General features: G+C 26.9%; 2 protein-coding genes across 3 annotated transcripts in view; both read right to left on the reverse strand.

Moving 5' to 3' along the window:
• LOC100203938 (uncharacterized) overlaps positions 1–13,975 on the reverse strand; it is a 17,100-nt gene extending 3,125 nt beyond the window's left edge. The window contains exons 1-14 of the mRNA XM_065805515.1: positions 13,381–13,975; positions 6,275–6,361; positions 5,911–6,138; positions 5,584–5,811; positions 5,206–5,307; positions 4,915–5,112; positions 4,220–4,321; positions 3,929–4,033; positions 1,610–1,723; positions 1,424–1,519; positions 1,185–1,349; positions 615–698; positions 411–524; positions 1–322 (exon numbers count right to left, since the gene is read on the reverse strand). The exon at positions 1–322 is cut by the window's left edge and continues 644 nt beyond it. Of these exons, the coding sequence (XP_065661587.1) occupies positions 1–322; positions 411–524; positions 615–698; positions 1,185–1,349; positions 1,424–1,519; positions 1,610–1,723; positions 3,929–4,033; positions 4,220–4,321; positions 4,915–5,112; positions 5,206–5,307; positions 5,584–5,811; positions 5,911–6,138; positions 6,275–6,361; positions 13,381–13,815 (2,380 nt within the window). The 5' untranslated portion in view covers positions 13,816–13,975. The remainder of the gene's footprint in view (positions 323–410; positions 525–614; positions 699–1,184; positions 1,350–1,423; positions 1,520–1,609; positions 1,724–3,928; positions 4,034–4,219; positions 4,322–4,914; positions 5,113–5,205; positions 5,308–5,583; positions 5,812–5,910; positions 6,139–6,274; positions 6,362–13,380) is intronic.
• An 18,991-nt stretch (positions 13,976–32,966) lies between these two features.
• LOC100214607 (paired amphipathic helix protein Sin3a) lies at positions 32,967–60,409 on the reverse strand. 2 transcript variants are annotated; one of them, XM_065805517.1, is made up of 22 exons: positions 60,323–60,409; positions 57,941–58,307; positions 57,742–57,814; positions 57,481–57,552; positions 57,313–57,372; positions 57,172–57,218; positions 56,841–57,060; positions 56,546–56,719; positions 55,629–56,457; positions 54,940–55,312; positions 54,674–54,842; positions 53,517–53,612; positions 44,777–44,842; positions 39,433–39,693; positions 38,954–39,137; positions 38,751–38,857; positions 37,915–38,097; positions 37,750–37,833; positions 37,434–37,528; positions 37,231–37,326; positions 36,380–36,518; positions 32,967–33,602 (listed from the first exon to the last, which is right to left on the reverse strand). In XM_065805517.1, the coding sequence occupies exons 2-22, from the start codon at positions 58,276–58,278 to the stop codon at positions 33,357–33,359; spliced, it is 3,912 nt and encodes a 1,303-aa protein (XP_065661589.1). In that variant the 5' UTR covers positions 58,279–58,307; positions 60,323–60,409; the 3' UTR covers positions 32,967–33,356. The 2 variants fall into 2 exon arrangements, with proteins under 2 accessions (XP_065661589.1, XP_065661588.1); XM_065805516.1 differs by lacking the exon at positions 60,323–60,409 and having other exon boundaries at positions 57,941–58,385.
• Between the last annotated feature and the right edge of the window lie 664 nt (positions 60,410–61,073).

Genomic DNA, 61,073 nt, shown 5'->3' on the forward strand with positions numbered 1-61,073 from the left:
TACTGTTACTTTGAAAACTGTTCTGATCAATCTTTTTAAAATTTGTGGTATGTTGTGTTGGAGAAACTCTTTGATTGTATGTTTCTGGAAGATCATCAGCTTCTGAGGATATATCTGATTCTTCAGAACCATCAGGGATTGGTGATGCTGGAGCTGTATTATGCATAGAAGTAGGTGCATTTACAACGGTAGAAATATCAGTATGGTTAGAACTAACAGATTCTTCAGAAGACCAAGAATCGTGTCGTAATGGGTAGTTATTAACCTGAGGGGGTTGTTTGAACGAAACAGAATGATAATTTGTCAACTTGACATTGTTAGGCTGGAAAACAAACAAACCAAATTTAGTACAGAAAAAAAATCTTTAAACTAAAATTTCATAGCCATTTATATTAAAGTATTTTGCTTACTAAATTATCAACCTTGCTCTTGTCAACCTCAGATTCAACTCTTTCCTGAATGGGAGGGGGATGAATCAAAGGTTTCAACCTGCTATTAAAACCAAAACAAGGAGATACCATACCCTAAAAAAACCAACTGAACAGTAAATAACCCATTTATTTTGTTAAAAAGAACCACAAAAAATCTATGACACTAGGTTAAGTATTACATACTGAAGTACTTGAAGACCAAGGAGGTGTAAAATATAAATTTTCACGAGATTGCATTCTGGATGAATGCTCTGAACTCCCAAAGTTCTAAAATAGCATATAATTATATAAGTTGCATAATTAAGTTATACAATTATTATTGTAAATAGAATTTTTTTTAATGTTAATTCACCTCCCTAAAGATTTTTTAAACTAGTCTTTTGTTTTTGTTTCAATTATTATTAACTTAATATTATTAATTATAGATTTGTATATAATGTAATAATAATAACCCTAAATTTTTTTAAACCTTTTTTCCTTTTTTTAACCCTAGATTATTAACATATTTTCAAACTGTGTTAGATTACTTATTTTGTTTAGCATGAAAATAGTTAGTAAAAAAAGATATTAGGTGTTAGACGCCCATATGTAGAGGGTGTGTGGAGTGGTTAAAAAACTTTAAAAAGGTTTTTAAAACAATTAAAGAATTATATGACAGTTTTAGAGCAGTTGAAAAATTAATTCTGAATTGTAAACCAGCCCTAAGGTTTATTTGTTCACTTAAAGAAATAATTTTTTTATTTTAATTTTAACCTTGACAGAATCTTCCTCATAAGTATCCAAACGTGGAGGTGTTGAACTTGAAGCTAAGTTCATTTTGTTTATCACTTCCTCTAACTTTGACATTGGCTTCTTTGATCGATATTTAACTTCAGTACTAGGTTCTTTTGGTTCCATATTTGCAGGGGTCTGACATCCCTGTTGAAATATAAACATAACAATAGTTTGAAGAATGAAACACATTTAGAAAAAATCATTAAAAAGATGCTTACTGAAGGGGCAGCAGACTGACATAAAGGAGAAAGTGGTATTCTTTCGCATGAAGGAATACGTGATCCAAGCTCTGATTGAGGAATATACGAAAAATCCTTTGAAAGTATTAAATTAATAATAATTTTTCTGTTATTTTTGATTTTCAATAAGACTTTTAACTATTTTATTTTAAAAACTTTTTCAACCTTGGTGGTGTCACTAGCAGGCTGTTCAACAGATAACGAAGGCAATGACGGAGAGATACTTTTAGCCTGTGCAATAATCTTTTCTGTTGTACTACTCCCACTTGACTCATAACTCTAAATTCAGCCAAATAAAAAATTTAATAATAAAAGTAATGTAAATAAAGTTTCATAGCTTAATAAATTTATTTATATATTAATATTAATTTTAAAATTTTAGAGTAAAAAACAGAAACAAAAAATTAAAGAAATAAAATTATATATATACATATATATATATACATATATATATATACATATATATATATATATATATATATATATATATATATATATATATATATATATATATATATATATATATATATATATATATATATATATATATATATATATGATAGATAGATAGATAGATAGATAGATACAGACACACACACACTCACACACACACACACACACAAACACACACACACACACACACACACACACACACACACACATACACACCAACACAAACACACACAAATTTTATTTTGCATGACAGGATAACTAAAACATGTTTACTTAATGTTTTTTTATTAAGTTAGTTTTATTAAAGAAATACAAAACAGACAGAAAAAAGTTGCAGAAAAAAAACTTTTTAATTGATTTCTGTTCTTCTCAACCCAACTGTTATTCCTATTTAAAATCGTTTAAAAATACTTAAAACTTTTTTAAATATTTCTATACGATCTCAAAGAAATAGCTCAAAAACCAGTGAGTGAAGCAACAAAGTGGCAATTAATAGGTATGAAGGATGGCTTCATGATCAATTTCAGAAAAATAGCAAGAAGAATAAAAATTGTGTTAGAAACAATCTGAAAACATCCAATGCAGGACCTAGAAGGTTTAAAAAACTATTGAGGCTAAAAACGGCCTTATATTTTGTCAAGTAAGTGCCAATCCAAAGTTAAGTTATCTTGAACTTATCAACACATTTAACAAAAACCATGAAAAATGTTTTTTGTTAAATACAGTTAGAAATGTTACTTAAAATAAACATTGGTATTTATACAGCTGTTACAAAATCCATGCTGACCGATGGAGACTGACTCATAAGATTTAGGTAGTGCAAGGTAAGAATTGGGTAGTGTTTGGAAGAAACTGGAAGCAAATTAATTTCCAGTGATAAAAAAATTTATACAGCACATACTGTATTTATACAGGTCAAACCAAGTAACACATATATTGAGAGGCTGCATGATTCCATTAAGATATGACATTAGTCCACACAGCTTGAAGAATGGATTAAAGGAAAAACGTAAATTTATTACCCTGATCAGGTTGATTGCCAGATTTGAATCCAATCAAATCTATCTATGATTGAATGGACACAGAATTAGTCAGTCTGAATAAGATCCTTAAATAGCCTAAAGAAAGAACTAGATACCATTTGGAAAAGAGTTCAAACTAAATTTTACAACATTCTTTTTAAATCAATGCAAACAAATTTTGTAGCAAAAAGTACATGAGGATATTCTAAATGCTTTTCTTGTGCCAATTTATATACATTGCAGTTTACTGATATTTTTTATCATGTTCATTAACATTTTTATATACAACAATATGTTTTAAGATGCTATCCAAAATACATGATTTGTTCAATAAAAATTTTTCACTCAAGTAAATGAAATAGTTCAGTATTTTCTTCAGTTTCTATTTTATGATAAAATATCTTTTTTTTAAAGTAAAGTCATTGCCATTGAAATACATGATGCTTAGATTAAATAGAAAGCCTAATGGATTCAATTTAGTTTAATAGAAAACCTACTGAATTTAAACTAGTTTAAACTCAAGATCAAGAGTGTACGAAAATATATTTGTTGTAAAAAATTTTAAATTTAAAAAAAAATTTTTCAACTTTCATTATTCCAACATTATACACCTCTTTTACATCTCTAATTTTCGATATCCAATACACACACACCCCCCTGTCACATCTCAAATCAAGTGAGTCATTAGCAAAGATTTAGTTGGTTAAAGAGTGACTGGATATTAATCTAAAGTTACGATGCTGTTATTTTATTTGTCAAAAAATAGAGAAGTTATTCACAAAAAAATGTTTTAAATGACATTTTATCAAAAAGAAGTTAACTTTAGCAAGTTTGCAAAAATTGTGAAAAGAATTTCCCTCCGTTATTTCAAAAATAAAAAGTATGCAAAGAATTTCCTTCATTCATTTCAAAAATAAAAAGTGTTAAGCATATTTCTAAAATCAAGCTTTGGAAAAAATAATTAAATTATATAAATGACTTAAGTGAACTGAGTATAAAAACGACTTACCTTTTCACTACAAGAAGAACCTGGATATGAAAAACTAACTCTTTTAGATGATGAATCTGTTATTGGCACAACACCAGTATTTGGCTCAATTGGGGTTTGAGTACCCTGTATAAACAAAAAATTGTATACTGGGGTTTGAATACCTTGTGTAAACAAACAAATGTAAACAAAAAATGTTTTTTATAATCTTCAAAAACTGAAGTTAAATATGGCAGCATATTAACATATTTAAAATAATATTAACGCAATATCAACATAATACACACAGCAATAATTAAGAATTTAACTTACGGACTGAGCTTTAGATGTCATTCCTGACATGGTTAATGGTGACAAACTGATTAGTTCGCATGATGGGATTCGTGAACCCATTTCTGCGCCATCAGTAAATACCTAATAAAATTTTAGCAGAAGATTAAAAAAAATTTAAATTTTATTGTAAGAGTAAAAAAGATTAAAAAGCTAAGGAAATGGGGATTACTGGGGGATAAATGGGGATTACAGAAATTAGGAAAATAAAAAACTAAATTAAAAAAGATTAGAAAGAAGAAAAAATTTAAGTTAAGAAACAAAATATGAGAAATTTTTTTCCTAATAAAGATAGTATGTATAAAACTATTTGGGCTACAAAGATTGAATAAAGATGACTTTGGACAGGTACAATATAAACATGAAAACATTACTGAAAAACTAGAAAAGTCTAACTGTGCATTAGATATAATTAGGGTGACCATTACCCTGGTTTTTATGTAGGAGAGCAAAGTGCTTTATGTAGGAGAGCACAGGACCAAACTAATTTTAAATTATTGAATCATGCCTTTTCAACTGCAGTATTAAAAATGTCCTTGATGGACAACATTTTCCTTCATTTCCAGTAACCTCTGGGTTACCAAATAAAGTTTTATTATGAAACTCATAAATAACCTTGAAGTATTTTATTTTAAAAAAATTTTATAAACAAATTTGAATAAAAATGACAAATTTACTTTAACAAGTTCTGGTTGCACAGGAACAGCATGATGAGCATATTTTAAAGCATCACTATCTTTGTAATTGTCAAGAGGTCTCTTCTCAGCCTGCTGTGAAACAGGTTTTATGTTAGATTTTACAGAGAGTTTATCTTTATCAGGAGTGCTCTTTTTCGGAAAAACATTTTCTTCATACTCTACTGGTGTCTGTGTACCCTTAAATACAAATTGAACAAAAATATTTTTGTAATAATTCTTTTTTAATAACTGTTTAAATAAATTATAAGTTTTACCAAAAATATCACTTACTGATGCTAATGCAGACATACACAGTGGTGAAAGATTTATTCTTTCTGAGGACGGTATTCGTGAACTCATTTCAGATTTTGGCCATGATGATAATGAAAAATCCTGCAGTGATGTACAAGTTTAATGAAAGTAATATAAAGCGACAATAAATATTAAAAACCTTAAGTTATGATATATTAAAAAATTGTGTATAATTATATGTATATATATATATATATATATATATATATATATATATATATATATATATATATATATATATATATATATATATATATATATATATATATATATAACTTTACACATACACACACATATATATATAACTTTATATATATTTACATTACATAATATACATATATAAAAAAATCTTTGAACCTTAGGTGACTCTTGTCCTTCCGTATAAGAAATATGTCGGACAACATTGTCAATATTTACTTTCTTTTGGCTACGAGGCTGAGGAGAAACAGCTTGAACTTTGGACTTTGTAAATAAACCAGATGAGACAGGTATGTTTGGAGCCTTTAAACTGTATTGATTAACTGCTGAAAAATTTCCATTCTGTAATTGATTTTTTGATTCACAAATCCCACCATATTTAGTTGACTTAAATAAAGTTTTGAAAAAGCTTATAAAAAGCAAACATTAAATTTGTAATTAAAAAACAAAAAGACTATAGTCACTTCAATAAAAAATAGGCATTACAGCATATTGCTGATTTTCATTGGGTTTGGGTTGATCTTGTCTTTGCTGCAGTAGTTGTTTCTGTTGGATAGGTTCATGATGTGTTTGATGGTAAGATTGATTTGACATATTAAATAAATGCCTTTGATGAACTTTCATAGTTTCTTCTTCGTCTACCCATGGGGGAGATAAGCAAATATCTTCAGTTGAAACACTTTTTCCTAAATAGTCTTCTAGAGGTTCGAATACCTACAAGCAACAATTGTGTTCATTGTAAGTTTAAAATTTATTTAACAATTAATTTACAATTATTTTGTTGACAAAAAGTTAAAATAATTAATTTACAGCATATTTAACTAAATAATATTTTATAAAAACTAACTACCTGGTCATGTGGTGGAGAAGAACATGAATAGACATTTGATTGTTCTGCATAGAATTCTTCTCTTCGGCGATCTATTGCAGTGAAATCCTGTGACAAGTAAAAAATAAAAATCACAACATTCTTATTATTAAATACCTAAACAACAAGCTTTTTAAAACCTTTCTTTTACTTATTTTTATAAGAATAAAACGAGTCTGTTTAACAAAGAATGGTATCTCATTTGGTTCTGGTATGCAACTAATTCTACATCAAATCAAAAGTAACTCATGATAAGCTGAGAAACTAATTTTAAACTAATTGTAACTTGCAACTAATTAGAAAAATTTTACCCTTGTCAACATACCTAGAAAAATTTTAACAACGAATCACCCTGATTGATTAAATGAACTTTTAAAATAATGCTCATTTTTGATTGGTTGGAATTCCATGAAACATTTAAAAAAAAATTATAAACAATAAAAAATAACCATAATTCAAAAAGTTCATATAAACAGAAACATTTGATGTATAATCAAAAAAATTAAATTTATCAATTGTTTAAATCAATGAAGTTTGTAATAACTAGTATATAATTAAATAGAAAACATAATATAATGGTTTTTTGAAAATGTTATACAAAATGATTCAAAACCTCATTGGAAATAATCTATTTGAAAAAAAAAATCTACCAGAATTACTTTGCATTTTTCAAACCAAAATACTTGGTAAAAATATAATTTTGAAAATGTTCTGTTGACCTCTTAAAATAAAAGGAGTTAAACAGGCGGTCATGGATTTTTGGCGTTTAAGATAGGTAACTTCTAGAGATTGTGTTAGATAGATCTAGAGATTGTGTTAGATAGATCTAGAGATTGTGTTAGATTGTGTTCTAGAGATAAACTTTGTAATATTTATACAAGTGTCAAATAAGTATTTTTTACAATAAATTATTGTGATCAAAGCCAGAGAACACTATTACTCTAAAACATTGAGTCCAATTATCCCAAATGTGCAAGAAAAAAAAGACCTTTTTATTGTCTTAAACAGATCAGAATTCATCAGAAAAATTTATTTATTTTAAATTTCTTATCTATTAAAAATGGCGATCAAGAAAACCCCTCTATTGTCAAGGGTGTGTCATAAAATAACATTTTTTGAAAATGTTTAATGATACCCCTAAATGTGTTCTATGTAATAAATTAATACTAAATATAAAAAGTTTTTAAATAAAAAAATTTTTAGGGGTTGCTCAAGACCTTTAAACATCGATGGGTCCCTATTATGTTAAAAAAAAAGTTCTTTAAAAGCATATTATGTTGGGTCTCAAAAGAAGTGAAATTTTATAAAAATTTCAATAAAAATAAAAAAATTTAAAGAAACACAAATTCAAAAAGTTTATTTAAAAAAACTATGAAAATATGTACTTTTTTATTTTTTGTTAAAAAATGATAGTTTTTAAGCCATAAAAATTAGTAATCTTTATATAAAATAAAAACTAGTAATCTTTATATAAAATGATTATTATTTTTGAAATTTTTATAAAATTGCACTTCTTTTGAGACCCAACATGATATGCTTTTAAAGAACTTTCAAAATATTAGGGACCCTTCTGATGTTTAAAGGTCTTGAGCAACCTCTGAAAATTTTTTGTTTATTTAAAAAAAATTTTAATTTAGTATTAATTTATTACATAGAACACCTTTAGACATTTTCAAAAAATGTTGTTTTAAGACACACCCTAGTATATATATATATGTGTGTGTGTGAGTGTGTATATATGTATATATATATATATATATATATATATATATATATATATATATATATATATATATATATATATATATATATATAAATAAGCAATGAGCAATATTTAGATAGTAGTTTAACTTTAGCAAAAACGTATATGTACAAGAACATATTATATGTACAAGTTTACAAATGAAAATCCTGTAAAATAAAATATTGACAGAAAAACCTTTAATGTGGACTTTAATTTGTCATTTTTTTAAACTTAAGAAAGATAGATGTGATGAATGTGAAGAGTATAAAATCCTCGAACAAAAATCAAAAAAAAAGAAAGTATTAACACAAGTTGCAAATCGAGCCTTTTTATCTTGCAACATGAGTTGCAAAATAAAAAGGCTTGTTGAAGAACAAAGCACCAACAGATGATTAATAAAACAATAGTTGTTGTTTTTGATCTTGAAAAATTTTGAATCTGTTAAAAGCTAATGTATCAAAAATTTATTGTTATAGTAAATCTTATGTTTACAATTTAACCAATCATTGTAATAATAACAAAAAGATATACAACAGCATATGGTCTAAATAGTATGTGATCTGGCAATGATATCGCTAGTGTAGTTGTGAAATTTTTTTTAAATGTAGTAAAAGACAGTCCTTATCATATTATATATTAGTCACTCAAAGAAAGGAAACGAATACTACACAAAATAAAATATTTAAACAAAATAAACAAACAAAAAAATAAATACTTTACTGTTTTTGTTTTCTTTTTTTTTCTAAGGGTGTTTGTTATTTTGCATTACCAAAATTAAAGTCAAGAAAGAAAGCAGTTAAGAATATAATGAAAACAAAAGCATTTTCGATATACAATTTTTTCAGACTTTTTCAGTCAGTATATTAAGGAAATACTTTATAATTTGCGCTAGAAACATGGACTATTTTAAAATTTGTTTTTCAAATGTTTTGTGGTCATCTAGTAAAAAAATATGTAAAAAATCAAATTTTTGCTATGGTTTAAGATAGAAATTTTTGTACTTTCAGAAAATATATACTTTTATACATATTTTTTAATTAGATTTTTCCAAAATTTACTTCCTTTAAAAACATGTATTAGTTTGTTCCCTTAGCAACATCCTTAGCAACAGGTTTTTTGGTTGTTTTGGGCCAAAATTATTAACCAAACTTGATAATATAAATTTTCTTAAGAATGGAGAAACTTAAAGCTTTTGTATAATTTAAACTGAAAATAGAAAATAAACTTTGAAAACTTCAATATTAACAGCTGACAGAACTATTTGAACTATTAATGTTTTTTATTTTGTTAGTTTTCTCTGTTTGTGATATTTCAGACAAGTATATCTCAGCTTCTATGAATTATTTTTGAATGACATTTTCAGGGTTTGTTCATTTGTATATAAGTTAGTATGTGAACCAGAATCTAATTAATTCTTTGAGTATTTTAGGAATTATATGATGGTTTTTGTTGAATTTCACCCCTTTTTTAATTTCCCCAAATACGTAGAGCTGCCATTTTGGATCTTAACATAATTATAAGTTTTTACTGGTTTACATACTAATTTTATGTATATCCTGCATGCAAACCAAACTTCATGCAAAACGAATATACATATAACTAGAACTCTTTGTTTAAAAAAAAAAAAAAACTCTTTCTTTTAAAAAGTCCAAAAAACTATATCCTAAAATACCTTTACTCCATCTTAAACAATATCAATTTAAAAAAATTCTGAAAAACTTTCTATTTTATTTCTATTCTAACTTTTAGACATATTCTTACGACTAAAATATTCTTTTAATTTTCTTTTCATCATTAATACAATTATCATCAGTACTTTTTGCTCATTATTTTCTTTTTTTTATTATTAAAACCTGCAAATTATGATTTCTACATATTTGTTTTAATGTATGTTCTGTGTGCTTTAATCTATGTGTTTACAGTCCAAATGTTTCAATGTATGTCTTTGCTTATTATTACTTATATTATGTTTAAAAATTGGTGTCACTCCTTTGATCAGATTTCTGTATAAGTGACACCATCCTAATAAATCATTAACTTATTATTATAAATAATTTTATGCTCATAACTACCATTATAATATTAGTTATTATTATTTTTTTTTTTATTCTAATTATTGTAAATATACTTACTATATACATTAACTTCTTTATGTTGGAAAATAAAATAAACTTTCCAACAAATTATGTATTATTTTTTTTTTTTACTAGACAACCACCTTAACTTTACCGTTTTTATCAATGCATAGGAAAGCAAGAAAACTAATTGCTATTTATTTGTAAGATTTTTATTTTTTATTTTTTAACAAGTTTCTCATGTAAAATAATAAATAATACATTTGGTTGTTTTCACTACCGCGATTGAAATAGTCTGCACTTTTGTTGGATTCTTCTTTTTGTGCATATAAACCTGATAGTTTATTTCCTGATGAACTTTTCTTATCGACGCTCCAAAACTTGTGGGCTTGTGTATTGTTAATTTACCATTTTTTTAAATTTATTATTTTTTTACTACTATTGTTAATTTATTATATTTTAACGAAAGTTTTAGGAGCTTATTTAAACCATTTTTTTTAAGTTTTTAAATGCATTTTTTCAAACAGAGCAACCGTGTTCAGAAAAAACCTCCGTTTTTTTCTGAAAAAGGTTGAACACTGCTGGGAAAAACTGGTAACTAAGCAAAACTAGCAGGAAAAAAAGACAACTGGGAAAAAGCCGGAAGTTTTTTCCCAGTTGCCTTGTGGACAACTGAAACAGTTTTTGTTTCTCATTTGAAGCATCTGCTATGATAACCAGTAGCCTGCTGTAAAGGTTTTTTTTGTATTTTTTCTCGGGTGAAAATAATAAAAAATTTAAACATCCGACTACTAAAATATGTCTAAATAAGAAATGATTTATTTAAAAGTAAATTAATTTGTTATTTAAATTAATTAAAGATGTGTTGCCATTTTTGTTGTAGTCGATATCTGTATCATATCGTTTATTTTTTTATCAATCTTAACAAAGGTTTTATTATGTGCGGCAAAAATGCTGAATACCAAAACTGCAAAGAAACGTTTTATATATAGAAAAATATTCTATTATTCTCTCTCAATCTTAAATCAAATTTAATTTAGTTGAATGTTTAAAACATTATGTTTTTAATGTTTTGAACATTTTTTATTATACGAAGACTTTTTTTTATTTAAAAAAAAAAGAATTTTCACTTGCATCATTAATTGCGTTCTAATAATGATTTTTTACGTGCATCTTAATAATGTTTTTTATTTTGTTCATTTTGTTTAAAAATGTTAAAAAAAAATTTTTACTTATGAAAAACAAACGAAATTCAGTGCTAATAATGATTCAACTGCCCATTCACGTGATTCAAAATGTAACTATAAGATTTCAAAAATGATGAAGAAGCGTGATTCAAAATGCAACAGCAATGTTTAAAAAACAGTAAAGTCATACTTCAAAATATTAAATCATGTTGGCTTCTTTTTATCAAGTTTGGTAAAATTATACGCACTGTAGTGTACTCATTGTTAAACAAAGTGTATACTACTTTAAAAGCTTTTTAAAGTTTTCTTTTAGATAATTGCAAGGAATAAAGTTTTATAGATCAAAATATAGTTTTATTAATAAACACTTTTGTAAGCAACAAACTGTCCGTCCTGCCGAGCTAATGACAGGCATTTTTTTAAATTTCAAATGCCCTTCAAGAAAATGAATCAACCAGACAACAATGAGAGTACACCCCTAATGTTCATTATCTCTGGGTAATATAAAGAAAAAAAATTCAGACAAAAACAAATATTGTAAACAATTCATAAAAGAAACCATAGTACCCTTTTATTTAATTTCTATTGTCATTAAAAGATTTATTAACCAAATAATATATTTTACAAATAAATAGCAATTTATTTTTTGATTTTCCTATAATATAAGTATTGAGAAAAAACATCAAATAAAGCATTTTAAAAACATTTATAAAACTAAAAGACATGAAAACAAGTAAATTAGTTTCTTAAAAATCGTGAATAATTGCATACTAAAACATACAATTGTTGATATAAAGTTATAAATTGTTGTTATAAATTAGTTTGAGTTTTTTTCCTCAACTTGTATCAAATTCTGTAGCGAAAAATAACAACCACCCTTAAAAAAGAATAGAAAAGTCGTATAAAAATTTTATAAAAAAAAAAATTTTTCTATAACTTTCTTTGTTTAATTAGTCGTCCATAAATTACAACACACTTTAGAGGGGGGGGAGGGTTAGTAGTTTTGCGATGACTCATACGGAACTTGTTACTAAAGTGTTACAATGTTGTGACAAGGAAGGGGAGAGGGTCTAAAATGGTCAAAAATTGAGTGACGTAATTTTTGGACAACCCCTTATTAAATTTTTATAGTTTATTTAATTAAAATTTGACATTTTGTTACAATTTTGTTTCCTTTTTTTAGTATTTTTACATTTGTTACATTTTTTTGAGTTAAAAATGCGTGTCCAAATAAATTACTTTGTAATTGGACAAACAAGTTATGTGACCGCATGCACTTACCAGGAAGGCTTGATAATGAGTTTTAGGTCAATAGACTTTAAATATCATTTTATTAATAATTTTAAGTAAAGATAATAGATTAAAACATTTAAATTAGATATAAATCTGAGAGCAGTAATAACCTCTTAAACTTTAACAGCATTTTACCAACAACATGTAAATTGGCCTGTTGAACAAACTAATTTTCAGGTGACCATTTGTATAAATTTTAATTGTTTTAAGAATAAAAAATTTTAAGAATAAAAAACTCTTTATTATATTTCTTCATCTGAATCAGAAATTTTTTGATCTGACTCTAGTTTTAATACTTTGAATTCACTGTAAATAATTTTGTTAAATATTTAGCCAGTCCATGAAATATATTGTATGTTAAGTTTAATAAAATTGCCAAATATTTTTCAATGAGTAAAAAATACTATAAATGTATTGATGAGCAATTTAATCATTTGCTCTGAAACTCATCAAGTTTATTAACTTTTGCTGAGATCCTTCTCAAGTCAAAAAAATTGTTTTCTCAAAACTAAATTTCACAATCTGAAGATAGACCTTAATATAAAATCAGGTAACATTTATTAAACCAAACAACCTGATAAAGATAACTATTCTGAAAACTTTAATTTACACACAACTTTATAAACTTAAGTACATTTAATTTATAGATCACCGCTAAGAAAGATTTAATTTTTAATGAAAATTCTAATATGTAAAAACAAGATATTTGAAAAATAATTTTAGGAAAAAAAAAGTCTTTTTTTAAGTAAAAAAAAAAAAAAGCATATATATAACAAACTCAAAACTCACTCTTGGACAGTCAAATACATCTTCTTGCCAACATGAATCTAATTCTCGTTGACATAATAATATTTCATCTTCAATTTTTTGACGCTCTGAATTAATACCATGAGTTGTATTTGGTGTAGAATTAATGTAAAATGCTTTTTGCGTTTGGTGTGGAGACGGATAGGCAGATGTATTGTTTCTATTTTTTTGCACCAGTCCTATTTCAGGTTCATAAGCAGTTTGAGATCTATCACTCCTAATAGTTTTTGGAGAAAGGACAATAGGAGGATTATGAACTAAAGATTTATGTTGAATAGATGGTGAAATGCCATATGGTTGTATTGATGCAACAGTACAAGGTGGGTGAGTTGAGGTTTTCAATGGGATATGTCCTGAAGAATTCATATAATGTCCAGTTGAGTTATTAGAAGTTTTCTTTTTAATTTCTGGATTCATTTGATTAGCTCTTTGTGATTTTTAAGATGTGATATTTACCAAGTAATTTAATGTGAAATGATTTTCCTGATAGCTTTTAATTACTGAGAAATCTAATTTTTGACTCAATTGACTTGTTGAAACTGACCTATTTTATTACCTAAATAAGAAAAAACATCTTTAATGATTTTAGTTAAACATTAAAACAATCAAAAGTTGTTTAGAATAGAGAGTATAAGACTTAAAGTCTAGAGCTTAGGGAATAACAAAATATATAATTAAAAAAAAAGTTGTAAGCATAAAACATTTTTTTAAAGCATTTTCCATGTAACAAATAAAATAAAATCCTTTAGCTTTCTTATATATTAACACACACACACACACACACACACACACACACACACACACACACACACACACACACACACATACACACACACACACACACACACACACACACACACATACACATACACACACACACACACACACACACACACACACACACACACACATACACACACACACACACATACACACACACACATACACACACATACACACACACACATACACACACACACACACACACACACACACACACACACACACACTCAAATACACACACACACTCAAACACACAAATACACACACACGCGCGCTATCAACATATTTATAAAAGATTTGAAATTTATTTTAACTATACTTATAATAACAAAGAAAAAAGTTTTAACAAAATATTAAATCTCAAAAAAAGTCAAAACCAAAGTTTGTTTGAATTCATCGAAACACAATGAGGAAAAATAAAAAACGGAATTAAACTCTTATTTAAACATTTAACATATACGTTAAAATATTCCGTAAAGTAAAGAGAAGAAAAATAACTGTAATTTGTAAATTTCAAGTTAAGTTGCAAGAAAAATTGCTCATTACTACATTTAAAAAAAGCTTTTTGTTCTATTGTTTCCCAACACCCCATAACGTATTTCCGAGCGTTATCGTTTGAGATTTTAATATTCCAAACCAGGGATTGCCCGAAAATCAGTTTTTTCGATTCTGGCTGAAATATGGAATTTCGGAATTCCGACTTTTTCAATCTTATAATAATCAGTCCATAATAATGCATACATCATACAAAAATCATACATCAGTCCATAATAATCATACATAAATCAATTTCTCAAAACTAATTTATATATGATTATTATAGATATATGATTGAACACTCAACTCTAAATAATTTAAAAGAATATGTTGTTTATTATTATATCTTTTGCCGTTAAGAAAAGAGTACAAAATATACAAAACAAATTCAGTCTTTTTGTCAAGCCTCTTAAAAATAAATTAAAAATGCAAAAATGAAAACAGTTAAAATTAAAATAAAATACAAATTAAAGCTAGTAAGTAAACCAAGTAAAATTACACAATTTCACTATAAAATCATAAAAATTCAAAAAAATTACAATCGAAAACGTTTTTTTCTATACGCAAAAGAAAACGCGTTTTTCTATATGTAGAAAAAAAGTTAAATATATAAACATATAGCTTCAATAGTTTATAGAAATTTTATAAACCTTTTTTTCCTTGGTAACTTTTATGTAAGTTGGCTTGGTTGTAACACGAAACATCGAGATAACCTACACAAAACATCGAGAGAAGCTACACGAAACATCAAGATATTTATCGTCTATAGCTTATTTTAATAGCCGTGCTAAGCTTGTTTTAAAATTGTAGTTTTTTTGAAAATTTTTTGAGTTATACATTTTTTTAAACTTGCGATTCCATAAATAATTTTCATAATTCGTTTATTTTAACAAATAAAAAAGGCTACAAATGTATACTTAATAAGAAAAACCACTTTTCTAAGTTAATTTTGAAACTAAATTTACTTATACAAATTACAACATTTTTTGTAAATTGCTTTACAATGTAAAAGGGAATTATTTTTACCTATAAAAGTTATAAATTAACTTTATATTAGTTAATTTTACTAAAAATAAATGTTAATGAAAGTAGGGCCAGACCAGAGCTGGAAAACCCACTTTTTATTTTGAAAGTGAGTTTTTAAGTTTTTAAGGGTTTTGAGGTTTTTTTGGGTTTTATTTTTAAATGCCATATTTTTAAATGCTAAATATTGATATCATTATCAAAATGAAAAAATCTAATATTCATGACGGCATGACAATCATATATGGAGATTTCCAGAAAATTCAATGAATATCATAACGAAATTGTTTAAGATATTAAAATTTCAGCTAAAAATGTCATAATAATAGTTTTCAAAACTTAAATTATAAAAACAAAAAAACCCAAAAAAACCCAAAAAGCCAGAAATTCTATTCCATTGGGTTTTTTAAAAAAACCCAAAAAAACCCAAAACCCAAAAAACCCACATTGTCCAGCCATGGACTCTGATCCAGGGCTGGACAAGACACTTTGGTTTTGGATTCAAAATCTAAATATCTGGGGAAAAATTAAATTGTAAAGCTCCACGGAGCTTAGAATGGATGGCGCAAAAAAGGGGTTTGCCAACTATGGCCAAAAAAAATATTTTTGTCGACTAAGGCAAAATTTTATTAAAAATTGATCATTCTCAGCAAATTTTGTTGTTGTTGTTTGTTTGTAATTTATTTCGTCACTATATAAATATTTTAGATACGTTTTACTATAATACATTTATAAATATAAATATATCCATACGTATACATTTATGAATAAAATAAAATTGAAGATAATTACTGGAGCAAGTAGAAGACTGCAGTCTTATCATCATATAAGACTTTCATTCGCAACTTAGCAATAAGTTTTCACGTGAGATTAAAAAAAAAATTTACGTTAAAATTCATAATAGAACAAAAATAAAAAATTTAAAACAAAGCCACATACGTAATGATCACGTAAATGAGTATAGAACTCTTCCCTTTCAAGAGTTCAAGAGTTCAAGAAATCAGTTTCTGTCCTATTTACAAAATCTACTGATTGTTATACTACACTGCCTCACTCTCATGAATTGCCAATTATCAATATTTATTAACTTCTATTAACAAAACATAGCTTCCTTTACATATATACAAAATATTTAAAAAAACGTCTAAAAGTTTTACCCATTCATAGTGAAATTGTATTAGTCCAAAAAAATGTTACAATTTACAAATCCAATAAATTTTACAAACCATTCTGACAACATTTATAGCAGTTTAAAATTTTACGGAGATGAATTAGTGCAAAGAAATATGGAAAATATCATTTTATTACAAAACTTATACGCACAATGTCTTATCATCAGTCTATCATTTTTTGTCTACTGTTTGATTTTAATATGACGTTTCTTCAATTGAACCCATCGTTTAACAAGATGTTTGGGGTTAACTCCTTTACAAAGTTCTTTTTCGCACTTCAGTTGCATGAGACTATCCAATCTCTCGTCACTTATTTTGGTTCTCAGATGTGATTTTACAATCTTGAGTTGACTGAAAGAACGCTTATTTGATACTACACCATAAGCAGCTGTGATTACAAAATTGCATAGTTTATGGGCTTGTTTCAGTATGTCCTTTAACTTCACAACATGGTACAAAATGTCTTGCAGCGTCTTAGCTAGTGTTCTTGATTACTTAAAATCTTCATCACCTTCTTCAAAAAATATCTACCAAATATCTACCAAAACTTCCATCTGGTTTTTCAGTACATGAACGTCTAGAATATGATCCTTGTATCCAGGATGAAAAAGTTTGTTTGCTTTTGTTAAGTTTTCAATATTCAAATTATCCTTATTTAAAGGAAAACTAAAAATTTTGGTGATAGGGGCAAATATTCCCTTTAATGCTGCTGAGTTTTCGGTTAAACCCATGGCTAGAGAGTCTATGACCTCTTTGAATTCTTTCCGGTAAAAAGCCTTCATCTCCATTGCTATTAATCTATGGTGTCGTTTATAATGCCTTATCGTTTTCTGCATCAATGTGTAATTTCCTAGAAAATATTACTACACTTTCAATCAAATTATTCATAGCATCTGTATCGTTACTAATATTTTGTATATTCTTGGGAGTGCTTTCAATTACATTAATACTGTCAATAACATTAAAGTTTTGACTTTTTAAGATTTCTGTTAATATTTCTATCTTCTCAATGATATTCTTCATGAAGAAAAGAGTACTAATGAAATCAAAAGTTACTTTTTTCAGAAGTCCCATTGCCTTAGTTCTCGTGTTAGTATCAAAAATCTTATTATTTGAGATGCTCTGAAGAAGGTCAATAACCTTCTATAAACACTGATTTAAAGCCTTAACAGATTTTGCTCGTGCGGTCCATCTTGTTCAAGACAGGTTTACAAGCTGTATTGCACTGTCAATGTCTTCAAGTTTTTCTTTTAAATGACTAAATCTTTTTGTGCTTGATGTGAAGAAAACATGCAACTATTCGAGAACATTAAACAATTCTCGTATTAAAGTATTAACATTGCAGGCATGTTCAAGAGCAGTGTTTGTTCTGTGGTCTTGACAAGGTATGTAGGGTACATTCTGGCTAACTTCTTCTGTTATATACTTTTGTACTCCTTTAAATTGTCCAGACATTGAACTCGCGTAGTCATACGACTGAAAAGCCATCTTTGATGTGTCAATGCCTTCTTTATGTAAAGAAGATAAAATTAGCTCAGCCATCCTTTTTCCAATCTTATCAGTGCATTCGACGGATTTCAAAAGCCTTTTCCGAATTTCACCGTTTTCATTGGCTATTCTCATAACTATACTCATCATGTCCTTATGTGACATATCGGGAGTAGTGTCGGTCATCACGGAAAAAAAATTGTAGCTGTTAATTTCATTAATTATCTTTAATTTAGTTGCAGTAAAACTAATTATAAACTACTGCAACAAAATTACCTTGATTAGCACAGTCCGATTCCCTAAACGCTAGCCCTTGGCTTCCTAAAGTCTTGCATGTATTGATAAGAATTTCGACAGTTTTTCTATTCTGCACCTCTATTTTTTGCTCTTCTATTAGAGCAAGTTTATGGGATTTATCAATAAGGTGATCTATATGTCCTTTTTTCTTAAGAAAGTGACAATATTCACTTAATGCAACTTTATGCGCTTGAGAGGCAAAGTTTGCTTGAAGCTTTCTAAGTTTATCTTTCCCATAGCTTTTCAACTTGGACCAAGATCTCACTCCAACATTTATCTAAGCATCTTCAGTTTTTCCCTTCTTTCCAACACTCTTGGGGAAAAGGTGGCAGACAAAACAAAATGTGGCATCCTTCTGGGTGCTGTATTCTAAATATTCAAACTCTTTGTTCCACTGGGGATTAAATCTATTTTTACCGTCACTTGGGAAACTAGCAAGTTTTGGTTGGCGTGGCCCTAACTGGATTAAATACGATTTTTGATTATCCGTAATTTTATGTGGACGTAAACCTGGGTCATGGCTTATTAGTGCTGATGAATCTGATTTGTCAATTATAATATTTTGAGCTTTGATATCGAGTTTTCTTATAAAAGCGTTTCCCATTTTCAAAACATTTTTTGACATTTTCACCACAGAACTTATTGCACTCAAAATTTTAATTGCAGCGAATTTTTCATTTACTAATTCTTCTTTACAATATTTTTTATAAATGTCATTACAATCTTTAAGATTATTTATTAAGGTGGTTCCTATGTAATCAAAAAAAGTTACTTTTTATTCATTAAGCATTAATTTTTTCAAAAGTAGGTACAGAATGTGTATAAAAAAATATATTGATGATCACATAGAGGCCTATAAGAGTTAAAATAACCCCAAAAAATAAAGTTTACTAGAAACACAATTACTCATGAGTAAAAGCTTATTTTACTTTCAAACTTGGTATACTTGTGCGTGCTACCTGTATCTAGTGCGTGAGTTTTTTTTATTAAAAGATCTTATTTCTACTAAAAGTTATGCTTCAAAACAACTGTATTTTTGAAAAATCTGCTACTTGGCCTCTAATCTTAGTTCCTAACTACAACTTAGGAAAAATAAATTTATTTAAAAAAAAGTCAGGCACTAGCACTACACTGGATGAATAAGCTCTGAAAATTTCAAGTAGTTATCACTATTAATTTAAAAGTTATGATGTTTTTCGTGAGACAATTTTCTTGAAAAACGATATGGTAGAAAATCAAAAAACAAGAAAAAAAGCTTGTTTTTAAAACTAAAATCCTCCTTTTAAATAAGTTTCTCCTCCCTCTTTAAGTAAGTCTTTATCTGATAAACCCTTCTTGATGGCTTTTAGTTTTTTTCTTTTTGCTTTAGTCATATCTGATGTTTTAATAAGTAAATTTTGGATGCTGCGTCGGTTCATTTTTTCAGATATAATATCAAAACAGACACCGGTCTGTATTCCAAGTTTTTCATACACTTTAACAAGTCCAAATTGACTTTCGTTAAAATGAAGAATAGCACTGTATACACCTAACTGTAGAATTGATCTTTCTGCAAAGACTTGCTTAGGACATTTCATCCAGATAATATTATTCAGGGACTCGTTAGCATTTTGAGTTTCCCCGTAGATGCACTTGCGAAGAAGGTCATCATTCTAAACATCTTGGAAAATCTTTGACAAGATAGGAAACATACACTCTGGTAAATTAATCCTCTCTTTGTGCTTTTCTAGTTTTTTATTCTTGTAACTACACCATGATTCTTCTCCTGGTGGACAAAACATGTGACGCTTATCTAAGTTAGAAAAGTTGTTACAATGATGAAGGATAGCACCTATCCACTTTTTCATTGGGTAATTTTTTCATCGTCAGTGCAATTTAATTTTAGACTTCTTCGAATCGCAATACGATAATAATTTGTTATTGAATTGATGGAATTGTTTGTCAATTTTCCTTTTCCACCAAATGGTGTAGAGGTATTTTTATATTCTTGTACTAGTGTCCTAAGTCGAGAACCTATTCGTTTGTTTACGTGTCCAATACATTCAAGTTTAACAGGTGTAATACCAAACTGTGCTTCGTAGGGTTTGGAGTTAACAACTTCTTTGTAAGAAGCTGTGTCTCCATCTCCAAGATACTCATTATAAACTAGTTTATTTCGACTTACAGATTGCTAAAATATATCAATAGCACCTGAGGATTCCATTGCTCCTGATGACTTTCGATGGTTAATTTTACAATTATGTGCAACTTTCCAATTTGTGTATTCTGTTGTCCCTTTTTTTCCACCCCATTTTATACACGTCTACAATGTTTTGATAAAACAATAACATCCAAACACTTTCCTTTGCTTACTGCTGTCAATACACCGTTCAACGAGGAGTGTCCTCTTTTTTGCCAAGTTCCATCAATCGATTCACCCAAATTCCCCATGAGCGAAGTCCAATTTGTTGTTTCACTGCTTACTTCAGTAGTATCCAAGTTAATAATATTCGTGTCATCCTTTTCATCTTGGTTATAAAACTGGGTTAAATGACCTGATTTAGAATTTAATTCTGTATCTTTCTCTGCTTGTTCCTGGACTACAACATAACCCAGATATTCCCCTTTTACATCATTATCTTGAATTTTTGAACTTGCGCCCTCTTCAAATTTTTTATCAGAAGATGTTGTTTCTTCTTCTATGGATATAACACATGTTGAAGATGATGTTTCAATTATTATCAAGCTAACTTTGTATGTTCACTACTTTATATTTCATCATCCACTTCAACATTGTTACCAGAGTTCTGAGGTTCCATTCTTCGTTTTTTTGAAGCTAAAAAGGCTACAAAAGGATTCTCTGGGGCTCCCACTGTTTGTATATGAACCTTTTTACCACCATAAACGGATCTTTCATGACTGGTTTTATAGTCGTTATTAAATACTGCTTTGCATACGCAACATTGAAATTTATATTTTTTGCTTTTCATAGTTAGTGCTGGAAAACAGACGCAGATTCTATAACTTACCGTAATTTTTAAATGATTTAATGTTTATAAAAGTTATTACTCTTAAAAAGTGTAATAAGATATAAGAGTCTGATAATAACAGAATAAGATTAATAATCCTATTATATATTCTTATTAGACCTATTACTTCTACAAACCTAATTCTAATCCTACTTTAGTATACTGATAATTGGAAGTAATAACAAGCGCAAAACGTTCATATCAGAGTTAAGCATTTATTTTCTTATACTTTCTAATAAAAAGCTTTATATAAAATTATTATATTAAAAAATGAATCATATGATTTTAAATGCTATCAATTCTTTTATAAAAAAACTGAAATGTTAAAATCAATTCATGGAAATAAATATTCACGTTTCAAAGTAAACTTGCAGCTGCCATTTTTATTGCTAATAACAAAAAAAAGTAGCGCGAAAAAAATAACAACGTGGAAATCAAAAGGGCGCTTCGTTATGACTTCGCAATTTATTTCGTCTTGTGCAAAACAGACTTAAGTCGTTTAATAAACGTAAAGTTTATTCGTCCAAGTCAAAAAAGAACTAGATCTTTGATGGATTTTCCCAGACATTTTAATTTTATTTAACTAGAAAATGTTTTTTGATTTTATCACCGACTTCCCAACTGTCCCAACTCGTGGCAAGAAAATTCCCAACTTTTCTCTTTTCTAGATTCTGGAAAGGGGAGACTCCCCCCTACCCCCTCTAAGGCGACGTCTCTGGGAGAATATGTTGGCGTTACTTAAGTCAAATTAATACTATTTGACTGCTGCCTTAAAGGAGTTTAATAACTTCATGGTTTTCATTTTTTCTTTAAGGATCGATTTCCATAGGCGTGGTCCTCGGGGCAAGATGGAAAAGTCAGCAATCTAAACAAAAACTTATCATTCGGATCATTTTTAGATCAAATTAGAGCTTCCAAGCTAGCACACATGTGTTGATAAAACGTTAGAAGAATGTTGTGTTGGCGCAACATCGACCGCCAATGTTGTTTTTATATCATTTTGGTTACAAATGCGAAGTTGCCAACAACCAAAAAACAAAGATGAGCCCAACGTTGTATTTTAAGTCGGCATTGCGTAATATCTTACGTTGATTCAAATTTGTTTTTTCCGTTGGCAAAATGTTGTATTTTAAGCTGATTCAAAGTTATATTTTACGTTTGCACAGCGTCATATTTAACTTTTATCGGATATAAGTTTATTGGTTTTATATTTTGACATATATATATATATATATATATATATATATATATATATATATATATATATATATATATATATATATATATATATGCATATATATATATATATATATATATGTATATACATTTATATATATATATATACATATACATATATATATATATATATATATATATATATATATATATATATATATATATATATATATATATATATATATATATATATATATATATATATATATATATATATATGTATGTATATATATATATATATATATATATATATATATATATATATATATATATATATATATATATATATATAGATAGATAGATAGATAGATAGATACATTCATACATACACAATAAATATTATATATAAGCGCATATATATACGTATAATATATACATACACATTCCAACCATTGTGATGAATCAAAAATACTGGTATTGTGGTTTTGGTAATGTGGTTTTGGTAATCTTCCTCCGGCTAATAGCCATATAGAGGCCACATTACCAAAGCCCGCAAAGACAAGTTCAGCTCCTAGAGGTGTGTCATAACCCGCTCTACGGACCGAGAGTAAGGTGAGTTTGGGAAGAACAAAGATGTATTATAGTGAAAGACAGAGTAGTTGACTTAGAAAGATAGCATGGAGAAAGCGGACAGGAGTTGCACACGATGTTAGAAGGTGCAATACGTGCCATTAATTAGGTCACTTAATTAATGTACGCCTACAAAGTCACTTGATAAGAACTTTTCACCAAGTATTTTTTTTTTTTCTCTCTTTTATTACAAAATAATAAATATTTACAATATTTTTAATAATATTAACTAAGGTTTGTAAGTTTTTACAATATATGGTTTTACAAGCTTTCGTAAATATATACATAATCTGTTTTGTATATTTTTATATATAATTTTTGTATTTTTAATTTTTAATTTTTTTGTGTTTTTTGATTTTATATTTTTTTGTGTTTTTTGATTTTATACTTTTTTGTGTTTTTTGATTTTATATTTTTTTGTGTTTTTTGATTTTATATTTTTTTGTGTTTTTTGATTTTATATTTTTTTGTATTTCTTTGTTTTTTATTTTTTTGCTGTTGTGCGGAAAGAAATCGAGAGTTTAGATTAAGTTAAAAAAAGGAGAAAATTTAAAATAGATTAAGGAAAGGTTCATAAGGTAAAAAGAATAACATATATGCAATAAAACTTAAAAAAGAATTACAGGACTTTTACATAAACATTACGTTACGAACACTATAGATAAAAAACTTATGTGTTAAAATAATATTTCATAAAATAAGGGCTGGCAGTCATTTGCTAATCATATATAATAATAATTTTGTTGTATAACATAAAAAATTGCAAGAGGAAAGGAAATCTTTACTAAACATACCACGAGCCGTTGTTTTATTTTAGCTCATATGTTTAGTTTCAGACTTCCATTCTCCACTTGACAGAAAACATTTTTAATACAAAAATACTCACAAAAAATGTCCGCGGTGTTTCTACGGACATGATAATTATATTTTAAGGTAATAATATTCCTGATGTTCCTGATTATTACCCTGATCACTGCCATTGGGTCAATTTTTTTGTTACTATACATGTGGTGGCATCTACTGTTCCATATTGCACTCATGATGGTTTGAGTGAGTGTCAACAGCAGCTGCGAAGTGGGGTTTTTCTCCGATAAATTCGCTGTTTCAATCGAGAAAATCGAATTTATCGGAGAAAAGTTGTTTCGGGATGTCAAGGAGTTATATACGTGTTTAAAATACTCCCAAATTTCTACAAATCTCTATACATTGGATCAACTTTGGGCTTAGATTGGAAAAACAACCAATTTCTACGATGTTTTTACATGCATTGGACTAATATAATTTTGCTAACTATTTTTAATCACGTTTTTATTAAGGTTTTAATTAATATAAATACGATAAAACTAACATTGGATCAATGTTGTATTTGCATCGGAGTAAACAACCGACGTTCGCGATGTAATTACTTACGTTGGCCCAACATAAGTGTGCTAGCTGGGTTAGAGTCTCATCCTTTTACTGTGAATGTCCCTAAGTTCTCTAAAAAATTCTTATTTGTCTTGTTTTTTTCCTTAAACATCTGTTCTTTGGGACACGCTCCCTTCATCGTGTTTTCTTCATTCACTTAGTTTGCAATCTTTTAAGTTATCTGTTTACCGTAATCTTATTTATAAACTTCAACTTTTATCTTCTGGTAACTTCCAAGGCCAGCGCAAAAAGGAGGGTGTGAGACACCCTCGCCCCCATCTATCAGTTTTTAGTTAACTTAGTCGTCAAATTTGACTCTATTAGTCACTCGGCAAATTTCAAAAAACAATATTTTTTTTTTTAGTCAGCAAAAGTTTTAATGGTTATATTTTGCATAATATTTTATTATTAACTTTTTGTTCAATTTAGAAATTAACAATATGGCAACCACTAGATCTTCTGCTGAGGTGCAGCTTGTTGGTAAACCTACACAAATTCTGTCGACTGCCAGACTTCCTTCAAGAGGTCCTTAAATAGGCTTGAAAACAATTAATATACTCATGGAGTGTTTATTGACCTCTCAAAAGTCTTTGATACAGTGGACTATAATATTCTCTAGTACCAACTTACTTGTTGCTTAATTATCAGATACCAAAAACTTTGTTAAAGCAATCTGAATTCTCAATAATATACTGAGGGCTGCATTTGTGGAACTCATTTCTCCCAAATAATAGTAAAACTACAATTTCAATTCAAACTTTGAAAAGTATCTTAAAAAAACAGTTACTTGATTATGACTTATCTCAAATTCTATTTTATTTTTAATTTTTATCTTATTCTTTTTTGTTTTTCAATTTTTCCTTTTGTTAAAAGGCAATATCACTCTTGCCATCATTACTTATCTTTAAATTTTATTTATTTATTTTTTATTTCAACTTGTATTGTATTCAGAAAAAAAAAGTAAAACTTTTTATTTAAAAATAGGGCTGTTATGAAATAAATAATTATTTAATTTTTTTTTTATTTGAAATTGTTTGAATAAATTTTTGGTTTTTTAAATAATTCAAATAATAATAAATTTTGCTCACTAAACAGTTTTTTTTAAAAAAAAAAAAGAGAACGTAAATTTTTTCGTCTTTTCATTTAAGTTCAAACATTTTGTTTACATTTTTTTCTCGCTTGTTCAGCCAACAAGCCAATTCAACGCTTCTTTGACTGAGTGGTGGTGATATATTTTCTCATTATGAATTTAAACAACATAATAAATTTACTTTTAATTTTGTTTAGAAAATATAAACTTAAATAAGATTCTGAAAATGGAAAATCAGTGGATCGCACCAACTGAAAAACGTTCTGAAGTTAAGAAACATGTTTTGATTCATTCAAATGGTTCAATTGTCAAATATTTCTAACATTTCAACCAGCAGGCACAAGCTTGATGATTTATCATTTTGAAAAAGTTTAAAATAATAAAATTATAAAACTTTAGGAGTTAAAGAAACAAAAATCAGTTAAGAAAAAGAGTAGTCAAATTTCAAATTACTGCTTGTCTTGTTTTTGTCCAAGATTGATTCACCTGAGGTTGTACTTACCAGACTTGTTGCAGTAGATCTTGCTCCAATTTTTAATTAGGAGAAAAGTATTGATATTAAAAGTTGTTGGGCAACACAAAACTTAAAAATTCCAACTAATAGACATGGAATAAAAAGTATGCTTTTGAAATATTACAAAAAAGGTAAAGTCCGATTTAGCTGATGATTTTGAAAAGTTAAAAAAAAGTAGACACTAGTTTTTCGTTATCTTTAGATTAATGGACATCGAAGAAAAATCATTGGTATATGTGTTTAAATTTGCATTTTTTGATAGGACAGGTTCAATCACTTGGGATGCTAATGACAGCAGAAAAAGCATTTGAAATGATTAAGAAAAAGCTTAAAGATTTTTATTTAAATTTTGATCAAGATATTCTTGATATAGTGACTGATGGTGTCAGTTTGATGAAAAAACTACGAAACTTTTAAATATTGTTTATCAACTATGTCACTCCCATGGTATTCATTTTGCTGTTGTTGATGTCCTTTACAAAAAGAAACTTTTCAAATACTTTGACACTGATGATGAACATGACAAAGTTTATGAAATTGATGAAGATTCCGATGATGAACTAAGTGGGGAATAGCAGGAAGAGTTGGGCAACAATATATTTTAATTGGCAGGTAATCTTTGTGAAACTATAATAAAAATTAAAAATGTTACCTAGTTATTCACGAGGTCTACAACCAAAAATGATATTCTTCAATAGCATTGTTTTGAAAGAGCTTAGAAAACAAAAATCAATGATTTTTGACAAAAAGACAAGATGGAATTCTTTGATCAAAATGCTTTCAAGATATCTAAAAATAAAAAATGTTTTAGATCCCATACTTAATGATCTGTTTGCCTGTGAATTAATACTCACTAAATTAGAAGTCGATCTTATAAGGGATTCAGCTGATTGTTTAGAAATAAACAATCAGCTAAATCCCTTTTTTTTTCATTTTTTATTTTTAAGGTGCTCCAGAAGCCATTACGGTCTCATCACGGAGCACCGCGGGAGAGCATTTAATTAGAGGTTTACGCCTCCTTTCTTACCAATGTCGCTTGTTGGGCTAGAGCCGGGATCGAACCCGGGACTTCTGGGTTCTGAGCCAGAACTCTAACCACTACGCCACGGCTGCTCAAATGCTTAATTGAGTTTGGAGCTACTGGTCTTTGTAAAAGAGATGTCGACGTCTTGTTCGAACTTTTTTTCTTTAAAAGTTCGAACATATATGAAAATTAGGTATTATAATTTTTTACCAGTTAAACCAAAATCTTTTTTAACTGTGACTTTTTTAGACAGTTTTCGTTACTTTCGTTACTTTCGTTACGTTTTTGTTGAGTAATACTTTTTTTTTAAAAAGTAATACTTTCAAAGTCACAAATATAATATGTAAACAAATGATTTAGAACGTTACTTTTATATTTAAAAATTAAAATAGTTACGTGCGTTACGTATTTTTAATTGTTAAAAAAATACCATGGTGATACCCATAAAATAGATAGTTAAAATTTCTAAATTAAAAAAAAAAAAAGACGAGTTGATACAGCTTCAATGAGCTAAAAAAAAAGTTTTAGTTGTACGAAATAAAAAATATGGATACGTTTTAAGATGTAAGCACAACTAGAAGATGGGCTATTTCAAATTTTCCAAAGAATTATAGAGTTCAAAGTGTAAAATCTGTAAAATTATTGTCAAAACACTTGGCTCAATAACAACAGCTATTACATGGCATTTAAAAAGAAAAAAACAAAATTGAAATTATTAAATGCAATAACTATGCGCCCGAGGCAGCAGCAAATATTCCTGCTGCTGAAATTCCGCGAATTGAAAGTTTTTTCAAGGATGGCTCTTTAACTCTTCCTGAAACTTTGAGTCGACTATCAGCTATTAATGGAATCACCTTTCACACCATCGCTTAAAGTGAAAGCAATCAGCATTTCGTGCCCAGGGACACCAAATCCCTTAAACCACTCGCAATTTTGACATTAAATACTTCAGGTTAGTCAATAAACAAGTTATAAGTTTTTTGAAAATAAAACTTGAAGATAAACGTAAATTTAGTCTTACATTTGATAAGTATACTTCAGTAAAAAAAAAGAAGATATATAAACTTAAATATACATCATAATAAAGAATTTTGATCGCTTGAAATAAGAATTCAAGATATAATGCCAGCAACTAAAGCCATTAAATTGATCAGTGATAAGCTTAATTCATTTGATTTGAATTTGGACAAAGACATTGTAGCTTCTGTTACTAATGGAGCTAGTTTAATAAAAAAAATTGGTTGTGACACTTAACCTAAATATCAAATATGTTACAACCACGCTATTTATCTATGTGTAATTGATGTGCTCTTTACAAAAAACAAAGTTAATTTACATGGTTCTGATAATAATCCTGATCACCAGTGAGCAATGATGATGAACTTCAACCAAATGTAATTGAAAAGTTTGGAAAAGAAAAGCTTTGATATGTGATTTAAGGACAAGATGGAGCAGTACTATTAATATGCTTAAACAATTGTTGGAGATGCAAACAGAAGTAAAATAGCTCTGACTGGTATGAATATTGATTCCTCAAACTAAAAATGAACTTGATCTCATAAATGAACTTTGTGTTGCTTAAAACCATTAAACTTGGCCATTAATACTCTTTCAAAAGGAGATGCTGATCATTTGTATTCTAAAATTGTGATTGAATTTACAAAAAAAACTTCATGAAGCATATACACCTACAAGTCAACTTGTTAAACAGTTATTTGAATACAGGATAATTGAAACATTCATTTAATTCATTTAATTGATCTAATGAAGTACTTGTCAAATCCGAATGTCTTTAATAAAGATCACCAATTTAACAACAAGATTAAAAAAAGAAGATTACTAATCTTGCTACTAATCTCACTCAGCAATTATTTAAGCCATCTGACGATAGCTCTGATGATGACTAGGAAGTAAATATTGATAGTATGATTGATAATGTAAAAAATTAGAAATGAAGTGAATTTAGCTCAACAACTCAAACTTTTTATTGAACAATCAGACACTGAAATGAAACATAACCATCAGGAAATTGGAACAAACTTTGTTCAAAAGGAAATGGCTGTTTTTGAAGCTAGTAAAGCTAGGTCCTAGTATTTAGATTTACTTTTTAAAACTCTTCAAACAACTCCTCATATGTCCGTAGTAGATGAAAGACCTTTAGACACACTAACCTTTTTAAAGCAAACTATGAAGAGTGCTCATTGATATAATTTACTTTTGTTCTAATTAATGATGACAAACAAATAAATACTTTTACGCATACTTTGTATTATTTTTGTGTGCTTTTACATAACTAAAATAAAGTTCAAAATAATTCAAACATTTTTCCGCAGTAGTTCGAACATGTTCAGGTTCGAACTTTTTAAAAAAAGTTCTAACAGGAAGCCCTACGCCAGAATCTAAGGAATTGCTGCCAAAGAACAGAAAAATTGATGAACTTTATGAATATTTATCTGACATTGTCGTGGCTTCACCAACTAAAAATATTTTATTATTTATTAAAAAAGAATTTTCATTGTTTGAAGCGTCCAATGATCGATCAAAAGGTTTGGAAAGATGCTTCAGCGCGGCTGGCGCTGAAGCATCTTTCAGCTTCCACAGATGATGGTGGCAATTAAAAAAGGGTTGAATTTAACTTTTATTACTAAACTTAGAACATCATTAAGTGATGAAATGATTGATACATTATGTTTTTTAAAGTCATGTTTAACCAGAAATAAATAGTTTTCATGTGTTTAGCAAAAGCAAATATCCAATTTTCGTATTCTTTATAAAATAAAATATGCTACCCTATATAACATTTTTTTACATTGTTATATTGGTTAACAAGATATTAGTCCATAAAGAGATGTCTTAAGTTTTTGCCATGCGCCAATTTACTTTGTACTAAAAACAAATGTTATTATTGATCCCATAGTATTTGAACTTTATATATATTATTTGAATTGTTTAAATGGTTTTCCAAAAATTATTTGTTATTTAAATAATTTAATTTGTCCATTATTTGATTAGCCCTATTTAAAAGTATTTAATATTATTTTACTGAGATTGTTATTTTTTATTGATGATAGCTTATTATTTGTTAAATATGTAAATGATACAACGGGGCTAGATGATAAGACTTTTGTCGTCTGCCTACTCCCATCAAACCTTTATTAAAAAATATTGTAAATATATATATATATATATATATATATATATATATATATATATATATATATATATATATATATATATTGACGTTTCGTTCAACTTGTCTGACAATTCTTATCTGCCATATGGGAAAGCAGGTGACATCCCATTATATATCAATGTTAATTCGAACCATCCTCTAAACATTCTTAAATCTATTCCCTCAACGATATCTAATCGTATGAGAAGTATATCTTCAACTAATGAAGTTTAAATCGAGCCGCTACTTTTTACAACAGTGCCCTCAAGTCTAGTGGATTTAAAGAAAGCATTACTGCCGTCGCCAATGACTCTATAAAAGTTGTAAAATTACGTGCACGAAATATTATTTGGTTTAACCCTCCGTTTTCAATTAATGTCAAGACAAACGTAGCCAAACTTTTCCTAAATTTAATCGATAAAAACTTCCCAAAATCTCATAAATTCCATAAGCTGTTTAATCTAAAAAACCTGCATGTTAGCTATAGCTGTCTTCCAAATATTCGCAACATCATCACTTCACATAACAATAAAATTTTATCAAATTCTTCAAACCTTAATGCTCCAACGTGCAATTGCCGACAGATTAATTTATGTTCACTTAATGGAAAATGTTTAATTAAAAATGTCATCTATTTATGTAATGTTAAGACAAATCCGTAAGATGAAGGTAGATATTATATTGGGCTTACAGAAAAAACTTTTAAAGATCGCCTTTACAAGCATAATAATTTCTTTCGTTATGAAAGTGGGTCAAACTCTACCGAACTTTCTAAATTTGTGTGGAGTGTTAAAAAGAAAGATTTAAATCCAGTTCTTTCGGTGGAAAATTTTAGACGAGGCCGAACCGTTTAAACCTGGTGGTAAGTCATGCAATTTATGCTTGATGGAAAAATATCATATAATTTCATCCCCATTACCTTTACTAAATAAGCGAAACGAACTTACGTCTAAGTGTCGCCATGAAAACAAATTAATATAGACAATTCAGATATTAATTCAGTCATAAAATAATAAATAGTAAAAATAATTTTTTTTTTTTTAAATTTGCTTTTTGTAATCTTACACCAAAAATATGATAAAACATGGCAACCCCATCAATGACATCATTTTTTGGTGTTTGAGCTAACTTTCAACATTTATATGTTTATACTAATGTCAAATAAGATGCTTTGCAAAAGATTGTGATGATTGGAGTCTGAGAACAAAGAGATCAAACAATGTTGTTTTCCTACCCCACACGGGAAACAACGAGTTAACAAATACTTTATTTACCACTCTTAAATAAATTTCTAGTAATCGATCGGTTTTAATATTTGAAAATTATTACTGTGTAAAAATTTTATTTACCGTGTAAATATTTTATTTACCACTCTTAGATAAATTTCTAGTTATCGGTAGGTTTTAATATATTTTTTTCAATGTTCGAAAGTTATGACCGTGTAAAAATTGAAATTATGACTATATAAAATTTGCAACTCCCTCAAATTGAGAGGGATTCAAGTTTTATATGGTCTTTCTTTTTCATATCATTATAAAATTATTGTATTGAATGCAATCGATGAATTTAAATTTAATTGAGAAGAGTAAGAAAATGCTCTCATGTTCTGTTTCAAATCAAGTCTTATGATAATATAGACTTTACTATTATATTTGCACTACTTATGAATTTAGCACTATTTATTAATAAATATTTACATAATTACTACAATATATAAATATATTTTAATGAGACAATTATTTAAAAAACTTTCAACTTAATGATGATTACAATTTCAAGTAATTATATAAAAAACGATTTGTTGATTTTTTACTGAATGTCAACTAAGAAAATCTTCATATCAATCAAGAAATCTCAAAAAGTAAACGTTTTAAAAAGTCGGGAACTGAAACCTTTATTTTTCAATCAAAACTAAAAAAAATCCATAAAAATTTTAATAATCAAAAATAAGGGTTTATCGATAGGAGCATCTTAAACGTAACTGTCAACGTAAAACTGCCGATCGTTTAAGTACAATTTCGAAGAAAATTTTCTGTTTGCTATCAGACCAAACAAAGATATTTAAACAACTAATAAAGGAAGCTCTTTTTTTGTGTTCGAACTACTTTCTACTTTTGTGTTCGAATATAGATTTCTGAAGAAAAACCTAAAATCTATTCTTATATTACTAATGTACTATAATTATAGATTTAATACTTTTGGATTGAAATACATCTCTTATTAAAATATTAAAAAACAATACTAAAATTTTTAAGACAAATTTTTGAAGCTGTATATAATACTCATAAATATAATTTAACTTACTGCTTCTTCCATAAAAGTTTTGGTCATAAATGTACATTTAAACTTTGTCCGAGTAAAGCTTTACATTAAGCGTAAAAAAGAAAGTAACTTTAAATACTTAACCGTTTATCTAAAAACATTTGTATTTAAAAATGTTTTGCTTTAGACACTTATCGAACTCCAACTACCTAACTACGTCTATTGAGTATTGCACTAAAGCATGTAAGTTCTTGTTTCACGTTTTAAACAAGCAAGTCCTTATTTCACGTTTTTACTTTAAAATAAAACTGTTCATTCAATTCTAAAAAACGATCGAAAAATTTGTGATATTTTAAAATAGTTTCTATTACAGTTTTAGGCACTTTTAAATCCATTTTTAGAATCTTTTGTGTAAATTACTGAATATTTATTTATATTGATCCCACCGTGTTTAAAGACATCTTTTGTCGTTATGCACGACATCATATCTTCGGAGCCGTCTTTTCCGGTGAACCAAAGTTCTGTCTGATGACACTGATCCCTGGTTGTGTTTTCGTGCAGCCATGCTTCATGGGAAGTTTTATATATAGAATGCAAACGCATATTGATCGAAGGATGCGACTGTATGAAAAAAAGAATACATTATACACTTTAAACCTTTATTTTTTAAAGATAGTTAAATTAGGAGAAACTTCTTATACTCTACAACAAGTTTATTAATATTATACTAGTATTAATTAACTATGCTAAATCGTTTTATTCAAACAACCTCGCGACAACACAGTGGGGCAGAATCGTTTCAAAACTGGACTTGAACGAAAATGAAATAAGGCGTTACGAAACATTATTTGGTGGTAATTTATAAAAAAGAGTCTTTGGTCTATCATGTCCGCGTTTTGTATTTTTTTTAGGATTAACTTCAAACCTTGTAGAACTTATAAATCAACTTAACTCTTATTTAAAAAAAAAAAGTTAAAAGTACTGCTTTGTTTTTAGTGTTAAAGCTGCAGTTTGTTAAAAATTTTTGAGTTTGATACGTTCATTGCAAGAAGCCAATGTAAAAAGGTGCTGTTTCATGCTAAGCTCCATTATTTCCAGTTTCCTAAATATTGTATCTCATTTCAGAAATTAGGCTCTAGAGACTTCTGGAAAATCTTCAACAGCGTAGTCTGGTAACAGGTAAGTCTAAGATTCCATCTCTAATTCATGGGGCTAATCTTATTAACTCTCCCAAGAATATAACTACTTGCAATGAACTTCTCTTCTAATTTGACTCTTAAATAGCCATACTCTTCCTGTCATTCCAGTTAAATAGATTAACTCATTGTTATACATTGTCATATCAGTCCGGCTTCCATTGCTAAAGTCATCTCTTAATTAAACTCTTCTACGGTTTGTGGTCTAGACAAAATTCCTGTCATTGTCTTACAAAAGTGTTCCACAGAACTCTCTTCAATTCTCTCTGGTTTTCTGGCTGGTTTTTGATTTGATCTGGTCAAGATGATTTTTGATCTTCTCGTTCTACAGCTGACTTGCTAACTGTTGTGACTGAAAGTTTCTATTGTGCATTAGATGGAGGTGGCGATGCTAGGGCTATTGTTTTTGACATATCTAAAGCTTTCGATAAAGTTTGGCATGCTGGTTTTCTCCATAAACTTGCTTCAAGTGGTGTATCTGGGAAAGTTTTTAAGAACAGCCGATCTTAAACCTTATCTCACTTCTGTAACAGCTAGGGGCTTGCAGTGGCTTGTGAATATTCACTTTACCAAAAATCAATTATTTACTGCAAACACCTATTGCAATACTGCCAACATTCCTATATTAAAGAATGGTAATCCTCTAACTGAGCCCTCTTTGTTATGTCTTCTTGGATTATCATTCACTACTGACCTCTCATAAAAATTATTTATACAATCAATTGCAAAGTTAGCATATGCTAAGGTTGCTTCTCTTTATTGTGCTCGCAATCATCTTACTCTTAATTCCATTCTCTACTTCTACAAATCTTTTTTTCGTTTCTATATGGAATACTGTTGTCATATTTAGGCGGGTTCTTCTAATGATGCTCTTTCTCTTCTAGACAAGGTCCGAAAAACGCATTGTAAACATAGTTGGAGCTGCTTTATCTGCCGAGCTTGAGCTTTTCCCATAAAGTTGTAAAGCTGCATCTCTTTCTTTTTTCTTCACAACCATGATCGCTTCTCAAAAGAGCTATAACCTCTAGTTCCATTAACCAAAACTCATTCTTGTTTGACTCGTCATTCAGCATAGTCACATGCCTTTACTGTACCTGTCCTTGCATGCTCTAAAAACTTTTATTTGTTTAGTTTGTTCCCGCACTTCAACCCTTTGGAACTCTCTCCCATCTTCATGTTTTCCAGACTCATACAACCTATAACTTTTCAAGTAGTAGCTTAATTTTCTGTCAACTGTTTCCTTGCTCTTTAACTCTAATCTTTGTTTTCTAGTAAGATTTTTAGATTAAAAAAAAAAATTTTCGGTAATTATATTGAAACTTCATACTTTTGTTTGTTTTGTTTGTTTTTTTATAATTTTTTTCTAATTCTTTTTTATGACTATTTTTCCGGTAATTTTTTTAAAATTTTCAAGGAATTAAAATTATTGTAATTTATTTTAGTGAACCAAGTAAAATGCTTTTGAATATTATTTATTCATGCATGCTTTTGATTTTTTTCTTTTACTATTTTTGCTTACCAGTTTTTGAAATTATTTTACTTTAAACTATTTGAAAATACGCTGTCCCATGTCTAATATTATTAAAAATTAAAATAATTATTTAACTTGAAAATTCGAAAGTAAAAAAAAAAAAAAATTCTCTCAGTTTTAAAGTTATTATGCCCCATTGTGCAATGTTGTTTTATTTAAACAGATTTTTATATTGTGCAGTTTTAAATTTCATGGGACTGATAAGATATAATATAGACATGTTTAAAATATTACAGTTAAAACTTTTATTGCTCAAAAAGCTCAAAAAGTTTTTTTTTTTGTAAAACAAAATTGTTTTATTAATTTAATACATTGCTTAAACAACTTTTTTAATTTAATACCTCGTTTGAACAACTTTTTTAATTTAATACCTCACTTGAACATTTTTTTAAATTTAATACCTTATTTGAAAAACTATTTTTTTTTGTGTTTCCCCTTTGTTATCTTTCTCCAAAAAATAATTTTTTTGAATATTTCAATACAAAAAAAACTTTAGGTTTTAAAACATTTACGTTTAATATTAATACTATCAATTAATAATAACTGATAAAAAACGTAGTTTTATTTGATAAAAAGTTTATACTTAAGATATTCACATCTTTTTAAAAAAAATAGCAAATAGTTTATTGTATGCTAATATTTTGTTGTTAAAATAATATATAAATATTTACCTTAAGAGATTTTCCAACTGTACTTCTACGAAACATTAGATCTCTCGTACCCGAAACGTAGCGCATCTTATAAGTATTTTGACTGATTTTGCACTCCAGTCTGTTGTCCATAATGACATCGGATGTTGAAGATGAAACACTGAAAGATAAAACAAAACTTTTAAAATATAACACTAATGACACATTTAATAATGACCAAATACAACTTCATGTTTTGACCCTGTTAGCTGCATGCATTATTTTATGTACGGACAAGGAAAAACTCACAAAAATATATTTGAAAATATCTGCTTCAGGAGAATATAAAACTTTTATGAAGCTGATGATAATTTGCCTTACTTTATAGATAATTCATACTTGAAAGTAAATGCACTGGTACAAACATAAAATAGTCTCTAAGACTTCAAAAATTGTCTAAGATTAAATTATATCAATATCAGATGACTATAACAAGTTCTATAATAGAAAAAAATTTAAATTCAAATAGTTTAAAGCAAACAGAGAAAAAAACAAAATGAAAAAGTACCTAATTTTCAATTATTTTGATTTATTTAATTCAAAAATTTATTATGTGAAACCTTATGCATTCTTCAACCATATTTAAAAAGGCCACGATTTTGTAACGAGCAAGGGAATTTTCTTATTGAAGTAACTTTTAACAATTCAGATTTTCTGACAAAAATTTGTTGTTGTTAAAATATAAATCTCTGTTCTCCTTTTATATGAAACTCTCATTGAAAAAACAGTTTAGATAATGTAAAACACTTTTTGACAACAAAAACTTTTTCAAGCAATTAATCACGAATAATTCAAGCATTAAGTCAACTATCCTTAAAAACAATTATTAAAACCTTTCACTTGGCTCATCATTATCTTCACATTCATCTCGCTTTTTCCTTTTGTGTTTGTTCTGTCGCTTTGAAAAACGCTGCAAAACCCGCGAATTCCTAAATTTAAAAAATGTTATCAAGCAAATTTTTGAGTTTGAGAAAAAGTTGAAAGAAGCAAAATAGTGGCAAAGCAAAGCTGTGCATAAATAATTGTTCAATGATACCTTAACAAAAATATAGGCTTTTTACATAGATGTTCTTTGAGTTCAGACATGACTTCAGAGTTACCTACAAACCTCTCAACATATTCTGACCATTTCTATTGAATAAATACCCAACAAAAAGAAGTTATACAATTATATGTATGTATGTATGCATATATAAATATATATATATATATATATATATATATATATATATATATATATATATATATATATATATATATATATATATATATATATATATATTTGGTGTGCCTTACTTTAAAAAGTTAAAAAGAAAATCATAAAAAAAAAGATATTTAAAAAAAAAAAGGACCTCAACTTCAGCTTGATCTTCAGATAAATCACCTTCATTAGGAAGAAGTTCTATACTGGCTTTGCATGTGCCATTATCCTTGTGCTATTCCATGTAAAAAAAAAAAAAAAAAGTATTGCAACTAAATAATTAACAACTAATAATCTTAGCATGAAAGAAACTTACAAAATATATTTTATACGAGTTTTCGTCTGAAAGTAGAGTTTCTACTTTCTTTTGGTAAGCTAATTCCAAACCAGATCTAGCAGTGGCAGTAATTGACGAGCCACCAGCTGCACCATTCCTACGTTCATCTTCATATAATGCATAAAGTTTCATACTAATATCATCTGTTACAAGACTGTGAAGCTAGAGAAAAAAGTTAAACTATATTTTATATTTTTATAAATATATATTTCTATTTACAAAAGAAAAACAAAATATTTTGTTATTTATTGTGGCAAAACACGATTGTTTAAATTCTTCTTCTATCTTTTTCTAAAAATTAATGCTCTCAAAAATTATAAGAGTGTGTTGCTATACTGTAGGTGTAGTAAATATCTATTTTTTAATGAAAGCCTTAGTATATATTTTTACCAGTGATTTGAAACAAATGAGACAAAAGGTATCATTGATTTAATATTAATGTCATTAACAACAATGGCAATTGAAATGATAAGTAAAAATAAGCACTAATATCCAACTTAAATCCAAAATATGTGGCCAAATTAAATCCAAAAAGTAGATATATATTATATTCACTCCCTAAAGTAAAAAAACCATTAACACGGAAAAGCCTAATACTTTCCCCCAAAACCTTTTTAACTTCCAACATAGTTCTTGACAAGTATAGTTCACTAAGAAATAATAGTAACATACACTATTAGTGTATATAATAAGAATTATATTAATAGTGTATTAGAAATAATACACTATTAGTGTATATAATAAAAATTATATTAAAAGTTACATATTTCAAAATAAAAATTAAAACTGTTTCGTATTGGACTTAATAACAATACCTGACGAACAATATTTTGAATTAGTTTATCTATTGTAAATGCGATATATGAATTTACTCCAAAAGCTTCACGTAAAGAATCTTCAAATGAATTAGAATCTGTATGACCTTAAAGAAAAAATTGGATTTGTTATTTAACTGAAGTAACTCTTTTAACTTAACATTATCTTAAAAAACAGTAAAAAAAACTTATTTTGAACATACCATCCAATAAATTTTTCACCATAACTAAAAATCCAGGATAATACTCCTCAATATCAGCTGTTGGCATCTTTTTTAAGTGCAAAGCAACTGCTGTCCCCTCTCTTCTATGTTTTTTATCATTTAATTCAAATGCTGCAGCTTCTGCAGCAAGTTGATTCATCTTCAATAATCTTTCACAAAGCATCTAAAAAAATTTCAAATAAGTTCTTTATTGTAATATATCTTAAAAACAAACAAAAAACTCAGTATATCAAATAAACTTTCTTAAGCTAAACATAAGTTACTGCTAAAAATATTAATAAGTTTAATTTTTATATTTTTAAGTTCAAAGAGAGAGGAGGAGGAGGGAGGAGGGAGGAGGGACCAAACTAATTGGTTTTTTTAAACTTGAATACCTATTTTAAGTGGACATTTACAAAAGATAAGCAAACAATTCCAGAAAGATACTCTAAGATTTAATAGAAAAAAATAAAACATACTTGATGCATTCTTAACATAATGAACCATGCGCTGTTAGTGAAGAATAAATTGTATTCATCATTTTGATATGATATATGCTTACTTTCTGAAATTTCTTCTTGTTCATCATCACTTAATTCACCGCGCGGTGCAAAAAACAAATTTTGACAAAAATGAAGCAGGACAGCTTTAATCTTTGTTTTGTCTTCTTTGTGAATGCTAGTTTGACGCTTCATGTGATGAATTATTAATGAGGATGCATCCTCAAGTGTCGATTGATCCTAAATTATTCCTTATAAATTTATCATATAATATGTAAAATAGAGATACAATATAAATAGAGATAAAACATTTAACTAGTTTATTTATTTATGTTGTCTATTAGGATTTCATTCTTAATAGACAATACTAGAAGGCTTCATCTTTAATAGGCTAGACTAGATTTTACTATTATAATATTATAAAACTTATAATAATATAAGATTTACTTATAAAACCTAATAATAAATCAAATTGAAAAAGCTTCTCTATATCTATCCGCAAATATTGTTGTTATTGGTGACTTTAATGCTCATCACACTGAATGGCTTGGTTCTAACATCACTGACCCTGCTGGCAGTAAAGCTCATAACTTCTGTATTTCTAAATCACTTACTCAAATATTTAACTTGGTGACTCATTTTCCAGACAACCTTAATCATTTACCTTTATTTCTTGATTTGTGTTTTGTCTCTTACCCTAGCTCGTGTTCAGTTTCTTCTTTTTCTTCTTTAGGTGGTTCAGACCATGCAACAATCTCTCTAAATCTTTGTCTCATACTTTTTCTTCAAACTCATTTTAAAGCTGATTGGAATTCTTGTAATGTTTTTCTTTGTGATAGTTCTTGGGCTGATGTATTTCAATTCCCCACTGATAAATGCACCTCCTACGTAATCTCTTGAATCCAGACAGGTATGGAAGCTTTTAATCATTATTGTTGCTTTCACGTTAAGCCTTATTCTATAATTTTTAACTTCTTGTGCTGCAGCTAATTCTAATCTTAGTCATTTCATCGTAATCATTTTTTAAAAGATTTTTATAATTTTAACATTTTTTAAAAGACTTTTTAATAAGAACAACTCTCTTAGAAAGAAATGACTTTTTATTAGTACAAGAAATCAATGACCCCTCCAATTATTGTTTAATCAGTCTTCTCTCTATTATTAGTGAGGTCTTTGAGTCTTTAATCAGCAAATCATTAACATTTTATCTCAAGTCTAATAACTTGCTTTCTAACAATCAGTACAAATTTCAATCTTCTCATTCTACGGCTGACTTGCTAACTGTTGTATTGGAAAGCTTGTATTGCACATTAAATAGAGAAGTCAAGCAAATTACCTGTAATTTCTGGGATACCTCAAGGTTCTATTTTTGGTCCTGTATTGCTTTTTATCTACATTAAGGATCTTTCTAACAATTTTACCTAAAGTAGTTCTATTTGTTGACAACTCAAGTTTGCACTCCTGTCTTAGAACAGGCAGCCAATAGTAAATCTGATCTCTCTTCTGTAACAGCTTGGGGCTTGCAGTGGCTTGTAAATTTAAACTTTAACGAAACTCAGTTATTTACTATAATCAACTATTGTAATAATGTTGATATTCATATATTAATGAATGGCAACACTCTCACTGACTCCTCTACTTTCTTCTCAAATTATGATTCACTACTGACCTCTCATGGAAACTATATATACAATCCATTGCATAATTAACATCTGGTAGGGTTGCCTCGCTTTATTGTGCTTGTCATTTCCTTTCTCATGATTCCATCCTGAGAATGGAAATTCTTCGTTTTTTATTATTACTTATTATTTATTGTTTATGCGACACAATGATCGCAAAATATATTATATATATATTTTTAAACTACAACATATTTATTTATTTATTTTTTTTAATATCTATACATTTTTATACTACAGTTTTATATAAAGAAATATTTATTTTCTTGTATTTATTTTAATTTTTTTTATATATTTATTATATTATTATTATATATTTTATATATTTTTATATTAGAAAATATTTTTTTTTTTTTTTTTATTATATTAAATAATTAAATTTAATATCAAATTTTAAAAAATTTTCATATAAACAAATTGTTTTTCTCAACATTTGTATAATAAATGAATTAAAATATGTTAATTTTTTTTTAATGATTATTTCTTAAATAATCATTTAAAAATTTTGCAACTAAAAAAGATTTTTTATTTTAAAAAAATTAGCAAGTCACAAATAACAAAATTACGTTAATTTATCTACTTTATTTATTAAAAGTTTATTATTTTTATTAGCCTTTTCGTTGTGAAAGCAAAGATTATTTTTCCAAATAACATTTGATAAAATTACATTGTTGTATATATCATTTATTAAAAATAATTGCTGCACTCTACTTGCGTTATAAAGAAAAGTTTAACTTACATTTTGTGAAAATATTTGATACAGCCTCGGAACACGTTTATTTAAAATTTAATTTTGAGTAAAAAAAAAAGTGTTTAAGAAGGAAAACTGAAAAAACAATTGCAATAAAAATGAGCTAATTATTTTTTAGGAATAAATAAAATTTAAATTTAAAAAAAAAAAAAAAATTAAAATAAAATTAAGATAAAATTTAAATATTGAACAATATTTAGTAATATTTTTAAATAAATTTGATAGTTTAAGTTAAACCCAAGCATGAACTTTAATTTTAATAAGCTTAATTTTTTTTTCAACATCAGCTTCCAACAAAGCTGCAAACAACCACTATTAGATTTGGAAGTTACTGGAAGAGAAAAGATGAAGTTTATAGAGCAAGATAACGATTGACAGATGACTTAAAAGTTTGCAAATTATATGAAACAGGAAAGCAAGAAGAGGGAAGTGAATTCCTAAGAGCTGATGTTTGAGGAAAAAAACTAGACGAATAGGAGTTTTTGGAACACTTAGGAACAGTTGCAGTAAAAGGATGAGACTAATTTGAATGACGAGTAACACAAGAGTGAATTTTAGTAGATGGCACAAGAGATAGCTATTTAGAACAGTGCCCATTATAGTATTTGTAAAAAAAAGAAAGAGAAGCAACATTACGACGATGTGATAATGGTTGGATGTTGGCTGTAAGAGCATGTCAAACTATGTTTAAAAAAAATTAATATATTTTTTTTAGTCAGAATTAATATATATATATATACATATATATATATATATATATATATATATATATATATATATATATATATATATATATATATATATATATATATATATATATATATATATATATATATGTATATATATATATATATATATATATATATATATATATATATATAGTTCTATAGTTTGTTGCGTTTGGGAAGCACGGAAGGAAAAATGTGATTCTTACGCCAACATATACGTCACTTTTAATTACTTTTGACTTTCGTCCAACATTTCCGTGTTTGACGAAAGTCAAAACCATTAATTTAATTACAAATTAATCGTTTTATAAAAAAACCACAAAAACGCAAATTTAATTGACCAGAATGTTTTTAAAAATATTCTGAATGTTTTTAAAACATTCTGAATGTTTTTAACGATATAAACAATGTTTTTATTGTTATTTTTTTTAATAAAATGTTTTTATTTTTATTTTTTTTAATAAAATGTTTTTATTTTTATTTTTTTTACTGTAAATCATGCGCGGAGTGTTGCTACATCGGCTATCTTATAGCCTGACTCGCAAGGGAGTGCTGCTACATCGACTGACAAATAGCCTGACTCGCAAGGGAGTGCTGCTACATCGACTAACAAATAGCCTGACCCGCAAGGGAGTGCTGCTACATCGACTGAGGGTTTGGTTGGGGCAGGCAGTCTATCATTAATAAAAAAAAAATTCTGGTCTTGCATTTTAATGTTTACTTTTTGTCAACAAAATATGGAAAAAGCCTTTGGACAACATATAAGGGTTCTATATATATATATATATATATATATATATATATATATATATATATATATATATATATATATATATATATATATATATATATATATATATATATATATATATATATATATATATATATATATATATATATATATATATATACATATAATATATATATATATATATATATATATATATATATATATATATATATATATATATATATATATATATATATATTAAATCAAAACTAAATTATAAATTATTTTATCAAAATAAAATTATATATCCTTATTATATTAGTTTTAAATTAAATCATATATTTTTTATCAGAACTAAATTATATTATAATGATCTTTGCTTCAAGCGTAAAGTATAAGCATTTTTCAAGCGAAAAAATTGATCATTACAATAAAATAAAAAAATTAATTATAAGTTATTTATTATTATATAGAAATTTTAGTAAATTTTTTTTATTGCAATCAAAAGTTGCATAAATATTCTTGTACTCACAAGATGATAAATAAAAGTTTTTAATATATTTCTTTATGGTTTTTTTTTTAATGCTCCGTTTAATAACTTTGCATAAATAAAAAAAATTGTCGTTAACTATAATCAATTTTGTTTTCTGTTACTAAATATTTCAATAAAATACTTCACTTTTTCATTAGTATATAGCGCTTATATCTAACATAAGTGTCATTAAAACTTTTGTAACAAATTTTTTTACATAATCGTCATTCAAAAGTTAACATGGTTTTTTATAAAGTTAATTACTTCTTTTATCTTACTGCTTATAGAAAAATTTAAAATATTCAGTTAAAAAATGATAAAAGATTGCTTAATGGAAATCGCTCTAGGCGTATGTAACACGAGCATAAATTGCTGGCAGCTTAACGTTTTATAACAAGGCCTGCATTGTAAATGTAGTTAGACCTGCCAAGCTTAAGCTGCTAACCATCAGGGTTCGTAAGCATCATAAAGTTGCATTTCTTTCTTTTCTACCAATACTATCATCTCTAGTTCTATTAACCAAAACTCATTCTTGCTTGACTCACCATTCATCAAAGTCACATCTTTTTACTGTATCTATTGCTTTTGCTCTAAAAACTATTATTTATTTAATACTTTTCCTTACACATTAATGCTTTGGAATTCTCTCCCATTTTCACATTTTCCTGATGCATACAACCTACAAACAAGTTCTTTACCAACTGTTTCCTTGCTCTTTAACAACATCCTTTATTTTTTAGTAACTCCAAACTTAATAGTGGTTGTTTGCAGTCTTGTTGGGAGTGAAATGGTTTATTAAAAAAATAATATAATTAAATAGGGTTATGTAAAACTGCAACGATATATAAAATAACAACTTGATGTAGAATAGAAAAATTTTAAAATTTTAAAAAATTAGATTACCTGATAAACAAAAGTGATATGTGGACCAGATAATTCAGTACTTCCTTCATCTATTTGATCACTTCGCTATGTATGAAAAAAATTATATAAAACATAAAACCATTATACTTTATACATAATCATTATATAGACATTAATTCTATTTTGCTGTCATAAATCAAAAAAACATAAATTTCATTAATATCAACAAAAAATTTGCATAGGATGCAAGTATGCATTGCTGACAAGAGAAGCTTGTGACTTTATATCAATTTCTCAGAAAGATCAATGGTGTTTTGGTGACCTCTAAGGATTGTGCTTCACCTAGAACTGTCCACTACTTTATTTTAGTTACAGCATTAATAAATTTTTTTTTCCTCTTTCCTTCTTTAGAATACTTTCTAATATTTTATTTCTTTATTATCTACTTGTTTGTTGCTTTATACTTTTTGATTATTCACTTATACACATTTTTACCTGTTCAACTATCCACATTTTGCACTTAAAAATAACTTACTCACTATAAAATAACTTACTCACTATGTCTCTGAAAGTACCACCTTAAACCTGTTTCTTTACACAGCTCGTTTAACAAAGGTTGCGTTTCAGAGTATATGGTTGAGTAAGTGTTAAATAAAATTTTTAAAGAAGTAGCCTCCTCAACTGAAGTTAGCCATGGGGAGGCGAATACAGAAAGAAAAAAACAAAACACTCCACATTTTTCTGTGAGACCTTAATTATCCCACTGAATTTATATATTAATATCTCGATACTAACAAAAACAAATTTGTTTTGGTAAGTTTAAAAAATTGTTAAAGTGAAATTTTAATTTCAAAAATTTAATATAAAACATGCCCTTTAACAAGTCAATATACTTTTTTTATGTTCTTAATCAAATCTGTATGATATAACTACTTTTATTCGTGTTTAAAGATAATGAATGCTTTAAAGTAGTTTTATCTAATTAATAAAACAATCACACCTGGACCTGTCTGAACATGAAATCTGTAAAGTTATGTTACCAAAGTTATTAGTAAGAATCTTTCAGTCAGCTATTACCAACAGACCAATGTTATTAAAGAGATATCTCTTACACAACTATGTGCTAAATAAATTATAGTGAAGTGATGTTTTTAGATAAACTTTTATTTTTTATTTTTATAATGGCAAATTGGTTACAGTTAACAATTAATAAACAAATTTCATCAATTTGTACACTTAAGGGTGAAGAGTAGAGTGAGAGAGAAATTGCTAAAAAACTGTGTATTTCTGCAGAACGGGTTCAATATACATCAAAAAGGCAACAAGAAACCAATAGTAATCAAGAAAGAAAACATAGTGGGTGACCCAAAACTACAGCAGTATCTGAAGATCAATTTATGAAACTTTAAAGCCTAATCATTATTTAACCAATTGTTGTTTAACAGCCCCTCAAATTGTTGTTTAACAGCCCCTCAAATTGTAGTAAAATTATATGAGATTAAAGAAAAGTGTTAAAAAGTAAAATGTAAAAAATCAAAGTAAAGAAAGTGAAAAATACCAAAGTAAAGAAATTGTAAAAAACCAAAATTAAATGGATAAATTCAAATTTCAAATTTATGGTTCTAACAGAAGAGTGTTTGTCTGACAACCTAAGATCAAAAGGGCTTTGCCACAGTGTACAGTGCCAATAATTAGATATGGTGGAGGTAATGTAATGGTTTGGGGATATTTCGGAAATAATAAGCCCAGAAAATTAGACAAACTTAACAAAGAAAGATATTTATAAATTTTATAGGACTTTGCCTTCTGGAAATGAAATTACTGGATCAAATTTCATATTTCAACAGGATAATGATCCGAAACATGCATCAAAATTGTGTATGTTCTATTTAAAAGAGAAAAAACAAGAAAAAATTTATAGAAATTATGGTACGCCCATCGCAATCAACTGATTTGTCACCAATTAATCTAATTTGAGACGAGTTAGATAGAAGAGTTAAAAATAGATCTTTAAGTAGTGCTACACAGTTGTGGGAGTATCTGTAAACAGAGTGGTACTCATTGGATAGCAAATGTTTTGCTAAACTAATAAATAGAATACCCCAAATTGGTGCAGCTGTGATTAAAAATAAAGGTGGAAAACTTGATAAATCAAATATATAAATAAAGCTGTTGTATAATTAAAACAGTATTGACAAATTGGTTCGAAATTATTTTCCATGATTTTTTTAACAAAAACTAGACTTTTTTAACAAAAACTTGACTCCAAACAGGGTGGAAAATAACAACCAGTCAATGACCTCCTGAAATAACTAAGTATGCTATTTTTACCTCCCAAAATAAATTATTGCCGATCATGGTTGACTGGTTGAAAAAAATCGGAGTTTTAAAAATTGTTTGACAAATAATCAGGATGTAATTTGGAAAACCATACACTAAAATTTCATAAAATCATTCAAATTTAGTGAAGCTGTGGTGCAGTGGTAAGAGTTCTGGCTCAGAACCCAGAGGTCTGAGGTTTGATGTCGGCTCTAGTATAATAAGCAACATTGGTAAGGAAGGAGGCATGAATTTCCTTGTTAAATGCTCCTCTGCAGTGCTCTTTGATATGACTGTAAGGACTTCTATGAGCACCTTAATAACCACATTAAAAAAAAAAATTTAAAAAGCATTTAAAATAGTTTTATTGTTTACGATAAGCTTCATTGAAGAATATTGTATGAGATATAAACTATATCCATTAGTTTTTTTGCTTCAATTATTTAGATTAGCTTCACTGGTGTTGAAAATCTTTTTTTCATAAATGATAAAATTCTTATTTTTTTATTATTTTAATAAAAATATTTAATACATTACTTTATTAATAATATTTAATAATTGCTGTATTTAAGTAAAAACATTTTTCCTTTCGACTGTACTTAGTCATCTTTTTTTTTTCTTTAAATCTTTTTCTTGTAAGTTTTTGTCGCAAATTGTAATGAATAAAAATGAATGATATATAAATAAATTTATAATTACTAACTGCACATTTGCACTTTTTTTTCTTTAACAGGAATCTTAAAAAAATATATATATACATATTTAGTAAAAATCTCATTTTATGTAATGTTAGTAATTTTTATAGAAGAGTTTCATAAAACGATTGAATTAGTATTAAGTAATCAGTTTAAATAGCATTTGCACGGAAGAGTTAATAACATTAAATTAAGCAAGTGACAGATTTTTAAATGATTTTTTTAAACAGAGATATAAAATGTGTAATAATTTTTCTATTTTTAACGTCATTACCTTAAATGATTAAAGTTCTTATCTTATTATTATTTGAAATTGTTGTATGTAACTAAGAACATTTCTCACTTCTAACTATACTTTTTTTTTGAATTATTTTTGAATAAATTTAAAATTATCAATTGCGCGTTGGCACTTTTTTTTTTCTATCATGAATTGTAATAGAATCATTAAACATCAACCCATCAAAACAGTGATGACTAAAATGAGACAAACAACACTTTTATTTTATGATTATGTTAATTTTTAAGCATTGACTTATTTTTGTATTTATATGTAATATATATTCAGTCATAAAGAACTAATACCAAAATAAAAATTTAAAATATGAAAAAAATAAAAACTTTGACCGTCCGAAAAAAACAATTGACTGTCAATTCCATGTGTTAGCTGGTCGAATTGACCGCTTATATGTGTATATATATATATATATATATATATATATATATATATATATATATATATATATATATATATATATATATATATATATATATATATATATATATATAAACACTGCCGCTCACGGAAGTTAGGACAAAAAATATTTTTTCAAAAGAACAATATTAAAATGTAATTACGTTATAAAATTATTTACTTACGTTAGTAAAATTTATGTTTATATAAAAATAAATCAAGTTAAATAAAATTTGTATCAAAAAAATTCTAAATTAAGTTATTTTAATGTAAATATATTAAAATAACTAACATTTAAAATAACATAAATTGTACTCAAGTAAAAGTCTTATCATTTTAAATAAATAAACAGAGAACGCAGAAACATATTAAAGGTCACGTATGAACCTGTATTTTACATTATCAACTCAAATCTTTTAAGTTTGTCATTTAACAAGTATTTCTATTGTTTACTGTGTTTTTGCAGATATTTTGTGTATTTTGTGTTAGTGTTTTAAAAATTTCAAGTGCAGAAGTTCAAAGGTATAATTAAAAATTATTTTTTTAGTGTAAATTTAAAATATTGAAAAAAATATGCCTAAAGGTAAGCCAATAAGTGTTGAAAAAAGGACAGCAGTACTCACTTTGCTTCAAGAAGGCTATACAGTTAGAAAAATAGCTGAAAAATTAAATCTGAGTAAATCAACAGTTAGCTATACGATTCGTCGATATCGAGAATCTGGAAGTTTGGAAGACAGAAATCGTCCAGGTCCTTCTCGCATAACAACAAAAACTGATGACCGACGTATAAAAATCATCAGTAAGCGTAATCGAATGTTAACTGCTCCACAAATAACAGCTATTTTCAACTGTGATCAAGAAAAAAAAGTTTCTGTCAGTACAATCAAACGAAGATTGCAAAAAGCTAATTTGCATGGTCGTGTTGCTATCCGAAAACCATATCTACGAAAAGATAATCGACAGAAGAGATTCCGTTGGGCACAGCTCCACAAAAATTGGACAATGGATGAATGGAAACAAGTACTCTGGACCGATGAGCCAAAATTTGAAGTTTTCGGAAATAAGCGAAGAGTTTATGTTAGAAGATCTGCTGAAGAAAAAATGCTAACTCAATGTCTGGTTCCAACAGTAAAACATGGTGAAGGCTCTGTGATAGTTTGGGGTTGTTTCTCTCTGGATGGAGTGGGATGTTTGCATAAAATCGATGGTATAATGAGAGCAGAACATTATAGAGATATCCTGGAAACAAGTGCAATCCCTTCGGGACTTCGATTAATCGGAGATAATTTTAATCTGATGCATGATAATGACCCTAAACATACTGCATTATTATGTAGAAATTATTTAGAATCAAAAAAAGCTGAAAATGTATTACGTGTAATGACCTGGCCTCCCCAAAGCCCAGACCTCAACCCCATTGAGTTACTATGGGATGAACTGGATAGAAAAATTAGAACTGTATGTCCAACATCAAAATCTCATTTATGGAACATTATAGAACAGGAATGGAATAATATTCAAAAAGAAACAATTAGAAAATTAATTGAAAGAATGCCGAGAATAGTTAAAGCAGTTAAAAGGTGGTTTTTTTGACGAAAAAAAAATTTAATTATTATAATGGTTTTTGTACATTTTTATTACATAAAACTGACTAATAATATATTTTATATTGAAAATGTATAAAAAATATAATTTTTTATTAATATAAATTAAAAATTCTATAACATAATTATAAATTAATTTTCCTTTTTCAAAAAAATCTCCACTGTCCTAACTTCTGTGAGTGGCAGTGTATATATATATATATATATATATATATATATATATAATATATATATATATATATATATATATATATATATATATATATATATATATATATATATATATATATATATATATATATATATATATATAAATAAATAAATAAAATTTAATATATATATATATATATATATATATATATATATATATATATTAAATGAAATGGCAGAGAAAGGAGTACTGGAATTGATGACCTGGTCTCCCCAGAATCCAGTTTTGAATATAATTGAGCATATTTGGGATTACCTGGACAGAAAGAAGGTTGAACATGCTCCTCGAAACGCTGAAGCATATTTTGAAGTACTTCAAATAGAATGGCACAACATACCCTAGGATTTTATAACTAAATTGTATGAATATATTCCCCGGCAAATATTGGCTGGGATTGAGGCAAAAGGAGGACATAGTAAATATTAGGAGTTTTTTATAAATTTTGACATTAAAAAGTTTGTAATACATGTGTTTTAATAAGTTTATAATCTAGAACTACAAATTTAAATATTAGAGAAGAACTCTGCGGGATTTTTTGAAAAAATATAAGTGATCTAAAACTTATTCACAGGTACTGTATATATATATACATATATATATATATATATATATATATATATATATATATATATATATATATATATATATATATATATATATATATATAAATATATATATATATATATATATATATATATATATATATATATATATATATATATATATATATATATATATATATATATATAAATATATATATATATATATATATATATATATATATATATATATATATATATATATATATATTATATTCTGCCGCTGCAAAGAAGTGCCTCTACACCAATTAAAGGTTTGGCATGGGGCAGCAATCTTTTCCTTCTATTTTCTTCTTTGTTTTTTCTACTTTCTCTCAAAAATTCCAATGCACGTTTTTGGATTAAGAGCGGTAAATGATAAATGATATTAGGAAATTGAGTCCTTAAATATGAATTGTTTGTGATATATATATATATATATATATATATATATATATATATATATATATATATATATATATATATATATATATATATATATGAACATTAAAAAAACACTGGCTTTAAAAAATTTTTAATAAAAAATATTTTTAGGAGATCTTCAAGACCCTTGAACATAAAACGAGTTCCTAATATTGTCAAAAAAAAAAATTCTTCAAAAGTGTATCATATTGGGTCTCAAATGAAGTGAAATCAAATGAAATTTCAAAAAATGGTAATTATATTATAAAAAACTTATTGAAAAAAATATATTGTCAAAAAAATTAGTAAAAATGCACTTTTTTATTTTTTAGTTAATAAACTTCATTTTTTATACTGTTAAATCTAACTATTTATTTTTATATAATATAGTTATTATTTTAGAAATTTTTTTAAAAATAATAACTTTTTTTTTTCGCACACACACCTATGGTCTGAATAGCACTAATTTAGCAACAATTTTAAGAAAAACAATCTTTTTAAATTTTTTTGACAACATGTTTTATCAATCACAATCAACTTTATCAGGTGCAATGACAAAAGTTATTTTGGTAACATTGAAATCTAATTACTATAAAAATGTTACTTAGTAGTTACATAGAATAAAGAATTACAGGGTATAAAAAATGTAAATATAAAGAAGTGTGAAACTTAATATATATTAAGGGTAAGCGAAAAAAAAAAATTTTCTCTTCTTATATATAAATTTTTTTCTGTTTTTTATTAATTATAAATTACTATAACTAATATAACTATAAAATATAATTTTAATACATAAACCACTCTTGTAAAAGGGCTTTAATATTTTTATATTTAAATTAATTTATATCAAATATTTTTTTAATATATTTATATATACATTAATAAAATATTTATATAAATATTAAAAAATTATTTATGGGATATTTAAAAATGCTTACATTTTTGCTTTAATTTCATTTTTAGAACTGTGAATTTAAATTTATGTTAAACTAAATAAAATAAAATGACGATAAGTCACGTAAAGTTATGTTAAGACATCGAAACTATATGCACGTTATTACTATTATTATTATTAATAGTAGTAGTAGTAGTAGTAGTAGTAGTAGTAGTAGTAGTAGTAGTAGTAGTAGTAGTAGTAGTAGTAGTAGTAGTAGTAGTAGTAGTATTTTAATGTTATTTAAAAGTAAAAAAAAATTGTTTCAAAAAGTAAATTAATAAAACAAAAAATCTTAATCTTTTTTAAATTTGATATATTTTAAAAAAAAACTTTGATCCAAACTATATTTATATAAAAAAAACAACTAAAGTACTAAAGAATAAAACTAATTAACATTTAACAAATTACATGCATTTTACATGACTACATAAAAATATTTTAAAATTCTTTTTCTGTATTCAATAAGTTTTATATTTTGTTAGATAAAGAACTTCATCTTGACTATTATATACAACCTATATATTAAAATATTTAAAACAACCTTTATTGCAGTTATAAGGCCTTTACTCCCTAAACAAGAAAAAAGTGGAAAGGGAGATCAGAACAGAAGGGAGGGGGGATATTTTTTTTCAATCATCATTTTTTCACATTAATTGAAATCAAGCATTTAAACAAATGAGCACATCAAGAACTTATTTGCCCAAAATAAAGTTGGTTGTTTGTGCTTTTTAATTAGAGGAAAAATCTAATTTTCCAAACATTTAGATTTGATATCCTAGTATGATTTGTTATGAAAGGAGAAGTTTTAAAACCATAACTACAAATAGCCTGCCATACAAGGAGTTTGGAAGCAAATTTATCAAATTGAACGCGCCTAAATTTGTTAGACATTTTATAACACTTTATCTGATTACCTTGCATTGATTATCAGGAAGCATTGAATCATCTTTTTTAACTGTAAGTTTCATTGTCTAAAAGACTAATGTTGTTTTTTTTGTCACTGAAATCAATTTAATGTCAATTTAAGCAAATTTTTTACATCGCCTAATTAATTTGATTTCTCCATCAAGTGCTTTTTAAGGATTTTTTTTTCTGTATTATGAGTTTTCAGAATATTTTTTGTGCGAAGATTCACTGCATAGAAACTTTGTAGCAAAATTATAAAAAACAAACTATGCAATATAATATTTCAAAAAAAAAATTTGTTAGTATTGATCATATAGTTTTTAAGAAAATTCAATTTAAAATCATCCAGATTTCATCTGGCCATGATAATATCCAATATTTTTTAAGAGAAAAAATTATTCCAAATAATAAATACCTCTTCATATAACATTTCGATATGTTGAATAATACTTTTTGATCGAATAGCTTTCAAATCATTTTGTTTAAAGTTTATACCTTGATGATCTAAAGACTGAAGAAAAAAAATATTTAAATTTAAAAGAAAAAAGATTTTAAATAGTTAAACACATTAAAAAATGAGATGAAAAAAATATAATATGCTTCAGAAAAATAATTAAAGACTGGGTAGCAACTAAAAGTTGCAACAAAGAAAAACAAAAATTGTTCCTGTATAAAGAAAAATAACAGATTTTAGTATATTTTTTAAAAAAGCTTTCCGATCACCAGAAAATGACATAAATCCTTAACAGGCTATTAAAATACACAGAAAAGTTACCAGTACTCAGTGTAGTGTTTTATATAGTTTCAAAACCTTTTTACTACCCCTAATAGTGAATCTGAAGAACACTTGGAAAAAGACTCTAAAAGAAAGTGATCTAAAGACTCCAAGATTTTCAATCTTAGAGTCTTTAGATCACTTGAGAAAGTGCCTTAATTTACTATAGATCCTAGTTCTAATTGGTTCTGACATATATTAACTATATATAGTTGTCAAAATACAATATTTCTATCAATTTTCACAAAAAATACTATAGGAACTATAGAAAGAGCTTATAATTAAGAAAAATTGCCAATAAGCGATCAGAACGGATCATATTATTAAACTATGATGTTCATTTTACCTAAAAAAAGTATTTGTTTAAAATCTTATTTAAATTTAGACAAGCGATTGTGATTTTAAGAAGATTTAAAAAAAAAAAAAAAGAATCTTCGGTCTGGGTTTTTTCAATATAAACATTTATACTTTACGATACCGCAAAATTTATCATTTTAATTTTTTTCGTCTTTTTATAATTTACAGACCTGATCATTTAATGGAAATATGTTGTAGTCAACAAAATATCATACAGACGCTATAATATTTTTCTTTAGGTTTCCATGTTAATTTTACTAAATTATTTTTTTTATCTTTTTTAACTAAACTGCTATTTTAAAACTTTACATGTTTCTATATCCAATAAACATTCTTAAATAATTTTTTTTTAATTTTATTAAAAATCTGTTTCAAAACATTTAATTTTTTAAAAATGTAACAAAAAAATATTCATTTAAAAAAAAAGCATTTAAACACACCTTAAGATAATATTTTTCATTCTGATCTCTCCAAATACGATTGAACTGTTTCTGTGCAATTCTCCATTCCTCATCCTTCTGCTTGAGTCGTTTTAAAACCACAGGAATAGCAACATTAGGTGTTTTCTTCAACCCATCTATGATTTCTGGTGATTTGTCTCCATATATTCTGAATTAAAAAATGCTTCTCCATAAGTATGATTCATTAAAACTCTTTTTAATAAAGTTTTTTTCTTTAAATAAAAAAAAAACAAATTAATTGATACCTATAAATAGCTTTTCTATGAATGATCTCAGAAGTGCCTCCTAAACAATTGTCTAAGCGTAATTTCAGCTGATCATCAGAATTCATTCGTGAGAGTTTTTTTTGTACACCTTCTAAAACTTTAATTGTTGATAGATTGGCTTCAACAACAATATCAAGCTCAAAACGTTCATCTTCACATTTATAAATATATTCTTCATACTGTGTTTTTCGTGTACCAGGAAATTGAGTGTCTTCTGACCAAGATGGAAGTGAAACCCAGGTGTCGTTGAGAAGATCTTTACATAGTTGAGTTCGGCCAGAGCACTTTGGCTGAGTGTAACTTTTAGGTAAAGCACGGTAACTAGCACCACTTCTCTTGCATGAAGCAAAATCTATTAAAATTATAAAAAAACATATGATTATTAAACATTCTAGTAACACATTAGCAACCCTTCTATTTATAAAATTTATAACACACTTGTTATCCTTTAAAGATAAAATTCAATAAGTTACAACATTTACAAATTTAAAAACAAGTATAACCAAATTCATAGCTAATTCAAATTCTAAACCACAAATATGATATTATAATAATATAATATAATGGAATATGGTTTATATGAGGTTATACAGTACTACTACCAACAATGCAATAATATCACTCCAACAAATAAGTAAACAAGCTAAATTGAATTTAAATGTACTAACCAATCTCTAAATGAGCTAATTCTCCACCAGTTCCTCTGTCCTTAAATCCTGTTATATTTGTTTCGGGCTGTTGATTGTCCTTATATCCAAGAAATGCTTTAAACCAATTAAACAAATCAGGGAATTTCCCCAAAAATGTAGTAGACAATTGAATTAATTCAGCCCTGGAAATTACTTCATTATTGAATAGTGTTAAACATCGAAGAAAGTTTTCATACACCTCTTGACTTTTTAATGCTTTTCGGACTTTATCAAAAAATGCAAAATCACTGAAACTTCCATGTTTTACTGCTTCCTCAAGGGAAACATCTTTTAATGCTGATTTATGGCGTTTTTTATTTTTATCTGAACTATCTTTATCAATTTCCATTTGTTCTTGTTTTACATTGTTTTGAGATCCTAGTTTTTTAGTTTTTACAGTTAATATTTTTGTTGCATTATTTCCAGCAGATGTTGTAATCTTTCCGCCTTTAGATAATGGTTGATACTGAGTAACCACAGAAGCAGCTGCAACTGTAGATACCATATTTGGATTAAATGTAGATCCAGTAGCATCAGGTAAGAACTGACTGAATTCTTGCAATAAGTCTTCCTGCTTGTTAAAAAGTTTAGCAACTTGCTGATACACCTCTGTAGCAAGTTTTCCCTCTCTAGCATAAATATCCTGTTCTTGACACACTCTACCATACTGATCCACAGTATTTTCCTTAATTGCTTTCTGTTCTGTTTGATAATTATTGAGAATGTCAAGAAACTTTTGGTAGACTTCAGGTTGCCCTTGAAACCGATTCTTTATTTTTGTGACATAATTAATAGCATGATGCTGAGCCTTGAAATATTTAATTTAAAACATCAACAAAATTAATTCTATGTATAAACCTTGCATGTGAAAATAACTATATACACTAAACACCTACCTGTGTTTGAGAATGGACACCAGGGGATGGTAAAGACATAACAGGTGCAGATGAAACAGGGGAAGAGGATTTTGAAGGTAAAGAAATAGGTCGAGTTGGAGATTTCGGTAATGTAGTAGTTACAGCAGTAGATACTAAGGTACTTACATGGCTTATAGACTGTACAACAGGTGGCTAAAAATTTTAGTAAAATAAAAATAATATAAAATAATAGTAAAATAATGAAAAAATCTATCTATATCCTAAATTATTAAACTTAAATTTTCAGTAATAAAAAATATTATTTAGTTTTTACCTTATTCAGGTTTGGCTGGTTAGGAGCTGCTATTAGACCACTTCCTGATATAAGGTGAGTTGTAGTACCAGTTGGTGCACACACATTGACTGTGTTTATATCTGTTAAACTTACTTCAATCTTGTAACCAGGAGGTAAAAAAGTATTAAAGCCAACAATCAAATCAATATGTCCTTTAAAAAGTGCTGATACACGACTAATAACTCCAGGTGTATCAATACTAAATTTAAAAAAATCAAAACCAATTTAAATATAGATAAAACAATTATATTAAACATAAAAAAAAGCTCAACTATCAAATAACCCAACTTAAGAAATTATTTCAACATACGTTTGTGATTTAAACTCTTTCATGATATCCAAAAATTCATTGTAGACCTTTAACAATATATTTAAAAAAATAATAAAATCAATATATATTTATAGTAGCTTTTAAAAACAGAGGAAAAAAAATTAAAATTAAATATCTTGCTTGAGGCTTATTCCCAAACTGTAGTTTTACTTGATCTAAATATGATAATGCATCTTCCACCTATAAACAACAATATTACTAATAATGCACCTCTCCCCTACAAACAACAATGCAACAAAAAAAAATGAACTGTACATTTTAATTAATCAAGATAAAAATCATCTTAACCTTTAACCTCTGGTACTGCTGCTGTCCTCCAGCTACATGAGATGGACCTTGAACATGTGTTTGAAAAGAAGGCTAAAATAAACATTTATTAAATAAAATAAAAATCTTACTTTATAGATATAAAAACTTTATTAATATACAATATAAATATAAATCAATTAATAATTTATTATTCCACTAGATATTTATTAATTAATGTTATCAAACTACATATTTAAATATAAAGAAAATTTAAATTTAAAGTTTTCTAAAAAATCAAACCTTAGGAGGCATGTGAGCAGATTGTTGAGTCAATGAAGAATGGGACCCGTTTACTGGAGGGGAAGAGTTTGAACTAAAAAAATAATTGAATTATTAAAAACACATGGGTTTACATTCCCTAATTTAACCATTAAGAAAGTCTATAGCAAAAAAAAACTTTTCAATGAAAACTCAAAATAAAAGAAAAAAAGCTTCTTACACATTAGGTAGAGGCATATGAGAACCAGAAAATGGTGGTCTTGTCAAATCTCTCATTTGCTCGAAATTATGTGTCAACTGCTTAGGGGTCGGAGGATGAGTTTGATGAGAAAAACTGGCTGAAGTAGAATGTGAACCAGCAGGAGGATGAGGTCCAGATATGGTAGGAAGATGGTGTGATCCAGATAACTGGTGTGAACCAGAAAGACCTGAAGCAGGATGAGATCCAACTATAACAGCATTTTGATGTGAAGCTGAAATACTGGTAAGATTATGAGATCCAGGTATAGCTGATCGTCTTACATTATAAATATCAGCATCTTCATGGCTTCGTTTCATTTCAACACAATAATCAAACTGTATTACATCTATGTATTTTTAAAAAATATATACACAAAGATTTTGTTATATTATATCTGATTAATAACTAAATTAAAAGTAATAAATAAATTTAATTAACAACATTTAATAAAAAATTAAAAATAATTAAAAAACCTTTATATCAGCCATAAAAAAATTGTTTACTTTACACGACAAAAAATTAAATAAATTATTTTTGTAAATAAAATAGTAAAATGCTTTTGTATAATATACTTATATTATCATGAAAGTGCAATTTTAACAACTTCTTTTATTCAAGCTCGCCTCCATAATTTTCAATAGACAAGCAAAGCTGCTTTACAGAAGTAAGTTGTATAGGGTACTACTTATACTATATATTAAAGACATATTTAAAGTAGACACTATGTTATTCCAACAAAAAATTTTATTGTGAAAGATAAACTTTGTCATTTTAGAAAGAAATTAGTTTTTCATGAATACTTTTATAATACTTTTATAACTATTCTAAGAAAACTTAACCATTATTTTATGTGGAAAAAAATTACTTAAACTTTATTTGCTAAAATTTAACGACTCTCCAATGAGTGCCAAAATCTCAGGGAAAAATAATTACACAAACATTTTTTTTTAAACACCCCAAGACCCCATATATATTAACTTTTTTAAATAGAAATTCAAAAGCAAATTTAAGAGATAAATCTGAGAGTAGAGATCTTTTTTAACTAACTTAACAGCTTTTTAAAAATCTTATTCTATTTTCATGGAGCCCAGTGGCAAAATTTTTGAACTTTTTTGTTTCTAAATTCTATTTAAACCACTCTTTTAAAAAAATCATTTTTTGAAAAGCATTTATTGTTCTTGAATTTAAACCCACACCCCCACACACCAACCCCAGTTTTAGAAGTGCAACTATTTTAAATTCCATTTTTAGATAGGAAGAAATTTCTATAAAAAAACTTTATTATTAAATATTTTAAATAATTAGTAAACTATAATGCAAAATCACACAAATATCTGAATATTATAGTATCTATATTTGAGTGCGTATATATATATATATATATATATATATATATATATATATATATATATATATATATATATATATATATATATATATTATAAATTTACTTCAAACAGCTTAGACAAAAAAAAAAAAAGAAAGAAAAAGGGCAACAATATCTTTTTAAAAAAATACAAAAAATAACTGCAAATAAACAGTTTTTTCTATATGAATATTCTGATTTAGCTATCTGAAAACTTATTTAATATTCTCATGTAATCACTAATTTAGAAAGAGATTGCATTTCAAGTTATTATAATTAGCAACTACATTCTTTAAAATCAAAATTTTATTTATGCACATTATTGAAAATGTTTATATATTACAAACAAAGTAGTATATATGTATTAAAAACAAACAACTTAATTATTTGTATTTATTTGCCTCTACACTAACAGACTACAAAGTTATCATTTTTTTAAATTTAAAATACAGTAGATACAGCATAGAAAAAAGAGCAACGATTTCAAGTTGATTAATATTTAGAAAATTCAAAATTATAGCTATTTACAAAAATAAATTCCATTTAAACTTCATAATATTGCGGAAGTCAAAACTAGAAGTCTGATCAAGACCGATTTAGGATAAACTTACTTGACCAAAAAATTTAGTTTTGGATTCCAACTGATCAAATATCAAAAAAAAAATTGTTCACTTAACTACAGACCACTTCCTAATATAAAGTGAGTTGTAGTACCAGTTGGTGCGCACATAACTATATATAAAATAAACTATAGTTAATCATTCTTAGCAAAAAATCTAGGTTGGAATGAAATGTTTTAAAAGTCATATTTTGAAAAAATTGAAACTTTCTACAATTAAATTACAAATTAATTTTAATTATAATTCAAAGAAAAACAAAATAACAATATCATTTTTAAATGTTTTTTAAAATATACGTTCTCAAAGTTAATGTTGAATAGTACTGACAGTATTGCAATCATAAATATATGTTAATGATCAAGCCACATATTCTACCTGATTTGTTTTCATTTGCTTTAGCAGAAGACCGGGCACAAACAGATAATTACCGTGACCGATATATACATGAAAACTCTTGGAGACATGCAACAAAAAAATCAACGGGTATTTACATGAACAAAAGATTTAACACGTGACAAATAAAAATCCGGATAACATCGAAATGAATATCTTATGAACGGAGTTATCAATTTTATTATTTTAAAAAAGATAATAATAAAAAACTTGTATTTTACAAAACAAAAATAATAAAAATCGTTCGTTTATCAGTTCACCTCAACGAACACAGTCATCTTTTGGGATCCCCATTCCAAAAATGGTATAAAAATGAATGCAGCAAAAACATGAAATTACTTTTTATATATTTTATATATATATATATATATATATATATATATATATATATATATATATATATATATATATATATATATATATATATATATATATATATATATATATATATGTTTATATTATTACAATATTTATAAGACAGATAAAAATAAAAGAAAAAATACATGTAAAGTATCGTAAAGAAATAAAAAAGAAAGAAAGAAAGAACGCGAGTACTCAAAGAAGACCTTTAGGTTTTGTCACAGAGAACCGCTTAGATGAAACTTTTTTATCTCTCTTCATTCTTCTGTCATGATGCTTACGGGTTGCATCAGTCATACAACTTAAGTTATTCCAAACAATTCGTGCAAACAAAAATGTCCATAATGATTCAAAATAAATACATGTCAAGATC

The sequence above is a fragment of the Hydra vulgaris genome, chromosome 09, assembly GCF_038396675.1.
Source record: "Hydra vulgaris chromosome 09, alternate assembly HydraT2T_AEP".
In the NCBI taxonomy this organism is placed as follows: domain Eukaryota; kingdom Metazoa; phylum Cnidaria; class Hydrozoa; order Anthoathecata; family Hydridae; genus Hydra; species Hydra vulgaris.

What these genes read in the sequence shown, in the direction of transcription:
- LOC100214607 (XM_065805517.1), bottom strand. Translation starts at nt 58,278, where the DNA reads ATGAAACGAAGCCATGAAGATGCTGATATTTATAATGTAAGACGATCA. An exon ending in CATAGAAAAGCTATTTATAG is followed by an intron (nt 54,843 to 54,939) that starts GTATCAATTAAT and finishes TTTTTAATTCAG; the next exon opens with AATATATGGAGACAAATCAC. An exon ending in AAGCCTATATTTTTGTTAAG is followed by an intron (nt 37,327 to 37,433) that starts GTATCATTGAAC and finishes TTTTAAATTTAG; the next exon opens with GAATTCGCGGGTTTTGCAGC.